This window comes from Uloborus diversus, chromosome 4, assembly GCF_026930045.1.
Source record: "Uloborus diversus isolate 005 chromosome 4, Udiv.v.3.1, whole genome shotgun sequence".
Taxonomy (NCBI): domain Eukaryota; kingdom Metazoa; phylum Arthropoda; class Arachnida; order Araneae; family Uloboridae; genus Uloborus; species Uloborus diversus.
Window position 1 is genome coordinate 101164124 of NC_072734.1, and position 72089 is coordinate 101236212.

The 72089-nt window shown below is 31.7% G+C and overlaps 1 protein-coding gene across 1 annotated transcript; it reads left to right on the plus strand.

Moving 5' to 3' along the window:
- The first annotated feature begins 10424 nt into the window (after window positions 1–10424).
- LOC129219863 (uncharacterized) lies at window positions 10425–43694 on the plus strand. Its single transcript, XM_054854175.1, has 4 exons — window positions 10425–11162; window positions 14677–15057; window positions 38332–38471; window positions 43502–43694. Exons 1-4 carry the CDS (start codon window positions 10425–10427, stop codon window positions 43692–43694), a joined length of 1452 nt encoding a protein of 483 aa, XP_054710150.1.
- Window positions 43695–72089: the final 28395 nt, after the last annotated feature.

Below are 72089 nucleotides of genomic sequence, written 5' to 3' on the forward strand. Positions count from 1 at the left end.
CCTGAAATTCATTTCAAAATGCTTTTTCAAAACGCTTTTGGGGGAACAAAGTTTTCCAAATGATGCATATTGTCTTAACGAGAAAAAAATTATTTATCAAATAAAAGAAACGAAACAAATTATCGTGTCCCCTTCAGGAGATTAATCAGTTGGAAATTTTTATCGAAAATCTCAAGCCAGAATTGGCGTACTGGTAACCATCTTTGGCGGGCTGTACCTTGGTTCAGGAAAATTGCCTCTACCTTACTTTTTCTGTATTTTAACATATGCCAAATTCAAAATCTTCCAAGACTATAAAGGTAACTCTAAGAAGATAAAGTCAAATTAAAATGAAAATATTTCTTTGGAAATTAAACTCATCGCAAATTAAAAGAACATTGAATACTCTTTGCAATTTTAACTGTTGTAATGTTAGAAAAAATAATGATTTTAAAAGACATCATCATTTCCTGGTTAATAATTTATTTTATGTCACCATATATTAGAATAAACTGAGCTCAGAAAATTTCCGGTTATTCGTGATATTGCAATTCTATCTTTTACCATACAGACAGATAACTTAGAAATGTAATATAGACTATTGAACCGTAAATGTACTTATGGTTCGGTCCAGTGGAATACAAACTGATGTCCGTTGGCTGAAGCACAGTGACGTTTGTTGCCTCCCTGCCGAAAATGGGAGGGGGCATCTAAATCAAAAACATTTTATATAAAAACAGTCCCTTGAAATGCTATGTGTTCGATTGTTGGAAAAGCAGCAGTAAAGGTTCATTTGCTGCTTTTTAGTCTGCTGTGTGTGTTTAGATGATGGCAAGGAAAAAAAATGGAGTGAATTATAGTGCTAAATGGGAATAGTCAGCATCAGCAGAGCTAATTCAAGAGTTGAAATAGGAAATCTCAATATTGGAAAATATTAAATAGTGCTACGTCTTTGGAGTTCCCGCAAATAAAGGCTACAGTCATAGAAACAACGATCATCGAAAGTGATCTTAATCTCCATTCTTCAATTGCTTTATCTACCGAACTCGTTCAAAGAGAAACAAAAATCATTACTGTACTCCAACCAACGGAAGTCAGTTTGTATTCGACTGGATTAAATTTTATGGCCGATCCATAAGTCTATTTATATTTCAATAGTCTATGAATATTCATACATTTCTAAGTGATATGTCAGTATGTTGTTGTCGTGTGCCAGCTAGGTTGGCAGTTTGGGGTGCGCTGCTTCACTTTTCCATTTATACCGTAATTTGGTGTGAAGTCTGACTTCTACAGTACACACATGCCATAAGGACCCGTTTATATGGTAGGCAACCATTCACATCATAACAACACATTCATACAAAGAAAGGACAGGAGAGAGAAAGTACGTCCATTCGTAAACCGGGATTCGAACCCGGACCTTCCTGTCGCAGTCAGACTTCTCTGACCACTAGACAAGGCAGGCGGCATGTCAGTATGGTAAGAGATAAAATTGCAATATCATGTATAACAATTGATTTACTGAGCTCCGTTTATTCTAATATCTGATTTCATAAAATAAATAATAAACCATCACATGTTAATGACTTATTAACTTATTATTGTTTCTAGCTTTGCAACAATTGTTAGTTGCAAAGAATATGACGTTCAATATTCTTTAAATTTGTAACGAGTTAAATATCTTTCGAGTTCAAATCTTTGGATTTAAACTGGAATTTTTCTGACAATTAGCCAAAAAGGACATCAGCTTGTATTCCACTGGATTAAATTTTTTGGCAAATCCGTAAGTCCATTTACAGTGCAATTGTCTATGAATGTTAAAACATTTCTAAGTAATATGTCTGTATGTTAAAATATAAATTTCAATATCATTTGTAAACATTATATTTTTTGTATCAGTTATATCAGTTTAATCTAGTATATGGTGTCTTGAAATAAATAAGAAACCAGGAGATACTAATGCCTTTTGAACTCATTATTGTTTCTAACATTGCAACAGTTTTAGTTACAAAAAGTAAAATATTCAATATGTTTTTCACCCACAAGGAATTTAATATATTAAAGATAAATCATTTCATATAAATTAGATTTTTTGTTACAATAAAGTTTTTACTTTTTTTTTTTTTTTGCCTGCATGGACATGGACTGTGCCACTGGCATATATAATGACGCTCTTTTTTTTCTTTTTAACTTTTTGGCAATTCATCACAGACTAGAAAACATGTTGAAGTGTTTTATTTCTCCCTTTCACTACCTTGATATACCCATAAACAGCATGCTTTTTTCCTAGCATTCAATAAGTTGTGTGTTTTTGTTTTTTTTTAGTTTTATGAAAGTAAGTTCTGTTTTTTTTATTTCAGATCTAATACTGCAGTTGATATTGTACCAGTATTGATATGAAAACAGAACCAACAGCATCGTCTTCACCTGAAGCTCCGTACAGCTAAACCTAAGCATGCCAAAAAATAGCACAATTTGCTCATTACTAGATATTATTTCTAAGCAGATTGATTTGGAGTTTTTGGAGTTGGTGCTTTGATTTCTGAAGAACAACTCAAACGCTAAAATGATTTCTACTAACAAGCTTCCGGTAAAGCAAGGCAAGAGGACAGCACATATAAAAATGAAATTTTGAAAGAGTTTTGCATTCATGTAGATGTAGGAGATATTAGTTTAGTTAGTGTCCTTAGCTCAAGTAACTATCAGGCTCTTAACGTATTGATTTTAAAAAACATTCTGTAATATTTTTTTTCCGGAAGCAAGAAATGTTCATTTTGTTATTCCAAGTCAATGAGAGAGCTTCAAGATCGAACTATTCGAATTGAATTTTTTGTACATTTATCAGAAGGGTTTTTGAATAGAATCAAGATCTTTTGTGTTTATGGAAAGATTTTAAATGAGAAAGAAGCAGTTAAAGTAATATTTTTGAGCAACCAAGTTGGATAACGATCTCCCGGTAAGTAGTCTTTTTTTTTCACTTATATACTACAATCGGATTCGGAAAACTATTTTGTTCTTCAGACTGTGTTAACGATGTTTACTTTATTCATGCATTCATTTATACACAATCATGCCCCCTCCCCAACAAAAACACAAAAATGTGATTAAAAAAATGAAAACAAGTTTTAATCAAAATTTTGATTAAACCCGGCAAAGGGTAGAAGGGGGAACATGAACATTTTCTTTTCATTTCCTAACTTCTCAAAAAATATTATAAATTTTTAAGAGAAAATGTGTCTTCAAGATTGAAGTTTTTCTTTGTGCCCTGGATTTTTTTCAGATTTTGAAAAAAAAAATATTTTTGTACCTTCTTTCTTTTTTTGGTGCTTATTGCACAGGTTTATTTTGATGAGGACTACAATATGAGTGTCTTTTATATATTATGAGTGTCCTTATGAGTGTCGATGATTAAATTTAGTTTATTATTTAGTTTAAAATATGTTTTACGTGAAGTTGTCAGCAGCTGCTACAACGAAAAAGCTATCACCACAGGAGCAAAAAATGGCTTCTTCTCTAAAAGTTTGGCCTAGAAGTAGAATTGGAACTGGCACTACTTCAGAATTTTTCGAGAATTTTTGCTTGACGGTATTCAAGTAAAACATACCATGTTTTATGTGCCCCGTGCTCATATGTGCCCCCTTTTCACTAATATATTTTTTTTCTCTAGCGAACAGGGCTACCAACAGGTTTTTAAAATTTATCATCCTTCAAAGCACAGTAAAAACCAATCTACGTGCATGGACAAAGTAGTTTTACTCAGTTAAATGTTTATTATAGTAAAATACATGTTCTTTAACTCCAAACTATATCGGTATGTTCAAATCCAAACCCAGTGTTACAACAGCAGATATTGTTGCATTTAATCTAGTACAGTCGGATTTATAACCTTATGAGTTGTAGAAATTGAAATAAAATTTCTATTTTGGCAAACTGTGATTAGATTTAGCTGAAAAATAAACTTTTATGTTCAGAAAAATATGAAAACAGGATAGAAACTAAACATTCTACATTTTGATCTGGACGTGGTACAACAATTTTTATAACGGATCATAAATTGGGGTAATTGCCTTTAGCTAAAGAGAAAAGACAGTACGATTTGATTCGGCAAAAAAACGAACCATTGAGAGATTTTCTCGATGAATATTGCAAAGAATGATTCAAAACGAAGAAACAAAACTTAAGACTTGTCATGTTTTGACCACAGTGAGCAAGCATTTGTTTTAACCTAACAGAAGCAAAAAAAAAAAAAGGGTGTATCTCTTATACGTGTATTAGAAGCATCGCCTCTAAAACTCATACTTTTTCATGTATTTTTAAACATATTACTTTGAGTATGTTTGACGCTACTAAGTTATACTAGATTTAATAATACTTTTTCTTATACTAGTTTTTTTTAGATCACAGAAAAGTTCAGTGATTAGGTAAAAGAGAAAAATTAGAGAAATATTACAATCCATTCTCTTTCCAAAACCCCTGTCAAAAGAATGAAGTAAGTATTTTAACGGATGAAGCATAAAAGCTAGCGGTATTACAAAAATTATTTCGAGGTACTGATTTTAAATAAATGTGACTTCATTATCTCCGTTGCACTTTAAAATTTTACTCACATCACTCCACAAAAAGCTTTGCGTCATTGACATAAAACAATGCTTACAAAATGAAGGTAAATTCATCATTTAATACAGTCAAAATTATTTGATCATGATGACATCATGCAGTTAGTAAAGACATTCTAAACCATCTTCTGTTCACATTGCCCACAGCCAAACTTCGCCACGCTGTCGTAACATACGCAAGTTTTGTACATCCCGAAGTGATTCCTACAGTCGTTTCCCGTAGTGATGCTTATCGATTATCGCTAACAAATCTACACACACGATCACTGGTGCCGGTCGCTACATGCAGGCGGTGAACCACTGCAATTGTCCAAGGTGGGAGGTTATGTTGGAAATTAGTTTTCTTGGCATACTCTTGAAAAAGCGGAACTCGAAATGCTGAATTCCGTGTCGATGTCTAGTTCTATTCCAATTTCTAAGTCTTAATTTTGTCGTTCATGCGGCCATAATTAGGTCAGAAACATTTTCACATAAAGTGCTTGAAGAAAAATGAAATCCCTGCTGTTGCCCTTCAATTTTTTTTTAAATATTTCATACGTGACTCCTGCCCTCTGTATACTTTCACTTCAATTTTATTTTTAATCTTTGTTGTTGCACTTCAACTTTATTTTAAATCTTTTATACGTGACTCCTGCTCTCTGTATACTTGCATACTGCTATTATATGACTTCTGTCTCATCGTAAATGGCAATTATTGGTGCTTAATCAGACCGTATACGATGTCACCATTTTCAGTAGAAGCAAAGCAGACAGTTTAGCACCACGTTTGCTGTTTCATGACACATATGTTTTTTACAAACTCTGCGTTTTAAATATTACATACTAGCGGTACTCGCAGGGCTTTGCCTGTAGTAGAAAATTATAAGGTCATTTGGTTCGCCTTTATATTTACAAATAATGGATGAAGAATTTCTCGCCAATTTGCTACGTTCATTTGCTCGTCCGTATTATGGTAATTTGCTCGTACACGTTATGATAATTTACTCGTACATGTTATGATAATTAGCTCGATTAAATGTTCTTAAAATTTAAATTAAAAAAACACAAAATCTAATTTCCGAAAAATCGCTTCGGGGTGCTCACCCCCATCCTAAGACTAATTTTGTGCCAAATTGCATGAACATCGACCGAATGGTCTAGGCGCTATGCGCGTACAGACATTCAGATATCCAAACATACAGACTTTCAGCTTTATTATTAGTAAAGATAAAGAATATAGAAAAATAGATGATGGTTAAATAAATTAAAACTTGGGATTGTACAAAAAGTATGTCTGATGCAAACATTTCTGATTGGATATTTGAGACAAAAATTAGGTTTATTTCGCTAAAAGAGTTTCATTTGCATAAAACTATTTTTTTTTTTACCGGCGTATATATAAGCAAACGAGGTAACAATGTTCTAATGCAACAAACTATTTGGAGAAGCCAAGTAAGTTAGCGGTTCAAGTGAGTAATAAAAGCTGGTGCAATTCTGTCGCCCCGATTCGATTTACGTTATTTTTACATCACGTGCTACTTCCACGATAGAGCGGGAGGCTGGATCAGAAGCGTGCACGGGGGGGGGGGGGATAGACCTGTTGGACCGGCCCGAGTCTGAAGAGGGCCCAATATTTTTAAAACTAGGCGTTAAATATAGGGGCAAACAATCTGGGGAGGGGGCAGAAAAGTCATTTGTGACGGGCCCCAAAATTTCTTAGCGCGCCCCTAGGCTGGAGACGGTGCAGTATAACGTACAAATGTGTTTCTTCCTAAATGAATTTCAGTCTCCCGTATCCATTAAAAGCATATACACACCAAAACTTTCGACTAATTTCCTTTCTGCAACCAGAAAAGTACCACAGTTTTCTAACTTTGTTAAAATCTTTTCTACCTCAAATTTCTCCTCTATTCGTAAGTAAAGACTCTTTTATGTTCATGAAAACTACTTGGAATACGTATAACCGATATTGAACAAGCCCCAAAGAAATAGAATCCTTCGCGTAAATATTTACACTATCTTTGGAAGACTCTAAATTGCTACATTGTTAGGTTCTTTGTTTACTTTCCCGCGCTTTCTCTCTAACAGCAGAGGTGGGTTGAATACCAGATGTGCTTTTGACTGGTAGTCATGGATACAGGATGGAAGTGAGAAAGGGGACTTTGATTTTCGATTTCAATAGAACGGAGAAACTAGAGGATTCCATACGAAAGATTTAAAAGTTGACACTGAATGAGAATTCGTAACAAAAGTTTCAATCAAGTTTGTTCAAACTACACTGCGTCTGGAAGGAGTTATACAATTCGAATGAAATTTTCTCTTTTCAATAAAACTTTTAAACGAAAAAACGGATCAAGCATTTTGTAACACTTCCGTTTCTACCCAATCGATGAATATAATGAGTAATGAACTCTTTGTTTTTTCGTTATGAAAAACGTATTAATGTTTAGTATTTTGTTTCAAAATTTTGGTAAAACTAAATATTTTTGGTATATAAAGTAAGAAATAACAACATCAAAAAGCACAAAATGCAGATTACTGGCAATAATCTGCAGTAATCTGCAATTTGTACTTTTTGACGTTGTTATTTCTTACTTTACTTTTCAGCACAAAGGTATTTATTTATCTTATTTTTGACATATTTCCAAGTCTTCATTTTGTTTTCTGCTCGTACATTAGCATACATTTTTTTTCGCAGCCTCACTTTAAAAAATGCTGATTTCACATAGTTATTTGATGATATTAAGAAGGAAAAATCTAATGAAATAAATTCCTGATATTTTTAGTAGATAGTTCAAAAAACTGCTAAATTATTTAAACAGTTATGCCAGTTGTATACTTATTAAAAATGATATAAACGCAATTAACGTATTCATTAATGTTGAATGCATATATCATGTAACTAAAAAGTAATATCCCTAAGTACAATAGTACACCAGCTAAATTCAAATTATATATTTCCGCTTCGGATAATCTTAAAACAATAAAAGCCAGGTATTGTTACTCTTCCTTGAATCTAGATAACTTGCACATACGTAGGACTCGAAACGTAGTTACACAACCGCAGGATGAAATCGAGTTTACCACGATTACCAAACTTTTCCTGATAGAGAAAAAGTAGAAAATACTATACGATAATGATTAATAACAAAAGTAACTTCATAATGTAATATACAAGTTAATATATAAATTTGTAAAAGGAAGAAAGATATAATAAAAAGAAAGTCCAAAGTTGAAGCAAAGTGTGTCTCTCCTTTGCAAGTGGTCTCGATTTACTTGGTACGTATTTTAGCAAGTTTTAGCAATATTAAGATCTTTAAAAAGGTTCAGTAAAAGGCCTGCATACAGAGAAGGTTCAGTAAAAGTTCTGCATTCAGTGTAGAAATCATCCCTTAACGGCAGTTGAGACAGGTTCTATTTACAACCGCTTGGCTTTTTTTCTTCTTCTATATATAAAAATAAATGTTTGTCTGTATGTCATCCATGAACTCAAAAACTACCCGGCAGATTTGGCTGAAACTTTCACCGTTTGTTATTTTTGGTACTGGGAATGTTTATAGACCAGTTCGAAAAAAATCCGATCGATATTTCCTTTTTTATTCCAATTTAAGTCACAATCCATTGGATAAATACGAATAAAATTATCGGCTACAGAAATTAGTTCGCGTGAAAGATCTCATTGATAAGAAGTTAGTTGTTGCCATTTTTCTTGAGTTTGAACAAATAAATTCTTTCTTTATTGTTTTATGGCTTTTCATGCAACGAGGGAATTTAAAACTTTTCCTATTTGATATTTTTAGCGATTGATTGATCTTGCAAACTGGGTGAGTACAAAATTTGAGTATAGTCACGACTTCACTTGATACCTGAACCGATTATTATGAAAATTGCTATATATATGTATTTTTCCACGGAGAAGGTGCATAATATGCTCATTGAAGCCACTGGCCACCAAGTGGCACTGCAGAGTAGCAACTTCTGCCCCGTTCAACCGATTGTCATGAAAATCAGTATAATGATGTATTTTTTTGTTGACGTAGCAACGCCCGTCGGGTACAGCTAGTTATTTAATATTATTACTATTATTACTGTTATTATAGATACTTTACAGGTGAAGGAAGCGATTATTTAGAGTCTAAAATAGTGTAAAGTTTAACATTTTAAATGTTAGATGTTTAGTACCAGAATCAGCTCAATACATGACCTGGCAAAAGTTATTTTTTAAAAACAATTGAAGCAGTGAGAAGCGAAGGGATGCAAGTGGACATTTTGAAGTTTTGAGCAAAACGCGTTTAACGATCAGATCCTAGGTAGACTTTCATAGATTTTTTTTCTAAATCAAGCTGTATACCGGAACTTACAAGGGCTGCTAGTACTATATCTTGCCCCGATATAGAGGAGGGGTTCACCTACCATTTGTGCACTTTTGTGTAATTTTTTAAATTTTGCCACTTGCATCCCTTTGCTTCTCACTGCCTCAATTTGATACTTTTTATTGGGTACTATCACAATGTAAAACGAGCCCGGAATAGGAAGTTACTGAGCTGGAGGTGGAAAGTTTCTTCAGGAAATCAAGAGTGCCAAACAAACTGTGATCAGATGAGTGACCAAAGCAATAATTCGGTTCAAATCGAAACTTGAAGGCAAGGCATGGTATTTTCAGTAAGTTACTGAAAATACATTTACTTACTTAATTTACTGAAAATACCTTTCTCTACAATTTCAAATCAGTGATATGATAAATGGAAGAATTATTGCAAAACGATTCTTTCAATGGTGAAATAGCTCATGCCTTTTAACGTGTATGGCTTCGCCTGAATTTTTATTCACTTTGTTTGTATTGTGGAAAGTTTTCAAAAAATGCTTTACTCTATGAAAACATCTTCAATCCGCTAACCTTAGTTCCGGACTATTCAAGCCTCAGTTACTGAAGCCCTACTATTGAAACTGAAAATAAATTTCACACAGATGAATATTTCAACCAAGCGTGAAACTTTTCAAAAACAAATCTTACTTCAAACAAATTTTAAAAATGGAGCCAAAAAAAAAAAAGACAAAAATCTGCACGATAATGTGAAGTTATAACATTGATTTAATATTTTGTATTGAAATAATAGATTCAGTTTCTAATGAAATTAACACAAGATTTGATGATAAATATATTTTTTTTTTTTTTGTATTGTTGGCTCTATTATTATCTGGATTGGATTTTGAAAACAAAAAGTTAAATGTTTAAATTATGAGTAAAATATTTACCATAAGACAAAAAAAATTACAAGCAATATAATACATACAGACCGGTTATCACATCCAGAAATTTTTGAAGTTGCCAGGGTGAGTTTGAAGAGCAAGATCTGAAAAGCTCTTGCATAACTTTGTGTTACTTCAGTTATTTTTAACTGTTACAATCAGCTCAGCTAACCGAAAAAGATTTTTTTAAATGTCTCAGGAAGTTTATTTTCGAAGTACAATAGACAAAAAAAACTTTTATTTTTAGCTGTACTTACAAAAGAGCACGACACTTTGCACTGATAGATTAGTAACAAGATCCCCTGCTCTACCGTATTCATAAAATCATGCATTACAACTTTACTAAAAGGCATAAAACATAAGAATTAGTTCTGTATGATAACTTAAATGAATGAATAAATTAAAAAACAAATAAAAAAAATTGTCATAAAAATTTAAATTGTTTCTAAACACTTTTTTTTTAAATAATAAACCCATTTTATGACCACTGCTCTGGATACTAGTGAGAGCGTGATATTGCAAGTCTATTTTGTATTACTGTTTGTAAGTACTCAATTTCTTTTCTTTTTGCTTTCAGGTGCATTTCGGGAAGTCGAGGCAATGGCCCTGCTCTATCGCTTCTCTCGTCTAAATGATCGTTCCAACACAGGCGTCTTCACTTTCATCGTGACACGCTCCGTCACGAGGGACATCCACCGTGACGCCACAACAAAGGACTTCTCTTTCGGTTACCATCGCTGGGCAGTGTCCTTCACAAGAACAGACAAAGTCCTGGGCGTGTTCCTGATCCTGCGAAACCCCTCGGAAGGAACACGCTGCTACATAGACTACGCCTTCACCATCCTCAACCGCGAGCATTTCTCAAAGAATGAGACGTACGCGGAGAAGCAGTGTCGGTTTGGTGTGGACCGTCCCGCGCACGGCACCAACAAGTGGATGCCAATGGGGGAGCTGAAGTCTCGTCGTTTCACAGACGAGAACTGGGAGTTCCTGATGGAGCTGTCCGTCAGCAACGCAATGACTGTCTTCGAAGGTGATGTGAAAATCCACCACGTCCCCCACTCGTCGAGTGGGCAGAAAGCGCCCTTAAAGTTAGAGACTTCTTACTTTACGTTTGGAAACTTCGAATGGAATGTGTCCATCCTGCCGCACGGCGATGAAACGGATACGAACAACCGACCTAGAGTGTTGCTGAATAGACTGACTGGGTTCGACCATCAGTGCCGTGTCATGTACCGTGTCGTGCTTGGAGAAGGAGAACGGAAAATAGACTCTGGAATCCTGGACCAAATATCGGATATGAGTGGTCGTATCCGTGGATTTTCTTTGAGATGTCAAGTATGTATGGGAAAAAATAGTTTCTTTTCCTATTGTGTCCCTTTGTTTAAAAAATTTAATTATTTTTATTGAATAATGCCAAAATATTAAGCTATTTAGAAAGAAAGCAAATTATTTCATTGAAAATTATAAAAGTCTTGATTAATAACCATTGTACCTGTAGCTCAGAGTCAGACTAACAAAAATAGTAATTTTCAGGTTTTTACTCCTTTATATGTAGAATTTTCTTCCACATTAAGTCATTATGACGTAATTCTAAAAAAAAATCTCTATAATTATTTACCAGCATTATACAAGAACGAGCTCCATCGTTTGTATGAACCAGAAAAAAGCGTTTTTCTTCAGCTTCCTACAAAGTTGAGATAATGTGACTTGCATCACGTGCAAGGAAAACCAACCGTAGTGTTTAAATTTTCTTTTTACTATTAATCAGTAGGTGCCATATAAACTCACAAGTAGTTCATTCGTCAAATTTGAAAATTCAGAACACATTCAAAACATAAATAAAAAATGCATTAATAAATAATCTAACTGAATTAAAATCAAATTATTTTACTTGGGTATTAACCTAAAAAAAAACTTTATCAATACCAGTGGAGCAGCAAAAATAAAATAAAAGTGCAATGCCAACTCATTACACAACATTTTTAATACGTTGACGTCTAAAAATAGGCTAGAAATTATTTTGCCTTATGGCCCTGATATGTGCTTTAAAAGCAAAACTACTACTCTTCTGTCCAGCTTTACTCTTTTGCGATTTTATTTAAAACTAGACAGAGGAGCGTAAGTCATATTATGATAATTTTACAGTAGAAAGGAAAACCTTTTTTTATGGCGCAGCCAAAAGATGGGACGCGCGCTCTTTTAACCCTGGTAAAAAATTGAAAAGAATATTTTTTTAAAGAATTAGGCTCACGTGTCTTGATGTGGAATAGGCTTCCTCATGCAAAGCACTAATAAACAGAAAACCATAATTTTTGGACTTACGTCCTTCTGGCTCTGAGGTACAGTTATGAGTAACGAGAGTTAGAGCTTCACACGAAAAAGAAGTTGGCTAAAAATGCCATGGGACATATTAAATTTTTGAGTTCATATCGTCGCCTCAGAGCAATAGTCGGATATTTTAGTGTTATTCCTGAGATTAGATGTCTTACTGTTACTCTGAGGTGATTATATGAAAATTCATATGATTAAGATAAAAACCCTCCAGCAAATTTTAGAATTGTAATGGAAAGATTTCTGTTGATAAAATGTTTTGAACCTTGAGCATTTTTCAATGCTTTTTTCAAATGCATGTGATTGAGATCAAAATTTTCCAGTAAACTACAGAGATTTTGGGGCAAAAAAAAGGCATTAATTCAAATAACGTGGGTGTGCAAAACAAGGCCACGGGGGACCGATAAAGCCAGTGTCCTATTTTTCTACGTAAGGTAGCAAGAATTAGCTAGATCGTGATTTAATCCTGAACAGAAAGAATAACTAATCGTAAAATGCAATCAACTAGCAGTTTGTTATCATTATACGTGTACAAAAGTGTAACAACAGTTATTAAAAATAATCTTGTCAAAACTGCTTGATATTATTTTACAGTAAATTTTGTTTTATTCATGGATCACCATTATTTACTAGTGTAAGAACTGTTGTTAATTGTTCTAGAAAGACTAGTTTATGTAGTTGACGTAATCAAAAGAAAAATGTGACCGTGTCAGGTCATTTTTTTTTCTGAGATTTGATAATCGTAGAAAAGTAGAATGTAGCCTAAGAGGGCCAGGATTGACAATATTAGGACTTCGGTGTCCTTATTGAGATATCGAAGGATTGGGTCGAGGACATCATCCAGTGCTACATATGTTGCACATATGTGCACGAATTACGCGCAGAAGGGACCAAAAAACAGAAAATAATGTTTTATCAGTGTCCCGAGTGTGACGATTAATCTTTTTCCTTTCCATTAATGTAATTATGAATCATTCGAATAAGTTATTAAGTTCATTAAATGTGGTTTAATATGTTTTTATGTTAAAAATAAAGATTTTGAAAATTTTTGAAACTTTACAGTTTTTTTTCAGACCTTTTTAAGAGGGATCCCCCCGTTCTATTGGGAACCCATGTTAATAATAAAGAGAGTTCGTCCTTTTTTTTACTGCGAAAGAACGCAATTTAAACTTAAATTTTCACGTGGATTGATTTTTTCTTTTTTTTTCAATGAGTTATTTGATCATTGTAAAGAAATTAGAGTCAATTGAATCATAAATGATCAGGATGCTAGACCAGGGGTCTCCAACCTTTTTCACTCGAGGGGCACATTGTAACTTTTTGGAGGCAAGGCGGGCCAGTTCAACAATATTTTAGCTCAGATGGTTTATTTAGCACTAGCCCCTCCGCCTCCTCTTCACCCATACATCGTGAATATATTTATTTATTAATTAAGTGCTCAGTGGTTGTTTTTGAAAATTTCTGGGCTTGCTTCTAAGTTGCTATATTTCCTTATAAATATTTGCTGTTGGCTACATAAATTATATTTTATGTGCCCGTAAATCTCTAACAATATAACGAATATAACGATAGGGAGTCTTTTAAAAATTAGAAGAGTTCAGGAAACTGAAATAAAAAGTATTCTTTGTCACAAAATAAAGTGAAGCTTTTTTATAAAAAAGGCTAATGAGTGAGTGATACAAGACAAAATTATTGCAATATACTACAAATTTATTTTATTGAATTAATGACGATTAAAAACTTGGGAATAAATGAGAACACAACACGTGTAATGCTTTTAAAGTATTTTAAAGAGTTTAAAAAATAATGAGAAGATTGTATTTCTTTACCGCTAAAAATTTCAGTCCATTCAGGGACAAATTTTGTAGTTCCGATCATTAAGAGTGAATTTAAATATTCGTCTGATAAAGAAAATCTCTGCATAGATTCAACGTATTTTAATTTTGAAAACGTCTGTTCACACTTGTAAGTGGATGCAAAAAGAGAAAACATAGCTCAAGCATGAATTTTTAAGAAAGTCTTTTTCTGGTACAAAACTATAAAATGTAGCACATATTTTCCCTAGGGCCAGGAAATGCCCAATGCCAGGGTACAACAGGAGAATATGGCGTGGAGAAAAGAGATTTGTTCTCGGAAAGAGCAAAAAGAGAGATGGGTGCTGAAAACGTAGTTAACAGTAAAAAATGATTTGAAAACAATTTAAATTAACGGTAAAAAAGTTAAGTAATTATTTGAAATTAAAAAAAAAAAAAAAACTCTATTATATTTCCAACGAGACTGTCTTTGTTCTGGAAAAAAAAGTTCGTAAGCTTCCCGCGGGCCGTAAACCTTAAACCTTAGATTGGGCTTATTTCGCGCACTTACCGTATATGTATTTCTGATGCAATGTTTGTTGCAAATGCATTTAAAAGTATCTTTTGGGATAACCGTTGAAGGTAGCCTAAAATGTGTGGTTATTTTGTAAACTTGTTTTGTAAAATGTGGTTTTTCATACAGGTTTCTCACCTTTTTATCCTAGGTTACGGACTTGGTACGCCGAGCAGTGCTACGAGTCTACACAGAGATGATATGCGCCAATACCATCTCCGAAGCAAAAGTGCCGACCACTCGTGACCCGAACTCGACCTCCAACTGCTACGACCGCGACAAGCAAGGGTGGTGTGTCGAAGCAGACCTGGAGGGCGAACAATTGCGCTTGAAACTTTTCTACTCAGATCTACATAATGTGCCCAGGAACCACCTGCGATCTGTGTCGTGGAATGCCTATGTCGTCCGGGACCATCCTAGTACAGGCACAAAGGAAAGTGTGATCGTGTTGAACGCGCCTCACAATAACTATTACGTACAAGACGGGGTGGATACGGGTGTCATCATGGAGACCAATATACCAGTTAGACAGGTAAACTACCTCACTTTTAGCTTAAAGCCCTGAATCATAGTAGAATAAAGTAGCGACACGTCCGCCATCTTGGGACTAAATGCTGCTTTATTCCTATGTCTGCTATAATGAAGTATCTTGTTTTGCTTCTTGATTGTGGTGCTTCTTGATAGGGAATTGATCGTTGATTGGTGGTAAGAAACTATTGTCAAGAAGCAAAACACATTACTTCGCCATAGAAGACAGAGAAAGAAAGCATCATTTAGCTCCATGATGGCGGACGTGTCCCTATTCTACGATTCAGGGCTTTAGTTTAGCCGACTTAATAAAATAAGTCTCGATAACTCGAAGTTCTAAGGGACCGATTAAAACGTTCGATATGGGAAGTTTCCACAACAGTCTCCAGAGTTTGGGACCCAATGAAGGTTTTGAAATGAAAGAATATTTGAGTTATGAGCTTCAAGTTATCGATGTTTGTCTGTAATTCATTTTTCAGTTTTTTTCATATTGGGCCTGTTTGCGATGACCAAAACGCTGGCTACATTGTAGAAACAATTAAGAAACGCTCCTGGAAGACAATGAACACCAAATAATGCATAAATTGTACCAGTATTGTACCTGGCGAAAAGCAAGAATGATTCCAGATGAAATTCAGGGACTTCCCTGAAACAAACCTGGAATATTTCTAAAGAATTCAAGAACTTTCAAAATAGTAGTGAGTCACATCTTCGGAAAAAATCAGGAAACCTCCAAGAAACTATTCATATGTTTATAGTCATCACTTGTCACCAGTCTGATCTATTAGGAAAACTCCTATAGCATTTTAGATTTTTTTATTCTATTTTGGAGCTTAATCATTCCACTTGGCCTGTAAGCTAACCTGAAACACTTAATAAGGACGCTAGTTATATTTTGAAACCGGTTGCTAACAAGGGTTTTCACAACAGTGATAAGCTCCGTATGAAGTCTCTGCATTTAAATGATCCATTGCATTTTCTTTGTAAACGCATCCTTTTCATATCCGGATTAAAATAAAATGGAACGTTTGAAACAAAACATACTCACACTGGTGTACCATAAGAAATAATTTTACTATTAAAGAAAGTATTATATGTCTTCTATTATGTTACTTGAAATGTTTAAGTAATGCACCGAATAATTTTGTATCTGAAGTTTGATGATAGATGTCTTGCAACATTTTACTGTATAGAAATTCTTATAGAATAGTTAAGAATAAGAAAAATGAACCCTAATTTAAATTATTATTTCTCATTACTAAGCCGTGATGAATAGCTATTTATGACAAACTAAAGATCTAGTAAATAATATTTCATATCAAGATCAGTTCGTGATGAAGCATGCACTACATATAAGATGCGGGCTAAAATGTCTTAGGCTGCAGAATTCGTTAGTCTTATAGATATTCACAATTTATTTTCCGGAAACATATAAACATCAGAAAAGCTCTAATGCTCTTAATATGGAAAACAAGCAAAACTAGCTCCCAAATCAACGAAGTTTATGAAACTTCGGTAAAATAACGATTCCGATCTAATTGCGAAATAGCTTTATGAAACGACTTATAAGACTTTTGCAATTCAAATGAAGCATAATGAGGCAAACTATCATCAGTAAATCTTGTACTGCTTTCCATATTATCTTTGGATGATGCTTTTGAAGTATTAAAATATGCAAATCAGCATCTGGTCCAAATATTTTATCTAAAACTTTTATTGTCAGGCATCAAACTGTGCAAAGATAATATTCGAAAAAAATATGTAAACAGATCAAATACATAACCTTTTTTCCCCCTTTGAATGGGGAAAAAAATATTTCTGCACAATTTCTATGCTTACTTATTTTACAGGCACTGGGCGAAATTGTCTTCATGTGTCTTCTTCTATCACATTTTGCTCTTTATACACTGCTAGTGGTATCCGCACGGCTTTGCCCGTAATAAAAAAATTGAAAGGTCTTTTGGTTCGCCTGTATATTTACAAACGAGCTGCGTTTCCCGGCTTTGCCCGGTCTACCTTGAAAATAAAAATTGTGTCAAGTGACGTATATTCAACAATCAGGCGTAAAAAATAAATAAAAAAAAACATCATGATTTCCTTTCCAAACGATGACGACATATATTAAAATACTTTTAATATCTGTCTTTAGTTTTTTTTTACCAACAAGTTATTTAATAATCCCCCCCCCCCCGTGATATGTGCCCATAGGCCAGGGCGTATGGGCCTAGGGGATGGCCTGTTAAGTAATCCGGACCGGTCTGTAAAAAAAATCCGGAAACGTTTCTGAGTATATCATGCAGCTGTGGTTCATGAAAATTTCAAAAACGTTTCTGAGTATTTCGGAATCCTCTTTCTGTAATGTCCAGAAACGTGTCTGAGTATTTCGGAATCCTCTTTCTGTAATTTTCAGAAACGTTTCTGAGTATTTCGGAATCCTCTTTCTGTAATTTTCAGAAACGTTTCTGAGTATTTCGGAATGCTCTTTCCGTAATTTCCAGAAATGTTTCTGAGTATTCTGTGCAGCTGTGGTTCATGAAAGTTTCGAAAACGTTTCCGAGTATTTCGGAATTCTCCAAACAATTTTCAAAAACGTTTCCGAGAATTTCGGAATCCTTTTTCCGTGATTTTTTCTAAAATATAATTATTTATTATAGTATTGCATACCATATCAGTTTCAATTCTTTCATATCTAAGAGCAATAATACAAGCAATTTTAGAATCATTCGTGGATTATTTTTTTTTTTTTTTTGAATTTCTAATGACAAATAGCATGGTTAACAGCATAACATATGCACAGTTATAAATTTTTGAAAAATTATGAAATAATCTAGTAGTTTTATTCCTAATCACAAAATCGTCGGGGAATTGGAGGGAGATCTTACCTTCTGAAAAGTGGGGATTGTTTAACAAACAATCTTAAACTTCATTTTTTCTCTCAATATTTTCAAGACAAAACTATCAACATATTGTATTTTTAATGCAGAACTTAAAAACATATCTTGTGTCAAACTTGATAGCTTTTATCTTCGGATAAAATTTGACAGGACTTACCTACCCTTCGCGTTCCGGAATTCGTTCACCTCAAGTCAATTTCTCTGACGAACAAAGTGTACCGAAAAGTACCAACAGAGAAATTGATGAATTTAAATATGACACCACGTCCGCCTGCTGAAACCATTCGGGTTGATTCTACTGTTCTTGCCCTTTTCCAGCTCATCACAAATATAAATACTCATTCAAAATAGGTTACTGATTTTATTTTTACAGTGTGCGCAAAATGCAATATATATTTTATTCATTAAAACATTGAACTCTATTACATGATTATTCCATTTCATATATACGAGAATCCCACCCCCCACCATAAGAAAGATGGTGCACCCATAAAATGCTATAAAGCGCCCCCCCCCCTTAAAAAAGCAACCCCCTAAAAATGTCAATGGCACAGTCTGCGTGGTGAACGCCCCTCGTCTTCTCCCCATATGTACATTGTATATTAATAACATAGTTTTTTAAAAATGATCATTTTTAAAACAATGACATGAAATAATATTACTTTTTATTTTGGCATGTAAATGCAGCTGTTCCCTTTTTGCCACTGACTCATTCCTCCTGACTGTCCTACATTAAACTAGTATGCATGCAGCAGGTACTGTCCTGAGGAAGACAAATTATAGGGACTTGTTTCTTAATTTAGCCGAGGTAAAAAAACCCTAATTTTAATTTTAGGTTTAAGCTCTTGTTTATTGCATATAGTTTAGCATATGGTGCGTTTGGCCCCATGTAATGCATATATTAAAGCTTAAACACTCTCTATTTACTAAGTAGTTTAATATCTTTTGGTCTTTTGACCATATTTATCGAATCTTCCACGGCTGATGAGCTCCGAATTCAACCTTTCAACTTTATTCTAATAATTGCTACTTTTAATTTTCTTTTTCTCATTGCTATTCATTGCTTGTGTATTTCATAAATATACAAAAATATGTTATTGAGAAATAATTATTTTTTTTTATTTGCAGCTTCTTCCCCTTAAGGGCAGGTACATTGCAACTAAAATAAATCGTACTAATGAAGCTCTGCTGAGATAAATAATATTTCATGTATAATATACATTATAAATCAAAGTATCATATACATTATAAATCAAAGTATCATATAAATTATAAGTCAAATACTTTAATATGGTGTAAAAATACAAAATTATTTATTTTATTAAGTCTTTTTTTTTTTTTTTTTTTTTTTTTGCTTTTGGTAAAATTGAGCCTCGTAAAACGAAAAAAAATGAAGACACTTTTAAATACATTTATGAATATATTTGTTAAAGAAATTAATACACATTTAACTAATTTAAAGCGTTTCGCTAATGCAAATATTTAAAGAGATATCGTCATTTAGATAATACTGAAGCACTATGTTCCTAATTACAAGAGATAGTTTTTTTTTTTTTACTTCATCCAATCTAGCTTACACTGAGAGAGAATGAAAACATGCAACCTTAAAGACGAACTATCAAACCTGACAATTTGCATATTATAACATTTAATTCATAATGCTTGATACATAAATGTTCAGCCAAATATTAACTGAGATTGACACATAAAAACAAAGTACACAATAACACTTATTTGAAGTTTTTTATAATCTTCAATTTATAAATTTTACAGATAAAACTAGACACACTTGCACTTTAAATATGTGTTCTATGTAATGTAAAATATTTTCAAATTGCAATAGTTCACAACGAAAAAATGATACTGAAGAAAATAGTTTTTTTCAACGAGATTTATATGAACTAAATCACTTTAAAGTAATAGAGTTGCAAAGCGACTTACCTATTCGTCAGTGTTGGTCTTTTGCAGGCTTTGGTCACCAAAAAGGTGATTTTTATGACAGAATGAAATTCTGCCTACAAAAATTACCCATTTGGTAGAAAGAAGAAAAGCATCCATGAAAAAAGTAAATTACCTACACAAGTTATGCGACGTAACGAATTTACATGGCGTCCTCTCGGCAGTTATTTGGTTTTTAATTTCAGTTTGCATTCCTTCCACGAGCATGCGTCGAGAAGTTGCATTTCGTACTTAAAAAAATAAGTGACATAGCTTCAAATTCAATCTCATGACGATACATTAGCAAGAAAATATAAGACTTTAAAATTATCTTCAGTGAATTCATGCGAGGAACAAAACTTCTACTAATCCCCTTGATGAGTGTTACTTCGCACTTGTTTCAGCACTTGAGTCAGCACTTGTTTTCATTGCGTGCTTTCACGAGTTTCAGTTTGGATTTACTGCGGGACTATAAAATTGCCGTGTGAGCTGCGCATGCGTCGACTCTTACTGTCTTGTTAAACGGGAAAGCTTTTTGATAAGAGCAGAAAACTGCTGAGGGCGTACGAATCTGTGTATTACGGAAAGCTTTTTTGTATATTCAGAGAGTTTTCCGAGATTTTTTACAGTGTAGAAGAGGTAAATGCACTTGCAGTCGCCACAGTGAAGCATATTTTTGTGGCTTTTTTTAAACTGTGGACCTACACTATCAATTACCATATTTGAAACTCAATAAGCATATTATAGCCCTTCTCTTCCTTAATCGTCCCATTTTTTAAAAATGCAAGAATGTCAATTTGTTCAATTTTTTTCAAACTTCAAATTTGATCCAATAGTGGCCATTATATAATGTACATAGTCAGTAGTGGCCATATTGCTGTTTAGAAGTTGCCACCGGGTGGCCACTACTAGATCACACAATAATATTATGTCAGAAATGAGGCAGGTTTTTATGTAAAGAGATTACAACCTATTAAAAGGATAATTATGTTGATTTATGAAAAGTTTTCCTGATTCAGTAGTGGCTACTCGGTGGCCACTTTTGAATTTCCCAACTTTTTTGGTACCAGTAGTGACCATGTAAACTGTCAGCCAAAAAAGCAACTATTTCCAGTTGAAAACGATCCAAACATGGTCTTTCACATCTCATGACATGGTTACAGCTCTAAAAATATTATTTTTGAGCACTGTTCTATTCATAATACAGCACAATGTTTATATACCTCGTTACGGAGAAGCGTTAGAAGACAGCTGAAAAAACATCGACTATCCTGTATTAAATAGTTGATAACAATTTTCCATGATGCTCTACCTTCTCCTCCTTGAACTGCCCACTACACTATAGCCTGAGGTCTACTCCCTGCATGTTTGAATCCATTGGGACCCCTAGAATCCTTATTTTAAAAATATAAACCTCAAAGTGGCCACTACTGGTGCATTTAACTTAAATCCAGAAAGATGGATTTAAAATGCGTAACCATGGAAACACAAAATAAAATAAGTTTAAGGAATTAAAATGCGAAAGAAAATGGTTCACAATTAGAATGGAATCGAGATTTCTTAAACTTGATTTTAAAAGGATTGTAACTTTTTTTCCTTTCGAGATAAAAGCTTATTTTTTCGACCATAGGTCGAATTAGATCTGGAGTAAAAAAGGTCACTTTTTCCAATGGCGTCAAAAAAAAAAAAAAAAACAATTCCTTCACTTTTTATTGATTTATTTAATGAAGAAAGTAGTGCCTAAATTTCAGCTAAGCCTAAAAAAGTTCGAGCTAAAAACGCAAATAACTCCCGCCGTAATAAAGTTAGAGCATTGAAACAAATTGCGTAGAACGCGGAAAATTCTACCCTTTCAGACGATATGTAATATTGATATGTGCAAGTAATTTTTCACCCCCATATTTGAGAATTTATGTGAAACTTGGACGTAAATTGGAATAAAAAAAGAACTATTCATCAAATTTTATTCGAACTGGTTTGCAAACCTTTTCAAGACTTAAAGGAACAAATTGTGAAAATATCAACGCAATCGGCCAGGTAGTTCTCGAGTTTTGCAAGTTCAAACACAAAGACGCTTTTTGGGACTTCATTTTGTACTATGTACCCAGCTAGAAAATGTTTGCACTTTTTTTGCAAAAAAGGGCACATTATGCATACAATGTGCACAAAAAGTGCACAATTTTTGAACACTTCTAAAAATATACACTTTTTGTGCAAACTTTGTGCACAAAAAGTGAATGATTTTTGGATACTACAAGAAGTATTCACTTTTTGTGCAAAATTTGTGCACAAAAAGTGAATAACTTTTGAATACTACAAGAAGTATCCACTTGTTGTGCAAATTTTGTGCCCTTTTTCCGCACACAAAAAAAGTGCACACTCGATTTTGTCAAAAATTATGTGCCATTTTTCACGCACAAAATATTTGCCTCAAATTTATCAGGAAAAAAAAAGCAGTCAGAGATTTGTTATTTCCACTTAATAATTTTTTATATTCGGTATGTATTTTCAATATTAATGCAGGCAGGAAGTAAAAAATAGTTATTTTTTTTTTAAATAAATGGACTTTTGAAAAAATTGTGTCTGAATATTTAGATTTTTTTTATAATGATATTTTGATAAACTTGTACTTCAAAAAAATCATAATGAGGTGTAAATCATTTTTCATGCAAATGCATAATGATTCAAATCAAATTTAAAGTAGATGATATAATAGTACTATACAGAAAAATATGGGGGGAAGGAAGGATACACTTAATGTGAAAAAATGAAAAAATAAAATGAAAGTTAAATGAAAAAAAAATGTTATAATTCAAATTAAACTATTTTTTCCTCTGTTCTTGACCAAAATCAAATAAAAAAAAAAATATTGGAATTGAGAAAAAAATAAGCGTAACAGCTCTTCATACATACAAGTAGAGCTGAAGCCAGAAAATTAAGTGCTAATTTTGATCTGTGCTCTTTCCATTATTCGCAGAGTACATTTTACAGTGCACTTTTTGAGATCTAACTTTTTCATTTGACCAACAGAGTTTTTTTTTTTTAACTATCCCTATTTTTAAGAAAATAATATCACAAGTTTTTAAGTTTTTTTTTTTTTTTTTAAACAATTGATTTTTGAAGTGATGTTGAAGTTTCCATTTTGCCATGAAAAACTAATATGCATCCAGCAGGCCACTTTTGAACTTTCATTAAAAAAATCATAACGGGGTGTAAAACCAATTGTCTTGAAAATGCATCTGTTTCAAATCAAATTTAAAATAGATGACATAGTAGTATTATACAGAAAAGTAGGGGAGGTGGGAATTGAGTTCTGTGTAATATGAAAATAATCAAATGAAAGAAAGTTAAAAGAAAAAACTTTTTAAATTCAAATTCGACTTATTAGTTTATTTTTTTTTTCCTAATCTTTTTTTTTTCTTTATATTTCTGTTCTTGATCAAAATAAGTTTTTTTTCTTCAGAAAATAAAGAATGTAAAAAAATATCTATTCGAAACTCCAATAAACTATTGGTGGTGCTGCAACTACTGGCTAAAGGGGGATGAAAAAGGTAAAACAAACAAACGCCGCAACTTATAACTTGCTTTGACGCTTAGTGAATGACAGTCATTTTTCACCGTGTTTGTAGGAAGCTATTTTTTCTATTCTTCTGAAATTACATTACAACATAAACTGTCTGAAACCTGTAATTTTCTCCAAAGAAAGCACGTGGAATGGAATGTTTTACCTTTTTCTTTAGTATTGCTAATCACTGCAAGGTAGCGTATTCGAGCTCTGGAGCTGCGATTAACTTTTGATTGCGCAATAGCTTTTCGGATCAAACGTTCTGCTGAAAAATCAACGCAACGTATGATTTTGAAAATTGGCACAAAATTAATTTTCATCCCAGCGGTTAGCCTAACGAAGTTTTTTTTAATTTGTATTCGTCCTTTTTAATATTTAATAATTTATGAATCATTTCTCCTTATTTCTTTCACTCCTAACTAATCAGTTTCGGACAGAAGTGAAATCAACTCAACCGAATTACCGAATACGATACGGAGCCATGCGGTCGATTTGTTTACATTGTTGCTTCATGCTTGGCACGTTTTTGTAACTGAATTTTTTTTTTAGTTCATTCAGTTCAGTATGTCTCTTTCGATAAATTTTTATTCATTTTTTTTCTTACTATTATTTCTAGCAATTTTTTTTGTAATGTAATTTCTTTACTAGTGTTGCGCTGTCCTTATTTCATCGTTTAAGGTGCTAATATAAAGTTATTTTTTGTAATATTTGTTAATTTTAAGCTTTGTTCTTCTTAATTTTTGTCTGAGTTAATTCTAGCATATAAAATAAGTCCCCGAGGTCTTCACCATATTAATTTTCGTCGTTAGAAAACAGAAAAAAAATCCTACATTTCGCTCACAAGCAATTTTTGTTACGTTCCTTTTATATTTTTTAGGTAAAGCCCCTTTTATTTGTTTCGTTCGGGGTTTTTTTTCACATTTATTTATTTTTGGGGGATATTTCGTCGGTATAGTCAAGTAAAATTTGTCACCAAACATTTTTGCATGATTTACACAAAAATAAAACCACAGTTGAGTAGCAGTAACTTTTGTACAGAAGTAACTGTACCTAAAAGAAACAAGTTAAGCAGAATAAGGCTAAAAATTCAAATGTATAGAAATAAGAAAAATTACAAATTGGTCAATGTTCAATTACAGTAGACTCGGACAAATGAATTTCTTCCGAAAAAAAATCTATTTTAATAAATTTTTGTATTTGAAATGGGGGAAAAACTATTTTTAAAGTCTTTATCAAATGAAAGTAGAGCGTTTTTACATGCTAAGTGTAGTAACATGTGCTGAACATTATGTACAGTAAGGATGTATTGTACTCTAAATGAAAATCATTGCTTGCTGAATATCGCTGTCAAAGTGACTGGTGTGAACTAGCGTTTAACTAGCACGCAGAGGGAAAAGCAAGCGCTTAGACAGATTATTTATTTTGTGAATCGCTTATACTTATATTTTGCGTAAGTTTGTCTTAATTTTCTTTTTCTGGAAAAAATTCGAATAATAGTATACTTACTGTACACATCAGTAAGGAAAATGAGATGCGTGTTAAAAATACAAATAGAAAATATCCATGACTTAATTTATAAGTAACTGAAAATAAGAAATGGTAACAAATCAGAGAATTAGCTAAAACGTGCAAGGTAAATAGACATTTACACCTTACGTTGCGCAGTTTTCAGGCCACTGTCAGATTGTTGTGCAGACTCTTTGATTTTCGTCAATTCATTTTTTAAAAAAAGGTTTTTTATTTTACTTATTTATTTTTTTTCCTGGATTCTTCTCCCCATATAAGCAGCAAAATTCTTTCAAGACTACTCTGGACTCTGCAGAATTCATGCAGTTTTTCCGTTCCAGAATCTTGGAATTCTGTTGAATGGTTGTTCTGAATTATTGGTCATGATTTTTTAACGGGCATCCAAAAATAAATGTTTTGTTGATGCAGTATAAATGTATTGTTAATGGGTAGGTTTGCAAGTTTTTTCGCCCAGCTGAGCATGGACGGATACAAGGAAGGCATTCCACAGGCAATTTTTTGACATTAAAGTTTCAAAAGTATTTTTTAATTAATCAGCCAAAAATTTTATGGAACTTTTAATCAGAAGATTTTTTGAACAATTTGTTGAAGTCTTAACTTGTTTGATTGAAGTCTTAGAAACGTGATTTTAAATCATCTTTGGTAACGTTTAGGAGGAGGCTTTGGTAAGGGAATGAGGTTCAAGCTCTTTCCTCTGTTAATTTTTCAAAACTGCAGTTCCAAGAGGACTATTTTAAACGATACTGGATTATGGTGAGGGAGAGGGTTCAGAGGCTTGCAGCTTTTCCAAAATTGAAGTACTAAAAGCGCAATTTCGTCCCTCCCTTGAAGGATTCCTGAATCCATCCTTGCTGCTGAGGGTGTTTCTTAGATTCAGCCAGATTATCATTCAAGTGCCGGGACTCCACTGTCTGTGTTAGACAAACGAATGCCTCCAAATGTACACGTATTGATTTTCAAAATGTTTTTGTCAATATATGTTCCGATAAAGATAATAATCGGAAACTGAGGCATGCGTCCTCAGAAGAATTATCATGACAATTAAAAAATATAAATACAGTCAACTTAAACTTGATAGCTCAAATCCCAAGGCACCGACTAAAATGTGCGAGTTATGAGAAGTTTCCACAAAAGTTTCAAACCTGATGAAAACTTAGAGATAAAGGAATATTGGAGTTACCGAGATTTGACTATTTCACTTAAAAATATAAATTTTCATTCCAATTTCCTTTCATCTTATTTATCCACTCTTCTTCAGTGCACGAAAAGTTCTTAAAAAATTTCCCATTAGCAGAAAACTTTTACATTACAGGGTCAAGGTTTCAAATTTCTTAATAAAAATACACAATATTTTCATTACAGGTATATTATGTTTTCATTCAGAGCACTCAGGCCTGTAGTGCTTTTTTAATTTCATTTTACGACCCCGACAACTAGCAATTTAATTGCTTTATCATGTAATCAGAAGAATTGTCATAACGATTAAAAAATAGAAATGAAATTTTTAATTTTCATTCTAATTCACTTTCACCTCATTTATCCACTCTGCGTCAATGAACGAATTTATTCAAAGATTTCCTATAAGAAGATATGACATATATTACAGGATCAAGAGTTCAAATCAAATATTCAAAACCCTGTATTTTCACTAAAGGTGTTACTTTATTTGCATTAAGATCACATAGGCCTGTAGCATTTTTGTAACTTCATTCTGTTATGGGTCTTTGCACTTAGCCCCAAAAGATGCCAGCATCTACCAATTTAATTACTTTGTCAATCCACATCGAGTGAGTTGCTGATATCTCTACAATTACATTATGCTGCTGAAGGAGAGAGTTGGTCTCCAATACAGTCCACTCAAGGTAAGTGCTAGCAAGGGACTTATCGCAGGACTTTCGGACCCACAAATTTTGCGAGCGTGTACTCGGTGGGTTGTCTGACACAGTTGCGCTCGAATACCTCTCCAACCTAGGCTGATGTGGCTTTTTTTCAGCTATTGATTTTTTTTTTGCTCTTTTTCTATAATTTTTATGTTAAACTGAAGACAAAGAAAGAAAATATACTTTTTACTCTGTTAACTTTTTCTTTCTTGACTAAATAGCTTATGATTTGAAAACTAATTAAAAAAGATGAAAAAATAAATGAAATAGTCTCCTTCGAAAAACCAAAGTTTTTATAGAAACTAGAAAGGTTTGCCAATATATAAATGCTTACCTATGTATTTAGAAAATATTACTACTAAATAAACACATTGTCAGCTATTAGTATCTTCAGAAAACAACCACTTATTTCTTATAAATGAATGACTGCTTTTGAAAAATATTGAAAAAGGAAGATGATAATCGACAATCGCGGGAAAGGTTGTGATCCACAATGGCAGGTGAACAGTTTATCTCCAAGTAAATTCAAATAACCACGGGTAAACAAATGTACACGCTTTATTTGCTATGCAAAATATTTAATATTTTTTCCTAGATACACAATGGGATTTCTACTAACTAACAAAATAACAAATCATCTCTAAAAAGGAGAATTACAGTATTCAACAACGAATATTTCAAGTAAAGAGGTCAGAGATTTTTGTTCGTCTTAGCCAAGACCTTTAATTTACTGTACGCTAGAGACATACCGAGTAGCACTTTGGCCGAGTTACCGAGTAGTGAGTTACCCAGTACCAATTATGTTTTAAGAAGAACCACCGACACATACGTAATGCATTTTGAACTTATTGGAATAGTAGTATAGACCTCCATGTCCATATAATAGTTTTTAAAACAAAATTCCTGCTGAAATTAGTTTATGCGTTATTTAAAAGATTTTGTTTGTGTCAAAAATATTAAAAAAAAGAAATTTTAAAAATTAAAAATAAACATATTTAAAAGGTATGTATAATCAAGTTGGAGTTAAAATGAATTATACCAATCTATTATAGTTCTAGTCCGCCAAACATAAATAATTTTTAAAAGCAAATACACGAACACTACAGACACGTGCTTCTGCGTTACAAGGAATGTCCTTTTTAGGGCATAAAATGTGAACAAATGAATGTAAAGACATTCGACAAAAAATAATCCGACTTTTGTCGGATGTCTTTAAATCCATGAGCTCACATTTTATACATTGAAAAGGGCCTAGTAACGCCAAAACACGTGTCTGCAGTGTTCCTGCACATTCGTGCTTTTAATGTTGTTTTGTGCTTTTATTTTTTAAGCAAAGGTATTTTTATGTTCCTTATAAATAATTTTTGTTCGTAGCAAAAATCCATTTAATGATATAAAAATTCCTTATTTTCTATACTTACCTTTTTTGTCCAATTTTTTGTAAATAATTTTGTTAACTTTGGGGACATTAAAATAGATCATGGCCCCACTGAATACTTAACGGCCGTGGCAATCGCTGAAACTCATGGCAACAAAGAGGGCGCCACTGGCTACCCCTGTTTTTGTTTCCACTTGGCGTGATTGTGAGCGTTGGCGCTTTGGCATCTGTGAATACGTGATTTCTCGACTTATTATCGGGCGTACGTCATTTGATGAAAATTTTAATTTCAAAAGAAGGAATGAAGAGAAAAAGTGCTGAATAAACATTGTATTACAAAGGTGGAGAGCATTTCTTATTGTTATTTTAATATCATATCAAAAATTACGCGTAATAAAAATTTTAAACTAAACACAGAAAACATATGATTTTTTAAAAATATTAATGCGTAATTCTTAATATATTTTTTCAAACGTTTTTTTTTTTTTTTGAAAGCTTTGCAAATAATTTAGAAATTTTTTATTGAAAATCCCCTGGGGTTTTCTTTTTGCATACAACAATTCTAAGATTGATTATATATGGTAGGCAGCCCTCATTTCTAATTTTACATGCTCATTTACATGCGAATTTTTTCTGCTCAATAAATTACATAGGAAAAAAAAAAAAAAAAAAAACACGCTCCGCAATCTGTAAATACATTCATTTCTCAAAACTTGAGAGGGTCATTCATTGCCCCTTTTGACCCTGATGGGGATTAGAGAGGTATAGGAATTTACGTTAACAATTGCCATTCTTTTCACTCGTAATGTAGTGTATATTTTACAACGAATAGCATTTAATTAAAAATTTACGCTTGGGAACAGGCCCGACATTTAAAAATTTCCGGGGGGGGGGGGGCAAAGGTTTTGTGTTCGGGAAAAAACAAAAAAATAAGAGCAAAATGCCTAATTTTAGTACGTTTGTAAAATTTAGGGGCGTCATAATTGCCCCCTCCCCCCGTGATATCCCCACTTGACAGGCATGGTTAGGAATATTCTTTTTCGAATGAAGAAGAACAATAGAAAAGTTTAAAATATGATGGAAATTTAAGAAAATGAACCATTAACATAATTTTAAAAACATTTAAAATCAGAGTGTGACTAATACATGGTTCTACGACGGGTCCGTGGTTCTCGCACCAATATTTTACGGACACCAAAATAATGTCATTTATCTTTTTCCCCTTCCATTTTTAGCACATCTCATAACTTTAGTGTAGATTTTAGTAGTATATTAGAAGCATAGAAATGCACAAAAGTTTAGTGCACAAGAGCTATTTCGAAAAACTGCAGATTTTTTTCCCTTACGAAAGGAAATTCATAGCATAATCAAAAAATAAATAAAAATAACATGGAGGTAGAAAAAACTTTCATTTTCCCGAAGCTTTAATTAATTTTTTTAAATGTCCGATTTTGAAAATAAGGCGTGGTCTTTATGACGTCACAAATGATGTACTTTGTCGCATCTGTCTACCGCGTTTCTACGTTCTGATGATCAAGAAGCGAATTACTTATTGCACTCTACGCTAATACTACATAGTTGCCAACACATGCGAGTAAAGAAACTAATTGAATATTGTGCTCTGTGAGTGGCATCAGTGAATGGCATTTCATCATTTGTGATGTCATCGGCAGAGGCGTAAGCAATGAAAGCGCACCGATGCATTTTTTTTTTAATATTAAACTTAGTCAAGTTATTTAAAAAAAATGTTCTTTCAAAAAAAAAAAACCCTTAAAATTTCGGAAACGACCCTGTTGTTTCACACGCTTTGAGCATTAAAAAAATGTATATATATATGCACCCAAACCTCTTTTTTTGCGGTGAATAGGGACCGCAGAAAAAAATTGTGTAAAAAAAATTCTTGAAACTTCGCCAGTAGCTTTAAAAAGTTTTCGCAACTGAGTTAAAAAATATTTTTTTATGCGGTGGATAGGGATTGCATAAAAAAATTCTCACGTAGAAAATACCCAAAATGTTATATTTAAAAGAAATCAAAATAAACCAAGCGATGATAATTTTGCCGACTCCCGAAAAATTTCCCGAATTTAAGAAATTTTTGGTTGGTCACAGTAACTTTCCATCGGATGCCCCTATCGACCCTTGATGATACTACCACGCACTCGTTTTATAAATAATTTCCGCTCGTTTTATGAATAATTTTCATAAACCGCACAAAAAAATCACACAAAAAAAGACCGCACAAAAACAGGTTTGGATGTACACACACACACATCGGAAGGCGCACAGACCGGAGAGCGTTCATTTTAGCTCAGGTTCTATCCACACCTCCAGGCTCCCACCTTACCTATAGCATCCCAGGTGCTATTACTTCAATATATTTTTCAATTGTTATAAAGTGTTCACGCAGTAAATAATTTTTATGATAAAGGTCAGATTCGGCCATAAAATATTTATCTTTCTTACGGCCTCGTATTACCTATTCTAAAAAATCAACAGTCATATTATGATGTGTGCAAATTTCTTGGTCATTTCCATTTCATTCCATTTGTAGAAACAAGAAACTCAACGAGTAAGATCCTATCGCAATTCATGATCGTGAATAACTTAATTCGAACTCATCAAGCAGCCAAAATTCAAATTATTATTATTTTTTAAAATTTATTTTTAACATTTAACAAATACATGCAATAGGGAAAAAAACTCCTCAAATATCTACACATGAATTTGTGAAACTAATTTTTTTTTTTTTTTTAATGGGGAACAGATTATTTTACAAAATATCAACACTGTTGATATTTTGTAAAATCCTAGCAGGGGAGAGTTCCGTACAAAATTTATTTTGTCCTTGCAAAAGTAAAACAATGATATGATTTTTTTTACTTGCCATTTCTATGATATTTTTAAACATACATTCGATTTGCGATAGCTCGAATGTAAAAAGACCCGACGGAAAGCTTCGACTTATCGAAAGTTTGACTTAACGATAGTTTTGGTTTTTGATATTTTAATATTAAAAACCATCGAATACTTTAATTAATATGTACATATAACAGACAAAATTACAGAACTTAAGTTTTTTAGCACAATATGCACAGTTTAATCAAATGTATTGATAGAAAAAAATCAAAAGCATGCTGGAACCGCTTGAATAGAGCTGATTCTACTTCAGGAAATGTGCACATCTTCATTCGTTTCAAATTCGGATTGCAAGTGAAGGTGAAATAATTATTCTCCCATAGTCACTTCTTTTTTTTTCTTTTTCTTTTTCTTTTTTTCGTTCTCTCGAAATAATTTCGAGCAATCTTGGACAAAATTTCGAGTTGAAAGAAGTTAACTTCGAGTTATTCAGAATAATTAGAATGGAATTAAAGACTAAGTTGTCAAGATTTGATAAAAATTTCGAGTTATAGTAATATTCGATTTATCGGACTTCGAAGTATCGCAAATTTACTGTACTTTTAAGAAAATTTAAATATTTAGCGATGTAAAATCCTGTAAACATTGAATTCGTCATAAAAAACTATTTTCTACACTTTAAGCATGAATGAGAAAGGAGCTTTGAACTAGAAACTTTGCAGGAAATTTGATCGCCAAGTTTGGCGAAAATTAGGATATGAATTTTCTGTTGGAAAAATAAAATACACACACACAGTAGACCGTCAAGTATCCGCAGGAATCTAAGATCTGCTTACAAATTTTTGTAATCTTGTTCTAATAGTATAGCATTAGGAGCAGCTCTAAATATCTAGCATTTCTTAAAATAAAAAAAAGTGTGTGGGGGGGGGGGGGTAATTTTCCGTGATAGGTACGTATCGGAGCATTTTTTAATCTGGCGATTAGTTTCAATTTTATTTATTGTCGGGGACTATTTCAAGTTACATATGAAGTATTTATTTGGCGATACTATAAACTATTTTGTCTTTTTCAAAGACTTGTAAGCGAAGCGATAAGCCCTAGAAACAAGATCTAAAAGTCCATTAAAATAAAAAATAATCCTCTGAATAATTATGTTTCTCCATTAAGCGTAAAATAATTCATCAAATGATACACAAGCTATAATTGAACATGTAAAATTAAATTAAAAGAAATTGCCTAGTCAACTTTAGATCCACCATTTACGCATAATCAGCTAAATAACTTTACTAATTCGATTCGAATTGGTTTTTACGGTATATTTCTGAGCATCATGCGAAATATTGATGTTTGTTACATGTTCCATTTATTAATTAAAATAAACAAGCTTTGAAACTTGTCGTTGATTGGTGGATGCAACCGTGGCTTGTGGCGCCTCCTTGCGGTCAGAATGGGCAAATATGAAGTTTTGAAGTTTTTCCATCTAGTGTGGCCATGTTCAAGTGCAGGAATAGTTGCCCCGGTTTAACACAAGAAAGTCAAAAATTGTCAAGGCCTGGTAAGCGCCAGCGCATTCAGTGGGGCCATGAATAGATTTATTTCATTGAAGCTATACAAACTTCATTATTCTCAAAATTTAACCTTGACTTGTAAATTTAAATTGTTAGTAATTGCAGTATAGTATATACCTGCGTTTATTATTAATTGTAATATCCGTCTTGAACAATATTCAATTTTTCGAAACTACTCGGTATTGACCGAGTAGGTCGAGTACCGCGAATAGTTACCAATACTCGGTACGTCTCTACTGTACGCATTATTCGTGAAATTTTTAGTGTAATTCAATAGCAAACCAAACTTAACCAACAAAATGCTTGTTTTAATTGTGATTTTATATTAAACGTAATCGTATAAGACAGATCCTGTATCATTATATTTTCGATATTATTTTGAACTGCGAGGCTCATAAAATAAAAATTATATGCATTTGTCATATCAATATTATTCCTTTTATTAAAAATAATGCACTATTTATATGATATATTAATGTATCATTAAATATAATGTAATATATTCTTTTTCTATTTAATATTCCTAAAACTATTAGTATTGTAACAACACAAACATAGATTAACAATGCCTCATGTAAAATTAATGGTTGATAAGAAAAAAAGAAAATGTGTTTGACGGCTGTGCACGGACAAGTATTGCATTTTTTTTTTCAGTTTCTAAAATTTATAATTTTGTTAAATTTGTTTGTTGCTGTTGCGAAAGCAACTCGATTAAATTTAATAAAATTTGTTGTAAAACATTAATTCTAAATTACATATAAACATTAAAACACATATAAGCAATAATCAATAAAACTATACTTATATAACCTATAATTGTAAATCAGTTTTTCATGCATTAATATTACATAAAATATTATATTTGTGTACATGATACTGTATAATTCTTTACAAGACTTTTGTGTATATTTAATCAATTTCATAGAGTATATAAATATTGCAGTCAATAACCAAAATATAGCCAATATCAATTGTAGTTATGCTATATTTTATTCTTATGTAATGTTAAATTATCATATTTCATAAATTGTAGATATCAGCTATATTTAATACCATTTAATTGCATAACCTTTTACATTAAATACATGTTTATTTATAATCAAACCTGTTTTGTGCGGTGTATGAAAATTATTTATGAAACAAGTGTGAGGTAATATCTTCAAGTGATGACAGGGGCATCCCGATCGGAAGCCACTGACCTCCCAAAAATTTCCTTATTCAGGAAATTTTTCGGGAGTCGGCAAAATTATCACTTGATTTATTTTGATTTTTTTTAAAGATAACTTTTGGAGTTATTTTCTACGTGAGACTTTTTTTATGCAGTCTCTATCCACCACATATTTTTTTTAAACTGCGTTGCAAAAACAACTTTTTCTAACTTGGTGAAGTTTCGAACAATATTTTTAATGGTGTTTTTTTATGTGGTCCCCATCCACGGCATAAAAACAGGTTTGTATGTATAAGTAATGAAAGAAACATTAATTTTAAATCTATATACTATAAGAATAATGTAAGAAAATAAACAGCAGCAATTTGACAATACATTTAATTACTTAAATTTGAAAATATCCGACAGATATCAAAATTTATTTTCAAACCATGGAAACCAGTAACACGCAGTGAGTTATATAGATAACACACTAGATTTTCTATGCTATACAGCAACAAAACTGACACGAACAGATGAAAAAATATTGAAGAATAAACGTCTACACAATAGTAGTTTTAAGTGATTTGAACTCAAATGTTAAAATATTTGCAAAAAATGACGTGGCACTTGCTATTTACTTTTTGTTGTTTAAATTAATAATGCATACTGAGTGTTTGAAATTTTTGCTTCTAAATTATGAAATTTTAATGTGTCACCATTGATTATATCGTTTTTATATCATCAGCATGTACAAGAAAACCTTTTGTGGCAAGAAAGAGCATTAAATTTGGGTTATAACACAGTGGTTCGTACATTTTTCCAAATTTTGGAGTTTTGTTGCCGGGCTTGGTATGTTTTAATTTATTTTAGAAAGATCTTTTCCCAAACAGACCCCGCAACAGGTTGTGGGTTAACATTCAGATTATGCCATAGACATTTTAAAGGGTTTATTGACCTCAACTTTGGGGTCTCGTTTGCTTGGGGGAGGGGGTGCATCATTCCTGGAATGAAGGACATTGTTGCCATACATGTTAGTAAGTTAAAATGTATATTTTGTTCAACTTTAAATTATTAATGCATTCAATAAAAAGTTACAACTGCAGTAACAACTGCTGCTGAATTTCAGGTGTAATAAACAGATATAAGTTTTTTGGTAACAAAGAAGATGATTTCCACTCCATGACAGGCTTTATTTTAGAATTTCTCATATTTCATCAAAAATTGAACAATATTTTTGATATGTTCTCCTTAATAAATTTATTGTTAATAAACATGCTGAAATTAAGAAATTTTAATTTTCAATTTTTTTTTTTCATTTCAAATATTGTGGACTAAAAGTATTCTCTACACAGTGAAAACATTACGTAAAAAAGTGCATTAATTCTGAGCATTGTGATTGCATATGAAAAGTATTGTACAATTTAGCTGTACAGTGTGCTGTATGTACAGTGCACTTTTTGTGCACTGTTCAGTTTGCACTTTTTGTGCACAAAACAGAGGTGCCAAATATGCTCAGATTTTGTGCACTTTTTTAGAACGCTTTCAGTTTGCACTTTTTGTGCACAAAACAGAGGTGCCAAATATGCTCAGATTTTGTGCACTTTTTTTGCACGGTTTCAGTTTGCACTTTTTGTGCACAAAACGGAGGTGCCAAATATGCCTAGATTTTGTGCACTTTTTTTTTGCACTTTTTGTGCAAACTTTTTCTAGCTGGGTAGAGATAATATATGGTGAATTTTCTCGCCAATTGGCTTGTACCCATGTTACGGTTTCACGTTTTGATAATTTCGTAATTTACTCGTCCATCTTATGCTAGTTTTGTTCTTAAAATTGAAATAAAAAAAGAACCACATCAAATTTTTGAAAAATCGTTTCGAAGTGCACACCCCCATGCTACAAACTAACATTGTGCCAACTTTCATGAAAATCAGCCGAACGGTCTAGGCGCTATGCGCGTCACAGAGCTCCAGACATCCAGACATAGAGACTTTCAGCTTTATTATTAGTACGGATTATATTATTAACTCAGTTTAAAAATTGCATTGCAAATTTGTGGATATCTGTGTCTTGGCTTCAAAGCTTCAATTTTGTTTAATTTCGGGTTATTTTTTTGCTCGGAGATTCCACCTTTTCATACAAACCTCAAAATATTTAATTCAAGATGTAGACCAATTTATTTGGAATTAATCCTTCCGGGGTAAGCCTTTCAAAACAACATCGGAAAATAATTTCTGTGTCGTATGCCCAATTTTTCCGTTATTATTACTAATGTAGTGCAACGAGTTTACGGCGCTTGTCGATCGTGCATACTAGGGATGCACTGATAAGCAAATTGGCCAATTACCGATTAATCGGTAAAAGATTGTCAATCGATTCCTGCATGGTTACGAGCGTTAACTTTTGACGACATGTTTCCTTTTTAGGTAGAAAATTACAATAATTTCTGGTTTCATGGTTGCTCGTTCTGGGCATGCTTAAAGTAATTTTAAATTAAAAATAATTTCGGCCAATTAATCGGCAAATATCCGCCAAACATCAATAAACGGCAAAGTGTCCGATTACTACCGCATAATCGGTGCATCCCTAATGCATAACACTGTCTGATATTAAACAAATCTGTTCCAGGAGTAATGAGCATTACCAACTTGCGTTACCAATCCTGAACATGCGAACAAACTTCTTACTCGTTAACAGGAAGTGAGATAGTTTAGCGTTATTATTTTCCTTAAAGCGTAGTCGATGAAAATGTAATCTGGTGATTAACCTTTCTAGCTTCTGGTTTCTAGATGAAAGCGGATCAGTTTATTTAGCGATAAGAGATACTCGCTTTTTCCACATAAGTTTTTATCACACATAAAAAGAAAAAATGCTTACCATTGCATATGAGTGGTTTTGACTTTTGATTTTCATTTTGTTCTTTTTTACACTACGATATTCGCAAAAATAATCCACATATTTCAAACAAATATCATTTCTTTCAGCTGGACCGACTGATCTGTTTTCCTTTTCACAGGCCACCTGCTAAATTTAATTTTTCAATAAATTTTATTGATGTAAAAGGTTTATTTCTAGAAAAAAAAATTTCTACCTCATTCTCTAAATTTTGCACTTATTGCTTTACACTATGGGCCATTATTGGTGCCATATCAGAAGCTACATTCCTTTTACTGGCCCAAAAAGTTTTGAAACATTCACGCAAGCAAATATCACCCTTAATATTGCAAAAACAACTAAACTTTTATTGAGTTATGTTGCAAATACGAGGGTCAGTCAAAAAGTTACTTGCACTGCTCAAGGGGAAAAAAAGTAGGATAGAGAAATTTTGCAATAACATTACCAGTAACTTAAAGTTCTATTCAAAATCTACTTTTCAAAGTAACCACCTTCGGTATTTCAGCATTTGCGAACTCGTGGTACAAGTTTTTCGATGTTTTCTGCAAAGAAATCCCGTCAAATCTTCAATAAGTTTTGTCTGGTTGCACTTCGACATCCGAATGGTCGCTTTGAAAGTTCTTGTTTCAAGGGACCTAAAACATGAAAGTCAGGAGGTGAGTTTAAAGTGATCGGCAATAATGTTATGCACACTTCCATGAAAAATTTCCAGTTCATTTGAGATTTCGTCTATCGTTATGCGTCTGTTTTCAAGAATGCATTCATTCACACAGAGCCTGCTATATCCGATTTTTTTTCAGTTGATTCTTTCCTCGCGCTCAGCGTACACAATATCTGTACATCCATTCTCAAACATTTCGCACCGTTTTGCGATAGCTTGACGTGAAACTACATTTTCACCATACACATAAGGAAACTGCTCATAAATTTATGTGCAGTTGCGCCTTTCTTCCCATAAAAAACGAATTACTGCACATTTCCTGTTTGAAAGACATGTATCGAGTCATGTTTGTGACTGGTTATCAGAAAAAAAACTAAACTTGCCTCAAGAAAGCCGCAACGTCAAACGATAAATGTACTTGTCTGAAGTGTTGCCACACAGTGTCATCAAAATTGTCTAGACGAAATATATTTATGAAATAGTGCAACTTTCTGAGCTTGCGTTCGACGAGCTCAGCCGGTAGCTATCGGTTAACCGATCACGTGACAGCTAATGATCACGTGCTTCAATCAACCAATCAACAGCTTAAAATGGTAACCGGTAGATGATAGAACGCTGCGGTTAGTAACCGGTTACTCCCCGGTCGACCGGTTAGGTCGAGATCCAGAATCTCGCTCACGTGATCGGTTGCGACTTAGAATTGTCGCAAAGTAGCATTCTAATCTAATTGAACTTATCTTGCGGCTAGGTTCGAGTAAATTAGAATGCTACTTTACGACATTTATACGTCACAACCGATCACGTGAGCGAGAATCTCGATCACGCAACCTGAGAGCTTGGAATGACCGCCCTGATATATATTCCAATTCCAAGAGTCAAATAGATAAATAAAGATATTTTTATTTGTTGCAAAAAATTGTATTTTTAAATTTGATGGATATTTGTTCAATATAAATTCATTTGCTTTAGGTTCGAGAAATGAACAGTGCCTACTTGGAAAACAATACTCATTTAACAGTTCATATTGAATGGCTTGAATCTATGTTGCTTTTTAGTGCTCTTTATCACAAATATGACGATGTTTGCCGAATACATGGACATCAGATGAAGTAAGTGTTTACTTGAAACGAGCTAGTGCGTACATTAGTGTGTTTAATGCTAGCTTTATACCGAAAACAACAGCAGCAAAAGTCTTCTAATTCTGAATTTTCTCTTGATCCCTGCTTGGTGGCACTATGTGTAGAGAAATATTTTAACAAGCAATGCGTGGCCGTAGAAACAGATAAACTGAATATTTTACTGCTTCTGCAGTCGGTGTACGGCAGATAAATAACACCACTAGCTTTCATTTGTAATATTTTTCTTTAAAAGAGTCAGCAGAATAAGTATATAATTATCTTTAAACTCAATATTTTCCTTTACCATTGTTGAATGATAGATATTACGGCTGCATTCTTTTGATTGTTTCTACATCATGGGTGGAGACAAAAATTAAACCTTCATTAGCACAACTATACTGTATTTACGCATACTGTAACACTAGATACTTTTCAATAGTTAAAGAAACGTTTCACCAAGCACAAATTTAAGAAAACAAAACAAGAAAGAAATGTGTTGAATTTAGAATAAATAGCCATAGTTCACGGTGTTTAACCTTAATATAAGTCATTCTAGTGGCAAAAATACGCTGAAGGCTATAAAAAAAGTTGGATTTACCTAAGACACATTTCAGTATCTTACGAAAAAAATATAGCAAATTTGCGACCCCCCAATCCGCTATGTTCAATAAGCATATTAAATAATGAAAACAATTAAAATGTCGAAAACATTTTTTTTAAGGGATGACTTTTTTATATAGGAATTTAAAAAAAAACCTCTTAAATTAGACCAAAAGTGTTTTAAAACTTTATTTATCATTTAATTTTATCATTTATATATAAATAGTTTTTCACTCTTATCATTTTTTCTCTATTTTTTCTTTAAAAGAGCTAGCAGAATAATTTAGAATCTGAAGTAAATTGAGAAGTTTTTAATATTTGTTATCAGATTTAATAAAAGCATATTTATAACATGTCAGATTTAATGAAAGCTCAAAATAAATCTTACTTTCGTGTTTCTTAATATCGATGTTTTTTAAGAATCGAATGAGAGTCTGTCGATTGAGGTAGAACCCATATAAGTACGCAGGCCGACTTATCCGCCATTTTGGATCAAAAGGTGTTCTGGCGTGCTGCCGCGCTTGACGTGTTATCGCCCTTTTCAGCTCAGCTTCGTACTCGCCGCGCAATGCATTTTTTTTTTCTTCTCGCAAATACATAATGAGATTTGGATATGGAATGAACTAGTTATGGGAATACAAGCAAATACGCCACATAAAAATACAAGTACGCAGGAAGTAAAAATAACTGTGTACATGCAACAAAAAAAGAGAGAGTAATATTTGTGTCACTTAACCTCCTTTACTTCATATCTTTTTAATTATATTTTAAAAGTATTAATTTATTTAATGTTTGCCTAATTTTGGTTTGAAGTGTTTGTCAAAAAATCATGGATTAAAATAAGTTTTAAATTTTATTTCAAAAAGGGATTTACATTAAAAAATTCCTGATAAAATGTCCCCCCATCCCCCCAAAAATAGACTTGATGGGCCTGATCCTATGAAAAAAATGTTGAGACCTAAAGTCTTTAACAAAGAATGAAATAGTCCCGGACCAGCAAACCACTAAAATTTCAAGCCCTGATATGCACTCTGCATTTTAAAGATCAATGACTTCAAAAATATTAATAGTTTGGAGCTATTTAGTGCTTTGAATGTAAAAAAAAAAAATCTTCACACACACACACACACACACAAAGAGAGTTTGTAGCAACTTATGAATAATGGTTTGTAATCAATATTTACAACGTCTGTAAAAAAAATAAAGAGGTCTGCTAAACGAGCAGAATCCTTTCTCTGTACTGTTTGTACAATTAACTGCGGCACAACCATCCATTTTTATGTCTTTAATACAACCAATAATAACTTTGTTTTACAATTACTTATCGCATGCTCCACGGTAATGGATCAACAGCAGACGACTTTTGATCCAAGATGGCGGATGCGTCGACTCCTTATTATAGGGACCTTAGATTGAGGATATGAAAACATTTATTTTTAAATTTTATGCTAATAGCTAAGGGAGTTATTAAGACACAAATAGGCTGTTATGAGCTCCGACTTTGTAGACTTAAAGTAAACATCTACTTCTAATTTAAAAAAAAAAAATTAAAATTTCATACTCAACATTCACTCGGAGATATGTATAATTTACTTAAATGAATATTTTCAGTGAAATTTGTGACACTTGATCCACTACTTATTTGCTCATTTAGCATGTTATTACCTCTATTCCTTTTTGTTGTTTTTTATTATTCACAATATTTGCATAACACAAGGGTAATAACCGGCAAAGCAAATCTGTAGCATTAAATGCATCCGCTTGATTTTACTCTTACAAATATTGCTTGCAAATGAACTTTTTTACAATTATCTTTTAGTAGTTCTTTACAAAAGAAAACAACAAAGAAGATAACAACCTCGAAACAAAGAAGTAGATGCAACATATTTATTTATTTTCGAGTTAGTATTCACAATTCAAGCGAGGTCTTTGGAAGTAGAATTAGACGAACAGTATTGACGCAATTACTAGTTCTATTAATGTTTGGTTTGATTGATAAAATTGATCGAGCATTGTAAAATATTTTGCTCTTCAAAAAAATAAAAGTAAGAATCTTGGCTTTCCTGTACTATTATTATACAGAGTGTTCCGTTTTAACCTGCAAGACCACTATTTTTGCAACGTTTAGTATTAGATGAATACTTTCAATTGCGAAAATGTTCAAAATCAGATGCAGTGTTAAGATATTGAAAGCTTGAAGGAAAATAAAAATGAGTAAAAAAATAAAAAATTTAACTTTTTGTAAGGGCCTTAGGTCCCCTAACTTATATTCAGGGAAATAATCTCCATTGAAAACTATTACTGACACAAAAAACTTTACATTTGTGTGACTAAAACTTAAGGTACAAATATCAGTTCAAAGTTCTAAGTGAACTTACGGAAGATGAGATTGGAACTTATCGCCGTTTCAGAAGAATGACAGGTTGTCAATGTAAAAAAAACGGTATATTAATATTTTCATTGTTATTTAAAAATAAATGCAAATGTTATGTCGTGATACGCAAAAAAACACATTGCAAAACCCTGAACGATTTGAAAAACCACTCTATGCGCATATATAATTTTGAACATTTGTTAACCGCTATATTTTCCTCCAAAATTTATTATTGATGGCGAGTGTAAAGTGGTGTAAATCACAAAACACTGCATTTCATATCTCGGTGAATATTGGTAATAATAATTTCAATCTTGTGTTGGAATTATTTTCCAATTCAGATAATTTCCCTAAATATAAGTTAGGGGACCTGGGGCCCGTATAAAATGTTGAAATTTGTATTTGTTGACTCCTTTTTATTTTCACTTCAAACTTTCAATATCTTAAGGGGTTACAGTACCTCACAAATGATCAAACGATCAAAAATTTTTTTATTGCTAATTTCAAAACTAAACACTAGTCCAAACAAAGGGAAAAGTTTCATTGCTTTAGTTTAAATATTTAAAAAATTATGAGTGGTTTTATGTGATGCTCGCTATGTGTTCTCACTCGAAGAAAAAACTTTAAATTGATTTTTCTCGATGATCTTTTTTTTTGGTGTGTGTTCATGTCATATAAGAATCCCTAAGGATTGTTTTCTATTTAAGACACAGCTTTAAAGTAATACTTTCTGAGATTAGGATAATATATTTAAGGTAACAGTGCATTGGATTCAGTGCAAATTATCAAATGTTTAGAGGATGTTATACCTTTGAAAGTCAAATTTGTTTGAAAAAAATTACGATTTTTTACATAATCACAGAAAATTTTCTAATAAACACAAAAGCAAATGAATGCACAGATTTTTAGAGATGATGATTGTGATCGTTTTAGCAAAAAGCTTTTTCATATCAGTTTAAAAACTAAGCCTTAGGGAATTTTAAAAATTTAAAATTGTCTTAATTTTTTGAATTTTGAAAAAAGTAGGCAATATTTTGAATTTTTTTAAATTTATTATTAATTACAAAATAAGTAAGCATGTTATGGTTGCAACGAAAAATAGAATTTACTTAAATTTAAAAAAAAAAATGTTTGAAAGGTTCTGTGACCCCTTAACTCTGCATCTGATTTTCTTGCAGGTTAAAACGGAACACCCTGTATAATACATTTTTTAAGAGTTCCTTTAGCAACAATGTTTCTGTTTTCAATTTTTAATCGGAACTCTTGCACAGCAATGCAAGTTTAACTATAAGTGCTTTCAGGGTTGAGCCACTTTTAGTTCAATTAAAACTTTTAAAGATCACGGATTGGTTGTCAACTATTACATACATAAAAAAAAGCTCACTAAGAGGCTAATTTTCCTTGAAATCTGTGATTTTTTGACTGGGCTAACACATAAAGTAGAATTCTCAGCGCAAGTCTGATATATGTAGCAAAAATCTTGCTTAAAGTGTTTCTCACATCCTTCTGAGCAGGTTATTGGTTTTACATGCATTAATTAAGACGTTTTAAAGATCACTCATTGGTTTTTCCCTAACATATATTTTTAAAATAGAACACTAGGGAGGCCATGATTTGTTGGTTGCGCTAACATATAAAGATCATTTCCTAATGTCAGTGTGATAACTGTATAAACATTACTTTAAAAACAAAAGAATGCTCGAAGTTTTTCAAGTTCATTTTACACTTTTTCATGTATCATTGGTTTTACATCACTAATTTAAAACACTTTAAAGTTCACTGATGCGCTGTCATTTACTCCATACAAAAAATAAATAAATTTTAGAAGATGATGCGCAAACATGTAAAGCGAATTCTCATTGTTAGTATACGTGCAGCAGAAATCTCTTGAAACCGACCTGTTTCGCTTCCGTTGAATAACGGTAAAAAGCATACTATGGTTTTCAAAATGTGCGCAGTTATATATAATTGTTTTTTATATCATTAAACAAACACATGCAAAATTACCTTTTTGGAAACATTTAAATAATATTTTTTTATTAAACAGGCGAGAAATAACAGCTTTACAAGTGGAAAACTACAGTCTGGAAAGGCAACTGTTCAGCTACCAGAAGTCTCTGGCCATATCTCACACTAGAGCTCAGCATTCAGAAGATTTGGAAGACGAGTACTACAATGACCATTACTATGACAGGAGCTTATCAGAGGCACAAAGTTTCTCAGAATCCGAGTACGCGTGAAGGAACAAGACTGGTTCTTCAATTTTTTTTTGAAGTTTGAATTGAGAAGGGCTATTTTGAAAGTCAATGCTACATCACGTTGCTGTAGCTTCCATTAGTAAAATGATTTAATCTTCTTTAACACTCACGCACTAAGATCAGAAGAGGTTTCTCTGAAGTTACTATCACTAACAGACTACTGTAATGATATATATCGTTAAAGTCCAGTGTTGGATAAGCAAAAATCAAAGAGTTGGATACTTATACACAATAATACTGCCTTTGTTTTAAATGCTTCCATTTTGATGAAATGTGAAAGCAAATGACAATAATTACATTTTGTACTGCTAGGTATCGTTTGTTCTGATATTTTCATACTATACATTGCTGTCGATGCATTTATTTTATACTTTGAGTATGCTTTTTTTCTATCCTAATCTGCTTTTCAGCAAAGTTTTGTACGTGCTTTATTTGATGGTTATTTCCCTTCTTCACGGTCGTGGGTATTTAAATAATGTTCTTGAATTAATTTACTTTGACAATATTCACCTATAAATAAGCTGTTGTTAAATGCAGAGTACGAAAAATTGTGCTGTCTGGACGAACGTTTGGGTAAAGAAATACATTGGCGACTAGTTCTTTCAGAGAAAAAACTTTTTAGCATCCCATGTTGCACTGAATGTTCTTATAAACTCTGAGAAGGAATTTGTTTGGAGCCAAAACTTATTTTTACTACGTCTAAGATTTTCCATTTTTGTCGGTCCTTGATCAAAGATCAACTTCGGATTATGTAAATTAAATTCTAATCTGACGTATTACAGGCTTCATTTAGCAAGTTTACTTTAATGGCAACTGTCAACATGCTGGCTTTTTCAGTACTTTCTCGGTGTCAATAATTTAATTTAAAGAAAACAGTACCTTAGCAATTTCGTTAGCAAGTTCATGTTGTGATGAATAAAAAAAATCAAAGTGGCCATCTCGTAATAAAAATTGCACATGATGTTTACGATTGCTACTATTCTCTTGCCGTTACTGGTTACGTCTGTCAATGAATTTAGGCAGTGAAGAAAGGAAATACCATTTCATTTCAAATATATTTACAACTGAAGACTAGTGAATGATTTTCCAATGAGAAAGAGGTATTTTCGTCAAATGAAATCACTATCAACAAAGCAATATCTTTAATACTGATGTTATAAATATCCATGCTTCAATGTTTCTCAACTATAAAACGCACTTCATATGAAATAATTTTTACTTGAAAATTGACTGATTGCCTTTCTTTTGATCAATGCTGAAAACGTGAATTTCTGAAGTTCTAATTAGGTTTACTCATATTTTATAATGATTGTATTTACCTGTACAAATCAGGTATTGGTAAAAAAATTTACATTAAATCTTTTACTCACAATTATAAACTTCTCTTAGAAAAAAGCTCTGCAGTATCATTTTTTTTCATCCTTTCTTTTGTTTAAATCACTAAATACTTCACTGTTCAAACAAAATCTATCTTTGAATTTTTTGAAAATATTTCATTATAAATGATAAAGTGCCGCTCCATATTTCAAATAACATTTTAAATTAATTTCGTCCTCAAATCAAAGTGAATGGAACTAGAAATTAAATACACAATTAGAGCAAAATGAATGGAACAATTTTAAAAGCCCAAAATTAGTCCTTCTATCTAAAGATAAAAAAAAAACTTGCTCAGCATTTAAAAAATAAATTTGTTAAACAAGTTTTAACGCCAAATAAATTTTACAGAAATTAATCTATTTAAATTTTTATGAATTTTACATGGTTTCAAGTGTGTTCATAAAGAGCTTGAAAAAATGCATTTGCGTTCATTACTTCAATAAAATTGATTTATTTTTCTAACAAGGGTCTAATTTCTCTTTTTGAGTTGAAAGACGAGAAAAAATGCAATATAAGTTGGTTACATAATTTATTTATTTTATTTGAAGAAATTATTCCACAAAATGTCTTAACTTTATCATTTCCAATGGTAATTATTAGCAACATATACGAGATCATTTACATTTCTAGAACACATAACTTCCAAAACATTCAATTATAAGGTGAGATATTTTTTTAAAGTTTGTTAATTGAATATAGGATGATGATGTACCTAAAATGTTATAATTATTTTTTTACCTTAATCACTCGTTTGGATTAAAATGGGATAACGCCGAGAAAACAGTACAGTCGAACCCGCTTAATGGAATAAGCAATTTGCCAGGGAAAATTATTCAAATAAGCAATTTGCCAGGGAAAATTATTCTAATAAGCGGGATATTCCATTATCCGGGATAAAAATAACACAAATCAACGGTGTAGTAGATGTAAATTTTATTACATTTAGCAGGATATTCTATTATCCGATATTCCATTAAGCGGGCTCGACTGTATTTTATCTCTGAAAAAAGACAGCGTACTTGTAACTTTAGAATGCATCTAAAAACATGGTTTTGATTGGTTCCAGCTAAAACAAATTTAGCAGCTGCTGAAAACTGCCGAAATTCCATTTTGTTTTTATCGGTAAAAAATTTCAGTGTCCATTCATCACTTTCACCAGCATTTCAGGACATCAAATAACGTTTGTGACGAAATCTGCAGTTTTTATGTTTCACCGAAAGCAGTTTTTCAAAAACGATCATTCAAAAACTATCATATTAGCTGAAAAGCAACGCTGTCTTAGTTAGCTTTAAAGGGGAAAACAAAACTGTTGTCATAGTTTATTTGATTCCCCTTTTTAAGTTAAAATATAGTTGAAACATTTCATTTACCAGTTCTTTGCCAAGAAACTGCAACGAATCAGTTTTGACCATCACTAAATAGGTTCTCCTGACATAAATGTGTCTTTATTTTTAAAATGATCTCGTATGTGTTGCGCATCAAGAATCTTTGTTTTATTTGTATGCAGTCTCTTTTCAAATTCGGAAAACTTAATCGAAAAAAAAAAATCACGAAAGGTTTTTTTTTTTTTTTTTTTTTTTTTACAACGTGCAAACGTTTTTGTTTTTAACATGTCAAATGTCGAAGGTCTTTGCAGAATATTTTCTACAAATGTACTGTTCGGAAGATTTGCAGTGCTTCATTAAATATGACCCAATGTACGATACAGTATTAATCTGATTAAATAAACCAAAAAATAAAATGCATTCAAATTTTGAATCCAATGGATAATTAAAAATCGTGTTTTGTAAAGAGATTGCATAAAACGTTGCTTCAAATATTTGATATCTGATTTTAAACCTGGGGCCAAATTTTTCAGTTTATAAACATGTTTTGACTAAAGTGTAATGGAATAAGGAAAGCTTTAATTGTGGCTTTTCCAGTTAATAAGTCGGTAGTCACCAAATCAGTAAGCATATTAATTTATGAGAACATAAAATGCAATTTAAGGTGAATTGCAATTTATGCTAAATATCATATAACCATTCTGGTTGATTTTTTAAGAGTTTTTTTTTTAAATCAAACTTTGATGGTCCAGTATGGGTACGATGAATTATAATTTCAAATTAATTATGCATACATGGTGATTCATTTATTTACTGGTTGATTATTATTAATATTGTCATTGTTCTAAATTTGATTATGTTTATAATATGATTATTACACTTATTATTTTTATTATTATTAGTAGTATCTTTGTTACAATTTATATTATTATTATTATTATTATTACTATTATTTTATTATGTTATTTTTTTTATTATTATTTTATTATTTTAGTATTGTTATTTTATTATTATTTTTTTATTATTATACTATTATTAAAGCCTTTATTATTATTATTATTGTTGTTGTTATTGGTTTCTTATTAGTACTGTTATCATTATTATCATTCTTATTATTAATATTAATATTGCTATTGTAATTTGTTATTTATAACAATAATTATTATTTTAATATTTTTTTATTATTATTTTACTATCATTATTTTTAATGCATTTATTATTGTTATTATTGTTTTCTTATTAGTACTGTTATTATTATTACCATTATTGTTATTGCTTTTATCTTTTTCCAACACTTACTGTTGGCGACTACTGGTGAAACAAACGGAAAACTGGCAAAATGCAAAATTGTGTCCTTTACAGCTTGACAACACGTCCTTTTAAACTTTGATGAACGCAACAATATATTTGCTAAGCAAGTATGGCACCTACTCAGCTCAGCTATAAAGCAATCCTGTACTTAGTTTTGCAAAGTAACTATCACTGAATGTTTTACTTCTTAGTATACTTTCTTAAAGCTTGCACAAAAAAAAAAAAAAAAAAAAAAAGCAGCGTCACATTATGCGCTGTCTTGTCAATACTTATTTCAAAGCACTTTTCTTGCTGGGACCAAATAGAAAATAAATTCCAATGTAGATTACTGCAAGCGTCTTAAGTACTGTATGTTAGATAGAACGTGTAGAGTTAAAATAATTTTTCGCTGGGACATGATGTTCGATGGATTTGTTTTGCAGCTTTTAATATGTACCTACAAAAAAATAAATGAGTACCTACTCACAAGACATTGCTTCAAAAATCAAAAAAAAAAAAAAAAAAGAAATTAAGACCGCACATATAACCTTCTATTTTATAAAAGTTATAATTTTTATGAGTATAGTTTTACCGTCTTTTTTATTTATTTTATTTTATTTATTTATTTATTAATTTTTTAATTTTTTTTTTGCATCGTAAATGATTAAAATGAAACAGTGTGTTATTTATTTACTTTTTTTTTCTTTTTTCTTTTGCATAATTCATTGCTTTTACTATTTCATATTTGTCCAATACAGTTCGTTAAACTGATTTTTGTTTTCTGGCTCTGTCGGAATAATTAAGATTAATATTGAGACATCTGTGCATATTTTTATAAAATCTATTGTTGTGAGAATCTCACAATGAAAAAAAAATGATGAATTAATTTAGTGATTAGTTAATTAAATGAGTTTAATGGTCAAAACTTTGCGTATACGGTAATTTAATATTTTCTACATTGTATTAGAATTATTATCTGATTTAGGGAAGTAAGAGAATGGGGGGGGGGGGAGAGTAGAATAGACTCGAATAAACTACATTCTTAAAATACAGTTAATGCCAGTCAAAAAATATAGCTCTTAAGACGAAGGTGTACAGTAATATAAGTCATTTTCAAAATTTGATGAACACATTGAAATATTTAATTGTTTATCAAAATTATTTTTTGATGTTATAAAATGATGAAGATTTTACTGTAAACATTTTAAATACTAATGCAGATCTACTGCTGTACATTTCAGTACTTATTTAGTTTATATAAAGTATGTTTTCATTTAAAATGTTTAATAAGACGTTAGACGGTGCACATAGGTAAAAGTGAAAAATTCAATTCATTTTCTTATTTATGCGTTAATTAATTTACTTACATTTCTTCATTTATTAATTTTCGAGTGTTTCATTCATTCACTTAAATTCTTATTCACTCACTAGTTTATCCATTTATTATTTTTCCCATACACTACTTAATGTTTTTTCTATTATTGTTTTTTTTTTTTTTTCATTTATTCATTCGTTCCGTTATTTTTTCATTTAGTTGATAAAACATATTTTCATTAATCAAATAGCAAATATTTCCTTTAAATAATATTTTATTTTTCACTTTGCCCTATCAAAAAAAAAACTGAAACTCTTCCGCTCTTTTTTAAAGTACACATTTACCACCAAAAATGAAAAAAATATATTTTATTAACAGTTGCAGTATAAAATATATTGTTCTTTCTGTATGTATATAGTTAGTTTGCAAATCAAATTTTCAACTGGTTATTTTGAAAAAGGTAAGCATTTTTACTATTTCAACTTTATTTCACTGCAACAAAAAATGCTTTGCACGTCCATTCTTATTTTTACTATGCATTCTTATTCAGCAATTATTTGTAGCAAATGTGTACTTATAAGATCTTTCATAAAGTTTAAACTATTGTACGATATAAAATGTGTAAATTTCGATTGTACGACTAAAACATTGTCCGATTAAAAAATAAATGAAAAAATATATTGCATTTGTTAAAAAAAGAGTAATTTTTCATACCTTTCAAAAAACTTTTCGGCTAAGATGTCCATCGAGCAACATACCCGCCATTTTGTTCCTATTCCATACGTAGACTAGCATCAGCCAGAAAAACAAAACATATCAAGATCTTCCAAGAACAAAGGTCTGGAATAAGAAAAACAGAATAAAAGTTGTGGAATTTTCTCACGTTGAAAATTTTCAATTGTATGTTTTTCCAGGTTTTGGTGCTGGTTGTTTCTTTGTTTCCCTTTTAGTTTTCTCCGAGAAATGGCATTCAATCTTGTTAAATATTTTTTCAATTTCATCGGATGCTGGAAAGATGACACATGATATGTTTTTTCTATTTATTTTCAAACAAAACAATAATCAATAGATGGTACAAACAGCCATCGATTTTTTTAGCGAAGTTTTTTTTGATACTCCAAAAGTATAATCTTTTAAGTTCAACATTCTGTTGAGAAGAATTCTATAAACATAATTCTAAAATGCTCAAAACTGTTTGATACTATTAAGGAAAGACTTATTAATGATACGAAAAACACACACGCACACACAGAGACTGTGTGTTATATTCTTTAAATGGCAGTGAGAATTGGAGACTTGTTTATAATTGAGACGTACATAGGGTAGGATTATCAGTAAGTGAACACATAAGCAATAAAGCCTTTTTCAGGCATTAACTATATCGCTGAAAAGTAACATTTGGTATCTGTAACTTCGTGCCATTAAACAATTTTTTTTCAAATGTATATTTATTTCTATATATATATATATATATATATATATATATATAACACTAGCAACATATTTTGCTTTTTGTTTTATGGGTGTGAAGGAACTCATTACATTAATGTGTCTCCCCAGAAGACAAGGAGAAATTTTTTTAGTCATTTTCTTTTAAGAAATGCATAAAAGAAAAATGATTTAAAAAAAACTTTATTTGCACAAAAAATGCGGATAACAGCATACGCGTATTTCGGAGTTAAAAAGAACCCCTTTTTTCAATGCAAAATAAATGGGCTTCTGGATAAAAATGACATCCGACAATAGCCAAACCCTTTTTAATCCATAAGCTCACTTATTTTGCATTTAAAAAGGGGTTTCTTGTAACCCCGAAATACGTGTATGCAGTAATCTGCAATTTTTGTGACATTATACGTTGTTGTTTCTTATTTTTACTTTCCCTGCATAAAATTTCAACCTCAAGGAAGTTAATGTTGCCAACTCATGTAAAGAAAAAAAGTGGTAAATGTTCACTCCCTGATCTGACTATCCTATTTGTAACTACAATTAAATTTTAATTATCCTTTACAATATTAATGCGAATTAGAAGCATTTAACATCATTAGATATTAATTATATTTTGATATAAAAAACAAACAAAAAGATAGAAGGAGGGGGACCAGAGCCCGGATTGCAGTTTTGCATATTCGTTTGGAATGCCATTTCTCCTGCTTTTTCTTCCTATAAGCAATTATTAAACCGTCGCTGTTTGTAAATATCTTGTAAAAATTACTGTTAACAGTTTAAATTCTTTAGCAAAGGGTTTACTTTTTATTATATTACGTAAGAAATAGTTTGATATTCATGCTCTGTCGATGTTGTGTTGTGTTGTGATGTAAAAGTGTTTTCCGTATTCACATAGCAAAGGCTCTTGGATGCTTGTCCTGTAAAACAGGTTTTTACTATGTACTGAAGCAAAAATAGTAATGTTTTTTTTTTGAAAATGTCTTTATTTCTAAAGTCATTTTGAAATAATGCAATCGTAAGAGAAAGCATAAAAAAGTCAGATTAATATTTATTATATTGCAAACAGTTGTTAAAATGTGTTTTATTTCAATAATCTCTTTCAAGAAAAAAAAAGTTGTATTTTATTTTTTGCTAAATCATTTTTTTTGTTCTAATATTCACTCATACATTTTTATTATAAAGATACGAATGTAATTACATGTTAAATTTATTGCACTGAAATTACTCTTAAGGAAACTATATCAATTGACCAGGATCAAACCTTATAATATTAAAGAGGTGCAAAATATCCGTCATAGCAAATTTCTTAAGAAATGCTTCATATTTTTCGGTGGGATTTCGGAAAACGGATATAACATTTAAAAAATCTGAAAAAAAAAATATGTTTCGAAAATAATTTTTATTTTTAATGTAGTGATTTGTCATGCTAATGAAGGAAGTTGTTCGTTTCTGAAAGTTAAATGTATTTCGTTTCTGAAGTGACCTTAGAGTTAAGGGCTCCGCTGATGTTACTTCCATTCGGAAGATAGCCCATTTCTGTCCCCATTACAGGCATTAATAATAAATTTCCTGTCCCTAAACAGGAAATCTTTTATAAAATCCTGTCTAGTTATCAAAAATACTTTCGTTGGAATAATTTCGGGTTTTTTGAAATATACTAAACGGGTATAGAATATACTAATAACGTCATCAATTTTTCTTTTTCTTCAAGAAGTTTTTTATTGGAAAAAAAAGTAAACCTGTCAGATTGATTCCCATGGTGGAAGGGTTTCTTGAAGATATTTTCGTAGAAAAAGAACCTTTTTGAAAAATAACCTTCAAACTATTTTCAAGGAGACATTTCTTGCTGAAGCAATTTAATTGGTATGAGAAACGCCAACAGTTTTTCTGTGTATGGAGGAACTTTAGTTTCATAAATCTCGATTTATTTTTATTATTTTATCTGGACGAAATAATTATTCAGACATTTTTAGGTGCAGCGTGGAATGAACGTTCCCAAAATGTAGCTTTAGGAAAGGAACTGCGCTGTTTTTCCATAAGTACACTAACCGTTTTTAAGAAGCCAGCAATAACAATGACATTTTGCTAGATTTTTTTTTTTTTTTTCAAAGAAGAAAATGTTTCATACAGAACAAGCTATATTCGTTTAAAAGTGTTTTCGTGGCGTTGGTTGTTATTTACTAGGGATATCAAAATAATTTCATATTACATTTGTGAATGTCTGTTTGCTTGGTTCAAGAACATGTATCTCACCAATTTATCCCAAAATAAATACATATTTATCTAAAGAGACTGCAAAAGTATTCAATATAGAACCTCGGAAGTGAATTTGAATGACTTTGTATGATTTCCTTTGTGATGTTTATAATATTTTCTGTGTTGAAGAAACTGAATTTTATTTTATTCCAAAAATGATGACTCGTATTTTGCTCACTTTTGATATGCCTTCTTATAGATCCGAGAGCTTTTGCTATGAACAAAAAAAAATCTATAAGCATGGCTTTATTTTCGAATAAAAGCCGTAGAGCACCTTATATATGTACTGTATTTGCCAAAGTAAAAGCAAAGATACTTTTATAAGACTTCAGCACTCAGTTACCCTATGTGCCTCTGTACATTATATATATACATGTATCTATATATATATATGAAAATATGAAACATAAAATAATGAAATTTAAACATGAGTGTCTGTACATATATATATTATCAGGAGAATACTTGTACAATACTGTAAGCACTTTGCACGCGGGTATTGTATTATATGTTATAATATGCTTAACCCAATCACAATCGCAAAAGAGCTCAAAATAATGTATATAGAGATTAAAAATAGAGTCTATGATAGGTTTGAACATTTATTTAGCCAATTTTTAATGCAATATGGTGCACGTGATGCTAAAATAATATTTAATTAACGTTTTAAACGATCAAGAAAGTAAAAATATAGAATATTATTTTTCAATTAAGGAAACATGGGTTATTTGAAAAAAAAAACATTCCTTTAGTGAAATGTAAGTCATAAACAATGTACTATTGCTCATGAATTTCAATACACCTATAGTTTTTCTTTCTTTTTTTCAAGAAATATACCAAAAAAAACTTATTTCACTTCACACTTCAGCATAAATAACATAATTGTGTCTAAAATTTCCCCTTTATCAAAGTAACCACCTTCAGAAGCAGTAATAGCAGCACACAGACGAAGGACATTACAATAGTATATTTGAAGTTTTGACTCAAACGGTTATGTAAGCTTAATAATTCCAGATGAACCCAAAATAGATCAATACATTTTCCGTCTAATTTTTTGGGCTGACAAGCCATATTTTGGAGCCTTTGTTGACATGGTTAAAATTAAACATAATTTGCATATGAATTTTAAGTATGTTTCAGCTTGCTATGGAATGAATTCAAACTAATAAAGCAAACGCTAAAGGGAATAAAAGTCGCACAAGGATGTTGTGATATCATTTGGAGTCCATGATTCTATGTATTTTTACAAGATCACAAAATGCACCACCACAAAAATTTTCCAAAACTATTATAGAAACATCTCCATGATTCATAATTGGTTGGGAGCAAGTCTTCTTCAAATCTGATGAGTAATTTCTTTTGCGACTAATGTTGAATGAACAGAACTGAATGAAAGGAGCTTTACGAACAGAAGCTACTTGTATATTACATTAAACCACTGTCTTTTGTGCATTTTTATTGATTTTTTAAGGAGGTGTATTGAAATTAATGAGCGTAGTCTAAATACAATAACATTTAATCATAAAAAAAACAAAAATAATATTATATGTACTGAGTTAGGGGGTAAACCAGCATTTCTTAAACTTCAGTTTTCTGCCGACGTCATAAAGAGGTTTGTTTAAGGTGAAGACAATTTTAGATGCATTACTTTCAAGAAACTTCAAATAAGGCAGTTTTTTTTTTTTTTTTTTTGTCCTCAATCTCAATAAAAATTTGTGATAAATATCGTAAGTGGTAAAAAAAACTCTCATCAGTTTCGCGAAAAGACTGTTAATAGTAATCCTGTCACACACACACAAAGGTGCTGCTACACCTTGATTTAGAAAAAAAAATCGGGGAAAGCTAACCAGTGTTTTAAGTTTTGCTTGGGTTTTACTCAAAGTTTAAAAAAGTTCACTTAAACACTTTTGCGCATCTGACCGTCTCAATTGCCAATGAATTTATTATCTCTTATTTATTACCACAAATTTTCATTTTATTGAAATCGTAAATTTATAATACGATAATCCGAGGAGAACTAAGCTACACGATATATTTGCATACCTAAAAGTATACTGTAGAACCAATGTCGTATTTGGGAACTTTAAATGTTTTCAAAATGAGCATATACTTCAGTGTCAGACGTTTTGTATCACATAGACGTGTCAAAAGTAAAATTAAAGAAATGTAGTGCATTTATTTTTTTCCTTGACTGATTCGGCGTCTATTTTAACAAATGTTATGTCATGTTATTTCAAAAAAATTACACTATCTTTAGGCTGGTGTCTAAATTAAGACAGTGGTAGGTAACAGGTAGCGCCACCCGTCAATAGTTAATCCAGTTATCTACGTTCTACGTAAGCGATAATGAAGGTTGTCTGTTAGAAGGTTTTTAAAGTTATTGTAACTTTCAATATGGCGAGTCTTTCAAATATGAGATTGTAAAAAATTTTAATGAAAAAAAAAAAAGAGAATTGATTAAAAAAAGTTTAAGAAACGCTGGTGTTAAAACCTGGAATGTGCTCATTAAAATTAACATTTTTCAAGTTAGTAATTTTATTAAACTAAATTTTTCTCGAAGTACATAAAGCAAACCAATGACGCCTTCCCAATATGATTTGTATTGTAAAAATCAAACTTGCAAAATGTTATTTTCATTGTTTGCGTCTTATGGTTTTAAGTATAATTCTATTGAGTTGTTAATGTTATGAAGTATAAAGTTTGTAGCTTTGAATGTGCTTTAAAATATGTGGCTCAACTATCCATTTAACTGAAATGTCATAATACTATTGCCGGAAATCATGCTACATTGTAATACTTTAAATGAAAAATCATGTGGTAACAGCGCGCAATAAATAAAAACCAATAATAATGTACAATTCAAACAGTTTAGCTTTTTTTTATAAGATTTAAAAAAATTATCTCTGTTGTCTTTTCAAAACAAGTAAATCTATTGTTTTATTATAGAAACCCAAAAATCTAAAAAGAATGCCTAGTATTGGCAACGGTGGTATACTTTTGTATTGTGTGTATAAATTTGAGGTAAACTTTTTCGTGATGTGTTTTTTTTTTTAAACTATAAGTAATGAAAAAACATCGCGTTGTACCCACAGAACCTAGAAAATAAAACTGATAAAAGTTTTAGTAAAAGAATAAAGTATCCAATTCTCTTTCAAGTATGTCGTAAAGAGATCGTTACATTTTAAAGTGTGCATCTTTCACAAATAATATATAGTACAGCTTTGTGCCAAGGAATGTCGAATATTTTTATGAACAGTGATTTTAAAAACTTTCTTCAAATATTTCTAATAATAATAATGATTCAAGCCGCCGTTCATAATAATTCTCTTGCATGGTTACATGATGAAAAGTGAACAGTGCATTGCGCAAACAAAAAATTTTGCTCACTCGCCCTCTACTGGCACATGCATTATGCTGTGATTATCGTCATTAGTAGATGCAAAGTTTTGTTTAATAAAAACATTTCGTTCTCTTTAATATTGAAAAAAAAAATTTCAAAAAGAAAAAAAAAAGGTTCATTTGTTTCATGTAAAAGAAATGAAACGATAAGCGTTTCAAAATAAAGTTTAACTCAAGTGCTCGACTTGGTGAGGGGTAAAACATAATTCAAAGTTGCTACTGATAAATTTAATTTACTACATAGTAACCATATGAATCAGTTTTCGGCCCCATATTTTTTCACATGTGTTTAAATGATATTTTTCAGTGTTATGAATTGCTATGCTAAAGTATGAGAAATACATTGGGTGTCAAATTTTAAAAAGATTTAACAAGTATGACGCATGTGAATCAGTGCAAGGTGTCGCGCATTTTCATGAAAATTTTTAAATAAACTTTTATAAACTTATGGATTGTTATTTTAAAGTATGAGAAATACGCTAGGTGTCAAAATTTAATATTTATTTACAAAATGTTACGCATAAGAATCAGTCCAAGTTCTCTCGCCTTTTCACTAAAATGTGAAAATAAATTCTTTAATACTTGTGGGTCGCTATTTTAAAGTATGAGATATTATATGCTAGGTTTCGTCGAATTAAAAAAAAAAAGAAAAAAAAAACTAAATATTACGCATATGAATCAGCCTACTTTTTGAGCCTTTGCATAAAAACGTTAATTAAATTTTTTGATACCAATGGACTGTTGTTTCAAAGTATGAGGAATATACTAGGTGTCAAACTGTAAATTAATTTATTAAATATTACGCATATGAGACAGTCCAAGGTCTTACGTTTTTTCGCAAAATATTTCAATTTATATATTTTAAAACTTTACAGAATGAGGAAAACACTCAATGTCAAAGTTTATTATATTGATTTTAGAAAGACTCTTAAACAGTGAATAATCTCAAGAAGCAAAATAAAGATATTTAAATTTTTAAGAAACCGCATCTATTTTGCTTATAGCTTGCCCCTTTTCAGCGCGGAACGCAAAATACTGCCACTAAGCTCGCTTGCTAAACTTTTTACTGACTATTTGCTGTATCAGTGTGGCGTAAGTGTTGCACCATCTACTGTGTAGCAATCAATGTTGTTCAAGTCAAATGCTGTTTTTCTAAGGAGAGAAAAGACACTATTGTATTTTATCAAATACTTGATTTATGCTTTTTATCTTCTATATTATCTTGATGGAAGCACACTATGTCCATTTGTGTACCTGGTTGTGGATTTTTGAATCAAATAAAATTTACTTTTTACTTTAATAAAGTTCATTTATTTGCTTACGTTACTTTTTTGCACGACGGACAAGTAACCCTACCCGAATCTGAATCAGAGATTGGGATCAATTTTTTAGCATCGAACACTTAAAAATTTTGAATCCGCATTTGTTTTATAGCTTTCTATTCATATATTACTTGACTTTCTTACGATACATTTAAGTTTCCAAGGTCATTCAGCGTTAGGGGGCAAGATTTCGAAGTGTGGTTTACCGCAAATAATAGTACTTTCAGAAAAATCCATCACGAAGCAAAACAAACCAATGCCGTCAAACAGATAGAACGTATGGCATCAAAATTATATATCTGAAGTCAGCTCGTATTTGACGAGTCTCATTTCTCATTGCATCCGCTGTTGTGTTCGAGTAAGATTTACTACGGACAGATTCGTTCGAACCTTGTTCCTTTCCTTTTTTTTTTCTTTCGAACTTCATTGAAAAGAAGTTTTTAGAAATTGCGAGAAACTACTTATTTTTTGTACGAACTATTTGCTACTCTACTTTTTTTTTAAAAGTAGTGCAGTACTCTACAAATTACTAAAAATATAGCTACTACAGTAGTGTCGCTACTTGTAGCGCGCTACTTCCGACTACTGGTTTCAACGAATATTGGCAATTTTAATACGACAGCCTCTGCCCACGAAAATTGTTATGACCAAACCTTCATCCACCAGAAGGAAAATTTTGCCTGCGCAAGTGCCTGGCGGGAAGTTTAAAATCGTCCACATCTCCTCAAATCAACAAAAGATGCGTACTTATACTCCTTTCAAGTGAGACACTATATGTAAACTAAGACTAGCACTATTTTTGGCGACCTCAATCATGTGTTTTGCGTGGACAAGAACAAATTGGTGCCAAGAAGACGACAATTGGGAATTCTATTGGCTAAACTTTTTTTTTTTTCACTAAGAGAAAATTTCCAAATGTGGCACAGTCGCAAACCTTATGGTAAACTTTTTGTTTACTTTCAGTCTCTGTATTTCGTGAACAAAGTATTACAGATGTGTATTAAGGTTGGGAAAAAAATCAAAAATTAAGCATAAGGAATCTAATTTAAAAATAATTTAAATAAGAGGTAATTGTTCAAAATGAATTTTCTTTGTTAGTTCAAGACTTCTTTATAAATACATTATAAAGTATATACCGTAATCTGACACGAATCAACCCACATTTTACATTCGGATTTTGGGGATGAATCGTACTTTTCTAATGTGCCAAATCAATTTCTTCAGGAGGGAAATTTTTCGTAGAAAGCAAACATTGATAAAATTGCGCAAAATCTTTCGCTTGAAGTATAAAAAAAGAAATGGAGCAAATAATTAGCTGAAGAAATAACTTCTTGAAGCCTTTGCAACTTATTACACTTGGGAAATATTTTTTACTTTGCGCTGAAAGTTTTTGCGAGTTAGTGTAATTACGAAGCTTTGAGTTTAAATAAAAAGAACGAGAAAAGTGCTTAATTTGCTCCTGTAAAATGCAAATATCTCAAAGTGAGGGCTTTTTAGTTTAACTGTAGATTTCACGCTTTTAAGTTTTTCGAAGTTTCACTTGCTGATGTGGATGATAAAAACTTAAAAGAAAAGAATAAAAATTCAATTGTAGCAGAATTATGATTATCTAGTATTTATTTAGTAAAAAAAATAATGACATAAAACAGCTATGATAAAATTGAATTTTTATCTGAATTATTTTTAATGGGGATTAAAAAACGAACTTCAGCGTATTTTTTCTCTGCTTGAGCAAATTTCTGACTGCTTTCATGGCATAATTTGCATCGTCTAAGTAAATACTAAATCTTGACGCTGCTACTTAAATTGAGAGAACTAAAACAAAGACATTAAAAATAATATATATATATATATATATATATATATATATATATATATATATATATATATATATATATATATATATATATATATATATATATATATATATATATATATATATATATATATATAAGGGAAACATAATAAAGATTAAAAATAACTACAAAAGTGTATAATATGTCGTGAAAATTTACTATACTTAACCCTTAATATGCCATTACAATTGCAAAGAGCACAAAGGAACATTTACGTTTAGACAGTGCATACATAATTGGTATTGCAATAAAAAAAGAAAAGAAGCGCATAAAAAAATAATTAAACATAAGAACATAGAAAAAGATCTGTAGTTGTAATAAGGTTAATTGTTATATAGTACTTTAGCAGAGACTTTAGAAAATAAAGCAACTAATTAAATTTATAACTAGGCATGCAATTTTATCAATTTTTTGTGCCTGCAAATAGGTTTTTAAGCTTTAACGCAATGTTGTTTAAAATGCGATTGAAGAAAATTGAAGATCTCCAAAGAATCCTTATAGTAGATTTTACAATTTTCACCACTCCTAAATGTTTCGATATTGATAGATAAAATCGCCAAAAAGTAAAAACAGAAATGCTCATTAAAAGTCAAGTTAATGCAATATTGAAAAAAATATATATAAATAAATTCATACCGTTTGCTAGTATGCTATGTCCATCACGAAACTTTCTTCTATATCTTTCTTACGATTTCCGACCCCTCCCCATGCTTGACGGGAAAGTAATATTCCCAGCAAAAATAAGATTACGCACACAAAAACTTGACGCCCGTCTCTATTTCCGGATTATCGCAAAAGTAAGTCAAAGAGCGAAAATTGAAAGTTATTTTAAAAGCCTTGCTTGAATAATTACAAATATTTTATTTCTTAATGAACATAGTATGGCAACAGCTAAAATTTTTTAGTCATTAAGCTAATATTTCCAATCACTTCCCAATAACTAAAATCACGGGAAATACGCAGACGACAGTTTATTACGGTTTATCTTTCTTATTGTTGCAATAATAAAGCTATTTTTATTCGCACAAAAAAAAAAAAAAAAGAAAAAAAATCAGCACCTTTTGGAGCGGTTAGGGCCGAAATTGAACCAACGCCTGTTTACATGTAGGTTTACATTTATTCCGAATTTTATCCAGAACGTTTAATCACTTCTTGAGATATAGCACTCGCAATGAAAAAGAAAAAACTTTCGATTGCACCACCCCCTTTTCAGCTAGTAACGCCAAAATAAAATCAGCTCTTGTACCCTCTAAGGGCTACTTATCCATACATTTTTGTTTAATTCCGTTCATTATTTCTTGAGATATAGCAGCCACAAGTGACGACAAAAAACGTTCTACAGCATTACCCTCGTTTCAGCTATTGACACCAAAATTAAATCAACACCTGTACATGTTAGGAGCAACATTTGGACTAAATTTTTTTTATTTCTGCCAGTTTCTTCCTGGGTAAAAGCAGGCACGCATATTTCAAAAAACATTCCATTGCTCCACCCCCTTTTAGGAATTCGCGCCAAAAACCAATGGGCGCAAGTTTACATAAAGGCACATATGTGTACTAAATTTCGTTCGATTTAATGTGGTAGTTTTTGCTATAGAGCGTTCAAAAGAAAAAAAAAACGATTACACATACATACAGACAGACACACACACACATACACATTTTCCAAAACTGGTCGCAATGGACTCAGCACACCTCAAAACGTTCGAATCCATCAACATTCGAAAATTTGCACGAAACCAATATTTTCTTCTATAAATTAGGTAAAAAGGTAAACACATAATTAATAGTTTATATCTACTGCATCAAAATGAATAACAGTTTGATAAAATAAATTTGATGTCGTTTTTACTTACTTATAGAAAAAAGTATTGGTTTCATGCAAATTTTCGAATTTCGACGGATTCGAACGTTTTGAGGTGTGTTGAGTCCATTTTGACCATTTTTGGAAAATGTCTGTCTGTCTGTGTGTGTGTGTCCCCATATGTGTGTGACTGGTTTTTTGTGGCCACTCTATAGCAAAAACTACCGCATGAAATCAAACGAAATTTGGCACACTTATGTGCCTTTATGTGAACTTGTGCCCATTGGTTTTTGGCGTTAATTCCTCCAGGGGGGTTGGAGCAAAGGAACGTTTCTTGAGTTATGCGTGCCGGCTATTCCCCAAGAAGTAACTAGCAACATAAAACAAAATTTAGTCCATATGCTGCTCTTAACGTGTACAAATGCTGATTCAATTTTGGTGTCAATAGCTCAAACAGGGGCTGAGCTATAGAACGTTTTTTGTCGTCACTTGTGTCTGCTATATCCCAAGAAATAATGAACGGAATCAAACAAAAATTTATCGACAAGTAAGCCTTAAAGAGTACAAGAGTGATTCCATTTTGGCGTCAAGAGCTGAAAAGGGGTTTGTTCAATCGAACGTTCTTTCTTTTTCATTGCGAATGCTGTATCTGAAAAAGTAATGCTACGTTCTGGATGACATTTGGAATAAATGTGAACCTATAGTATGTAAATAAGCGTTGGTTCAATTATGGCGACAATCGCGCCAATGGTGCTGATTTTTTTTTTGAGCAATCACATTGCTTATTGTTCTCACTTGACGGTTTTGATGTCCTATATGATTTGATTTCCCCCCCCCCCCCGCCTCCCTCTGCAGCACCACCGTCTACTGGCATCTCCCGATGCTGCTGCTCCTCTAGCGAAAACCGTCTCCAGGTTGCGCCCAAAGCTACACACACACACACACGCATACATACACACACTAGCACACACACACTTACACAAATACACACACACACATATTCACACACTCATGCCTGCACACAGACACAAACACACACGCCTACACACATAAACACACACGCACACACACTATACCCACACACACACGCCTACATACACACACACACACAGATACACACACTCGTGATTGCGAAAAACATAATTCGAATTCAAGATGTCAAAATTCAAATTATTTTATTTATTTATTTATTTTATTTTATTTATTTATTTTATTTTATTTATTTATTTTATTTTATTTATTTATTTATTTATTTTTGCGAATAAAAATAGCTTTATCAATGCAACAAAATTAAGGTTAAATCGTAATATACTGTCGTCTGCGTATTTCTCGTAATTTTAATTGTATGGAAATGATCGGAAATATTATCTCAATGATTTAAAATTTTTAACTGTTGCCATCTTATGTTTGTTAGCAAAAAAAAAAATAATGTAATTAATTCAAGCAAGGATTTTAAAATAACTTTCAATTTTCGCTCTTCTCTTTGCTTTTGCAATAATTCGGAAAATTGGACGGTCCTCAAGTTTTTTTTTTTTTTTTTTTTCTTTTTGTGCGCAATTTTATTTTTTCTGGGAACATTGCTTTCTCCTCAAGCATGGGGAGGGGTCAGAATTCATAAGAGATATATCGAAGAAAGTTTCGTAATGGCCACAACATACTAGTTCTTATTAGTTAGAAGCTTTCCTTTTATTAAATAGTCTACTCTTTTTAGCCTACTTTTTTTTTAAAAGTCGAAAAAAAAAAGAACAAAAAAAAAAAAAAAACATGAGAGATGGTTTAATGCATTTCAAAAAATATTACCAAAAAACAAAAAGCCAAGATTAAATAAAGTATTCAACTAATCGTTGAAAAATTAGAAAATGGATTGCAGGGTTTTGAGATGGGGAAGTGTTTGCTTATCTGTGCCTCCTAGTAACCTTGTAACCTTTGAGTTAACGTTCCAATTCAATCAACCCTTTTTTTTAATTATTTGATAGGTCCCGGCAGGTTTACCTCATTCATATATATTACTTTTTTATTTGAAAAATATTTTTTTCAATTTTGAATGGTTCAAAACAACTTGACATTAGGACCTGCGGGGAAAAACATTTATTGAAAAAAGCTCTAGATGAAGAACTTATCTACTATATTGGTCGTAAGTTTCCCCGCAGGCTCCAATTTTACGCTTTTTTATTTATTTATTTTTTTTTTTTTTTTTTGAACTGTTCAATATTGAACGAAAACTAGTTCAAATTAAAAAGCAATGCATGGAATGAGGTAACTTTGCCGAGATTTATCGAACAAAAAAAAATTTTCTTGAATAATGTGCAGATTGTATTTTATTTAGTTAGCTTATTTGAGGGCATTTTTTGAACAATTAAAAAACATTTTACCTAAATGACAGCACCAAAAACAATTTTTTGGCTCCAAAATAATGTGCAGATTCTCAATTTTTCGTTAAAAGGATTAGAAAAAAAGTTATTATGAAAATAGAAGTACCATATCAAGTAGATTTAACTTTGACGAAAGTTTTGAGAAAAATATGACGCAGTCAAAATAAATGACTTCAAAGTGCAAGTGTTCTAACTAGAGCCGCTATATAGACAGGCCGACGCATCAGCTTACGTTTAGCCATTTTGGATCGGGTTTTTCATTGTTGCACTGCTTGGGTTACCACAGCAAAGTCTCGGATTTCGCCAAATTTGACGAAAATAAGATTTTATTTTATAAACAATTCACGTGCCGCTAATAACTGCTTACAGTGAACAATCACCAACACGATAACTCGCCAGAAAAGACAACCACTCAAACACGCGCTCCGATCCAAAAAGGCTGATCTTAAGCTGATGCGTCGGCTCGTATATATAGGGGCCTCAGTTCTAACCAGAGTTGCGGAATCAGTGAGAAAAAGTCCAACTCCCAACTCCTGAACCCCAAGTTCTGTCCGACTCCGATTCTGACTCTGCAGCCATGAGAGAAATGCTGACTTGGAGGGTTTAATGACCCGACTCCATACTCTTTGGTTTTTAAAACCTTCGACTCCCGATTCAGACTCCGCATTATTTACCCGAAACTCAGTGGAACTTCGAATCCGCAGCTCTGGTTTCTTGCTGTAAAATGATAATTTTTAAGGTGGTTTGTTTCAATTTCATTTTAAAGTTTATTTAACTTTATTTTTGGCAATAGGAAACAAAAGAAAGTTCAGAGAGCTTTTTTTAAGAGAAAAAAAAGAAGTGTGCAGACGATTTAATCATTGATTAAAATTATCTGCTTAAGTGGACTTTTTATGATTTATTTAGTATGTTTACTTATTTAATTATTTTTTTTCGAATAAATGCACATGTTTTGGCGTGATTTATATTTTTATTAATTTAGTTTTAAAAAATTTAAAAAATTTCAAGAAAAAATATATTAGATGCAGAGTTTAAAAATGTTTACTGCTTTATTTGCTCGTTTATTTATTTTTTACGTGTACATTAGATGATAGAGGCAAATTTTGTTGTTCGAAATCAGCTTTAAATGTTAGAAAGATATGTTTGTCATAATTTGCGATCATAGTTTGATCGGATACTAGAGAGTCGGTGTTGGTATACAGAAAAATAGGCTTGTTTAGTTTTGAACTTGTCATTTGAAAATTTGCCACCGTGAAAAAGATACATTGTAAAATTATATGAACCATAAGCCAACTGAATTCGATTTATAGTTGATGGTATATTTGGATATAGGTGATGTGGTAGAAATAAGGTTTGTTAAATGCTTTTCAAATTTCTTATTGACTGTAATTTATATTTGTCATTTTTGCTTTTCTTATTATTTTTAACAACAATCATCATAAGCTGCATATGTTAACTCCTAATAAATTAAAAAAAAATGGTGCATTGCATTGAAAGACAAAAAATATTTTAGACTGCTGTGATTGAAATTCTTCATTCTCAAACAATCAAAAAATATTAATAATATGTTGTTTTTTTTTTTTACTTTTTGAAACCTTTTTTTTTCTTGCATTTGATAATGTCTGTAACTCCCGGAGGAAAAAGGAGCGCTTTCAGAAGTACTGCTGTAAGCAAGAAATTAATTCTCTGGAAGATAATCTGTGGGAGTCAACCTGTTGCCTAGCAACAATGACCGAGGGCGCCTGTAAGTGATAGGCGTCAATTTCTTCTGTCGGGTATTTCGTATTATGAAGAGTGTATTACTGCTGTCAGCTTTATCATTGCCCAAGCTTAGGGGCTAGAAATAAATAGTTCCAAAGCAATATTGCTAAGTGAAACTAAACCGGTGTCAAGAAAAAATTTAGCTCACTTCTCGAAAGAAAAACAAAACCAGACGGTTTTCTGAAGGATAAGAACTTGTGTAAAAGCTAAAATCCGGTGTTTTTCTGAAAACTACGAAAATACTTATGTCTTCACAATACACTTAAAAGTTTGTTTTTGAGCAGTATTCGTAAGAAGGCATTTAATGTATCTGATTTAAGGCAAAAATCATCTGAAAAAATAACGTGTGCTTTTAATGATTAGGACATATGAGGTAGTGAGAAAAGCAAAGGGGTTTAAGAGAACATTTTCAAGTTTTGAATAAAACGCGCTCACAGATGAGGTTTTAGGTAGTTTTTCATCAAAATATCTTTCTAAATCATGATGTAAAGCAGCAACAACCAGTGCTGCAAGTACTAGCTCTTGCCCTAAAGCAATGGACAGATTTACCTACCGATTACACTGGCTATCTCTAAATTTTTAAGTTTTGCAATTACATACTTTGCTTTCCACTGCTTCATTTGTAATGCAGCCAAAAGAAAAAAAAGATCTTTATTTTATGAATTTTTAATGAAGATAAAATTGGGAATGCATAGAATTTGTACGCTGGAAAAGTATTTGAAGTACACACACTCTACATGTAGATTTTATTAAAACTTCCAAATGACTATCAAATGTGTATTCTATTGGAAATCTATATTAGTTGAATATTTATCTAAGGAGGTATTTTCAAATACTGAATGCTGTTTATGATATATAACTGCTATTAAAAGTTGCCATTTCACATAGTTAAAAATTATGAAACACGAAACATTTCATATACGTATTTTAGCTGTTACATAAATAACCAATTACACGAGTTAATGTGATTAGTTTTCATAAATTGGAAAAGATATTAACTTTTTTCTCCTCCATAGAAGGGCTTTTTATCTTTTGCATGGAACGTTTCCCGATTTTAGCACTTTGTTTCAGGTAAAGTTTACATTTTCCCTCCTTTTTTGTTTACAATTTTCACTAATATTCATATTAGCTTACTGACAATTTCAGGTAATTTGTCTTAAGAACATTGAAAAATGACGGTAATGAAGTTGGATTAGCTGAATTCTAAAAGGTCTCTTTTAAAGCAATTTACAAAAAGCAGTAGGGTAACGACACCAGTAACAGACTTGCTTAAGACATCGCTCTTAGGTTAACTCAGTTCTCTAAGCCTTTTAATGTATTAAGACTTTTGAAACTAGTTTTATCTTATGCAACTACATCTCACCTAACATTTGGCGGGTCCTGGATACACTGAATTACTTGATTTTATTTTTATTTGTTTAATTCCGAAAGAAGAACCGACCTCCAGTAACAGACACTGAAAGTTTTGACAATACTCAGCAACAGATAGGATGAGGAAAAGATGAGTAATGGGCAACACTCCCTTCTTATCTTCAGAATGTGCAAAATTTCTTTATTTTTAGATCTAAAGCCTTCTCAAACTCAAATGAACATAAAACACCGGCAGACTTCGTGGTGGCTGTTAAAAACCGTAAACCACTGTAACTTGTAAATGCCAACTGGCTCATGAAATTCATTTTGATAACACTAGATGGTTGCACCGTATTCATGGGTATCAACAACATTAGTTAAACCTGCCTAAAATTCCTACTATTTAAATCCAAACTTACGACTCTCTGTTACTGGACCCTTGTCTGCTACTGGTGCCGTTATCCTAGTTCCTTTTGTGCGAATAGGAAACGTTGGTTTATATTTTTATGTTCCTCAAAAGGCATAAATCTGTGTTTTGGGCAATGAATGTTTTACATTTTCGGAGCTTTGTTTGTATTTTAATGTTTGTATAATATTTTAATGTTTGTATTTTAATGTTTGTATAATATTTTAATGTTTGTATTTTAATGTTTGTATTGTTTGTATCAACAAAAAAAAAAAAAAAACCTCCCTAGAATAAGGAATGCAAAGAAAGAATACATTACCATGGATCCTGTTTAAATCTCGCCTAGTGCAGCGGTGTTACTGGTCGGTATTACACTTTTTCTATAATGTCTTTGTGGTTTGAAAGTCAACTAAAAAGTAGATCTTTCAGAAATGTTCTGGCTGTACTTAACATACACTGCTTATAATAGCACAATGTCATATCTCAGACACTGGTTCCTTTTTTCACGATCGATCTGTTTCTACAAATCTCTAGCAAAAATATGGCTTAAATCTTTTCTCTTTCCAAATGACATTTTTGAGGACAAATATAAGGAACTAACATGATATTGATGCTTTTTCCCCGCTATCGCTTGTTTGAAAGAAATAGAAATAATAATAATAATAAAATTTTGCGACCTTTAGCTTTGACATTCTTTATATGAGGTGGAAGTTTCAGATAAGACCATGCATACCTATGAAATCAACATCCCCCCCCCCCCCTTTTTCTATGCAGGACAGCAAGCATTTACTTGATCGTGATTTTATCATCTTCTAAAACCTAACCGATGATAAAGCAATTTCAACAAGTCATTTGTTACTAAAAAGCAAAAGTCGAGCAATAATTACCAAAAAAAAAAAGTCTTGTCAGAATAGCCTGACCTTATTTTACAGTAAATTTTGTTTCATCATGGTGTACTGCAGTTAACTAGTATAAAAAAAGTTGTAAATTGTTCAAGAAAGCCTTGTTTGTGTAATTGACGAATTTAAAAAGAGAAACGTCGCTGTGTTCTGCTATTTTTTATAGTATCCCAATAAGACCATAATTGGCATTATCAGGACTCCGGTGTTCTTATTAAAACACTGAACAGTCAAGTCTAGGATATGTTTCTCTTCCTGACTCTGTAGTCTTTCGTCTTCAAATAATTAATTGAAGTTAAAGAATTTTTCCTTTGGAAAATAGAAAATGTGGAACACCTCGTAGTATATTTGCTCCATGGTAAACGCATAACTTGAAATTCCATTGTAATTGTTTCCTACGATGAGCGAATTAAAAAAGCGAGATCCACACGTACATTCTAATTTAAACTGTCGAAAATTCTGTCAATTTTTCGTTTTTAATATGTCATTAAAATAAGTGAAATTTCATCACTTGGAAGTTAGGAAGTATAAGTGCAAAACTACAATTTCGGAGATAACTACTTCAAACGGAAGAAGAAACGCTCCCTTGTGTAGGGGCAAGAGATAGTACTAGTAGCCCTGGTAGGTGCGGTTATACTACATGACTTTTAATACCTTTTCAGTGCAAACCTACTTACGTTCGCCTTTGTGATCTCGTTCTGCTAAAACCTGAACAAGTTTCCTTGCACTGTGTTGCTTCTTATTGCGTCATTTATTTATTAAAACGTTAAGCACAAAAGTAGTCTGCTTCTCAATTTTTTGTGGTTAAAAAAGCTGCTTGTTAAGTTCATATGCTTTTTGGATCTATGTACTTATAGTTTTCAATTACCTTTTGTGTTAACCGTTGCAAATGTGTTAGTTTATAGTCTCAAGTAAGATTATTGGATATAATTCCGTCACATACATTAAACCCTGATTTGGAATTTTTTCACGTGACATGAATTTAATGATTCTTATATATTGAAACGCACTATTTTGTTTTTTCAATGCATTTTATTTCTGCGTTAAATAACAAGTGGAATAACATGTATCTTGAATTTAAGGTGACGTTTTTATTTCTATTATTTTTAAATAAATCTCTATAGAAATGATGTTGCTAGTTTGTTTAATAACTTGACATGCTGTAAATTTATTGTCTAGTATTTTGACATGTGTCTAATAAATATCACTTTATAAACGCTGGTGCTTAGAGTTGGCAAAAAAAAATAAATAAATAAATAAAAAAGAAAAATAAAAAAGAAAATAACTTTGTTTTTTTTTCGAAGTCATTTACTTCATTTTTCTGGTCTGGTAGGTCTGTGGATTTGAATTTGGTTTATGTTGTTTTTTAACAGATTTTTGCCTTTTTTCCCTAAATTTCAAAGCTAAATAAGCTTTCTTAAAGCAGAAATTTTGTACATGTGAGTGATTTTTTCTCTTCATAATTTGAAGATACAATCTTGCTTCATTATTATCATATTAAAGTTAAACTGATCTCAGCTCTTTCACAATTTAAATTAATTGTATTTTAGTCTATTTTCTTCTAAGCACTGAATCATAGATCAAATTAATATATTCCCACAAAAATGCAAATAATAACTGCTTATGATGCCTTCTATTGCATTTGAGAACGATTTACGAAAGAAAAAAAAATCTAAAATTTCGTGATAGTTTTTTTTTTCAAATGCACACTTTGTACAACTTCTAATCAGATATTGTGCTTGAGCTCAATTTTTTTTTCTGACAAAAAAAAGCTTTTTTTTTTCTTTGTTCTTTTCGCAAAACAAGTGCAACCTGATAACAACAATCATGGGAAAGACAGAACTTCCCCTAAAAAATGTTTTGCTATGTGTTCTACAAAAAAAGCTAATTAGCTTCTGAAAAGAGAATGCGATTTAATTACCTTTCTAATTAGCGTGGCATTTTTAAATGTTTTTAGGATAGAACTCACTTAATTAGCTTAAGCTTGTTCAATCTCGGAATGTCTCTCCTTGCGAAGCCATGTCACATATTCCGTGTTTCTATCTAAAGCAAATCAGGCATTTATTTGAGCAAAAGCTCGTTTGCGTACATAAAACACAAATCAACCGATTCAGAGAGTCATGTTTAATCGTTTTTGATGAGTTTGTATGAGCTAAAATGTAAACCAAAGTAAAAACAATCGCAGTACCAGGAAAAGTAGGACAAGGCTATTAACCATCATTAGATTTAACAGCAATTGGTACAAATATTCATTAATTTAAGTTTTTTGTCATGCGGAAAAGCTCTGGTAGGGTAAAGTTTCTATAAAAACCAGATTCTTCAGCTTAGGTAAATAATAAATACAGGATTTTTTTTTTTTTATTTTTTTTTTTTTTGAAACTTCAACCTTTTTTTTTTGTTGTTGTTATTTAACATAACACGAATAAAGAACACGTGACACTTAAATATAGGATTTTTTTTTCAAAAAGTAGTCTTTGGGTTGGGGATAAAGGGGAAACCATTAATGGTGTCCCCTTTCTTTTCAACATTTGAGACCCCTCCCCCTTTGTCACACGTCAGTCTATTTTTAGTAAGCATATCCTTATAAAAATGCGTCAATTCTTATTACCCCGCCCCTCACCCTTTCCACAAGTTCTGAAAATTCCACGCCGGTTCCCCCCTCAAATCTTAATACGTTTGTAGCCAGCTCTTTATGGTATCTTCTTTTAGATTTGACCTAAAAGGGTGTGATATGGTCATTGTTAAAAAAAAAAAAAATAAAATAAAAAAAAACAGATGTAAAAACGTAATTAATAAGTATAACTTTTAAAATGCTGAACGCACCTAGCTTTTTAAAATGACATTTCAATTCAGTTTGAATAAATTGCAAATTTGTGATGTCCAACTATGGTCAAAACCAGGCTCACCGAGAATTTTAATTATATTTGACTCTTCTATTACATTAATGTCAACAAGGAAGGGGTGACAGTTTTCAATGTTTCCGTAATTATAATTTTGCAAAAAGATTCCAGCGATACTTTTAAGATAGTATCTACACAGCATCTGGAAAACGCAAACCCAGTAGCACGACAGCCCATGGGGATCAAGGCCTCCTGTGCCCATTTCAGTATTCCTGGCTACAGGTCCTGTGGTGCTAGGCAGAGGGTTTAGCTCACAAGCACGCTTGGTACTGTTTTTGTAGAAAAAATGCTAAGAAATTTGCAAATGTTATAGAAACAGAAGCATGATTTAAATTTGATCTTTTTATTGCATTTATGATCAGTTGTATGTTATCCCGTTCACCTTTAAGGCACTTGATAATCAGTTAAAAATATATTTAACAAATATTTGCCTTAAAAGTTAAGATTTAGTGATTTCAATATGGTTTTATGTGGTTAAAGGAATCTATGATCACTTTATTATCTTACTTTATCTTACTTAAGTTGTTCTGAAATGTTTTTTTTTTAATTAATTATGCTTAGCAATTTATGGGGAAATATTTTTTAGACATGTCGAATGATTTCTGTAGAGTTAATTTGATTAAAATGATAATAAGAAAGATTTCACAGAAAAGTTAAAAGATGTGCTCAAGTTTCAAAATGTACTATAAGCAACCAAAACGGATTTCATCACTAAATAAAGTGTTGCATTATTAAAATTTTGAATTCAAAATTTTCTTCTCAATTGTTAAAATTAAAAAAAAAAAAAAAAAAAAAAACTTATTCCTCTACTTGCTTTAAACATATAGCCTTTTACTTGATGCAAAACAACTTTATCCCATTGACCACTTTACCCCACTAGAACCGATTGAGTAAGTATATATTTGAGCTCAAATCATAAACTTCGACCGATTCAAATTGTGTTTCAAACATATGCACACAGCTTTATTGCATATAAAAACAAAAAGTACTTCGGTACATTTTTAATTTAATTATTAAATAAACTATAAAACTCTTAAATCAACTAAAATTAACGTTCCCTATTAATATTACGAAACTGTTACAATTTCATAAGTAAAATAATGAGATTCAGCTGTTTTCCCCCTTTCAACCCAATGTCACAAAATACCAAAAATTGACTGTAGATTTTAGGACTGGGAGTCTCAACCACTGGTACGGCGGACTGGCAAAAACATTTCACCGGTCGTCGAAGATTTTGACCTGTGTGTGCTAAAAAAGTTTCTCATTACATAAATAAATAAAATACATATTAATAACAAC

What these genes read in the sequence shown, in the direction of transcription:
- LOC129219863 (XM_054854175.1), top strand. Translation starts at nt 10,425, where the DNA reads ATGGCCCTGCTCTATCGCTTCTCTCGTCTAAATGATCGTTCCAACACA. An exon ending in CCAATATACCAGTTAGACAG is followed by an intron (nt 15,058 to 38,331) that starts GTAAACTACCTC and finishes CATTTGCTTTAG; the next exon opens with GTTCGAGAAATGAACAGTGC. An exon ending in ATACATGGACATCAGATGAA is followed by an intron (nt 38,472 to 43,501) that starts GTAAGTGTTTAC and finishes TTTATTAAACAG; the next exon opens with GCGAGAAATAACAGCTTTAC.